This window comes from Phyllobates terribilis, unplaced genomic scaffold (genome assembly GCF_046119375.1).
Source record: "Phyllobates terribilis strain yellow unplaced genomic scaffold, ASM4611937v1 Scaffold_2__4_contigs__length_985480577, whole genome shotgun sequence".
Classification (NCBI taxonomy): domain Eukaryota; kingdom Metazoa; phylum Chordata; class Amphibia; order Anura; family Dendrobatidae; genus Phyllobates; species Phyllobates terribilis.
In genome coordinates this window covers 30,725,807-30,797,895 of record NW_027362762.1, presented here as the reverse complement: position 1 = coordinate 30,797,895, position 72,089 = coordinate 30,725,807, and the positions used below count along the sequence as shown (strand labels likewise).

Genomic DNA, 72,089 nt, shown 5'->3' with positions numbered 1-72,089 from the left:
ATAGTGTGTGAGAGCACAGCAATGATAAACTGTACAGATAGTGTGTGACAGCACAGCAGTGATAAACTGTACAGATAGTGTGTGACAGAACAGCAGTGATAAACTGTACAGATAGTGTGTGACAGCACAGCAGTGATAAACTGTACAGATAGTGTGTGACAGCACAGCAGTTATAAACTGTACAGATAGTGTGTGACAGGACAGCAGATAATAAACTGTACAGATAGTGTGTGACAGCACAGCAGTGATAAACTGTACAGATAGTGTGTGAGAGCACAGCAATGATAAACTGTACAGATAGTGTGTGACAGCACAGCAGTGATAAACTGTACAGATAGTGTGTGAAAGGACAGCAATGATAAACTGTACAGATAGTGTGTGACAGCACAGCAGTTATAAACTGTACAGATAGTGTGTGACAGGACAGCAGATAATAAACTGTACAGATAGTGTGTGACAGCACAGCAGTGATAAACTGTACAGATAGTGTGTGAGAGCACAGCAATGATAAACTGTACAGATAGTGTGTGACAGCACAGCAGTGATAAACTGTACAGATAGTGTGTGAAAGGACAGCAATGATAAACTGTACAGATAGTGTGTGACAGCACGGCATTGATAAACTGTACAGATAGTGTGTGACAGCACAGCAGTGATAAACTGTACAGATAGTGTGTGACAGCACAGCAGTGATAAACTGTACAGATAGTGTGTGACAACACAGCAGAGATAAACTGTACAGATAGTGTGTGACAGCACAGCAGTGAAAAACTCTACAGATAGTGTGTGACAGCACAGTAGTGATAAACTGTACAGATAGTGTGTGACAGCACAGCAGTGATAAACTGTACAGATAGTGTGTGACAGCACAGCAGTGATAAACTGTACAGATAGTGTGTGACAGCACAGCAGTGATAAACTGTACAGATAGTGTGTGACAGCACAGCAGTGATAAACTCTACAGATAGTGTGTGACAGCACAGTAGTGATAAACTGTACAGATAGTGTGTGACAGCACAGCAGTGATAAACTGTACAGATAGTGTGTGACAGCACAGCAGTGATAAACTGTACAGATAGTGTGTGACAGCACAGCAATGATAAACTGTACAGATAGTGTGTGACAGCAGAGCAGTGATAAACTGTACAGATAGTGTGTGACAGGACAGCAATGATAAACTGTACAGATAGTGTGTGACAGCACGGCAGTGATAAACTGTACAGATAGTGTGTGACAGCACAGCAGTGATAAACTGTACAGATAGTGTGTGACAGCACAGCAGTGATAAACTGTACAGGTAGTGTGTGACAGCACAGCAGAGATAAACTGTACAGATAGCGTGTGACAGCACATTAGTGATAAACTGTACATATAGTGTGTGACAGCACGGCAGTGATAAACTGTACACATAGTGTGTGACAGCACAGCCGTGATAAACTGTACAGATAGTGTGTGACAGCACAGCAGATAATAAACTATACAGGTAGTGTGTGACAGAACAGCAGTGATATACTGTACAGATAGTGTGTGACAGCACAGCAGTGATAAACTGTACAGATAGTTTGTGACAGCACAGCAGTTATAAACTGTACAGATAGTGTGTGACAGGACAGCAGATAATAAACTGTACAGATAGTGTGTGACAGCACAGCAGTGATAAACTGTACAGATAGTGTGTGACAGCACAGCAATGACAAACTGTACAGATAGTGTGTGACAGCACAGCAGTGATAAACTGTACAGATAGTGTGTGACAGGACGGCAATGATAAACTGTACAGATAGTGTGTGACAGCACGGCATTGATAAACTGTACAGATAGTGTGTGACAGCACAGCAGTGATAAACTGTACAGATAGTGTGTGACAGGACAGCAATGATAAACTGTACAGATAGTGTGTGACAGCACGGCAGTGATAAACTGTACAGAGAGTGTGTGACAGCACAGCAGTGATAAACTGTACAGATAGTGTGTGACAGCACAGCAGTGATAAACTGTACAGGTAGTGTGTGACAGCACAGCAGAGATAAACTGTACAGATAGTGTGTGACAGCACATTAGTGATAAACTGTACATATAGTGTGTGACAGCACGGCAGTGATAAACTGTACAGATAGTGTGTGACAGCACAGCAGTGATAAACTGTACAGATAGTGTGTGACAGCACAGCAGTGATAAACTGTACAGATAGTGTGTGACAGGACAGCAATGATAAACTGTACAGATAGTGTGTGACAGCACAGCAGTGATAAACTGTACAGATAGTGTGTGACAGCACAACAGTGGTAAACTGTAAAGATAGTGTGTGACAGCACAGCAGTGATAACCTGTACAGATAGTGTGTGACAGCACAGCAGTGATAAACTGTACAGATAGTGTGTGACAGCACAGCAGTGATAAACTCTACAGATAGTGTGTGACAGCACAGCAGTGATAAACTGTACAGATAGTATGTGACAGCACAGCAATGATAAACTGTACAGATAGTGTGTGACAGCAGAGCAGTGATAAACTGTACAGATAGTGTGTGACAGGACAGCAATGATAAACTGTACAGATAGTGTGTGACAGCACGGCAGTGATAAACTGTACAGATAGTGTGTGACAGCACAGCAGTGATAAACTGTACAGATAGTGTGTGACAGCACAGCATTGATAAACTGTACAGGTAGTGTGTGACAGCACAGCAGAGATAAACTGTACAGATAGTGTGTGACAGCACTTTAGTGATAAACTGTACATATAGTGTGTGACAGCACGGCAGTGATAAACTGTACAGATAGTGTGTGACAGCACAGCCGTGATAAACTGTACAGAGAGTGTGTGACAGCACAGCAGATAATAAACTATACAGATAGTGTGTGACAGAACAGCAGTGATATACTGTACAGATAGTGTGTGACAGCACAGCAGTGATAAACTGTACAGATAGTGTGTGACAGCACAGCAGTTATAAACTGTACAGATAGTGTGTGACAGTACAGCAGATAATAAACTGTACAGATAGTGTGTGACAGCACAGCAGTGATAAACTGTACAGATAGTGTGTGACAGCACAGCAATGATAAACTGTACAGATAATGTGTGACAGCACAGCAGTGATAAACTGTACAGATAGTGTGTGACAGCACAGCAGTGATAAACTGTACAGACAGTGTGTGACAGCACAGCAGTGATAACATGTACAGATAGTGTGTGACATCACAGCAGTGATAACCTGTACAGATAGTGTGTGACAGCACAGCAGTGATAAACTGTACAGATAGTGTGTGACAGCGCAGCAATGATAAACTGTATAGATAGTGTGTGACAACACAGCAGTGATAACCTGTACAGATAGTGTGTGACAGCACAGCAGAGATAAACTGTACAGATAGTGTGTGACAGCACATCAGTGATAAACTGTACAGGTAGTGTGTGACAGCACAGCAGTGATAAACTATACAGATAGTGTGTGACAGCACAGCAGTGATAAACTGTACAGATATTGTGTGACAGCACAGCAGTGATAATCTGTACAGATAGTGTGTGACAGCACAGCAGTGATAATCTGTACAGATAGTGTGTGACAGCACAGCAGTGATAAACTGTACAGATAGTGTTTGACACAACAACAGTGATAAACTGTACAGATAGTGTGTGACAGCACAGCAGAGATAAACTGTACAGATAGTGTGTGACAGCACAGCGGTGATAAACTGTACAGATAGTGTGTGACAGCACAACAGTGGTAAACTGTAAAGATAGTGTGTGACAGCACAGCAGTGATAACCTGTACAGATAGTGTGTGACAGCACAGCAGTGATAAACTGTACAGATAGTGTGTGACAGCACAGCAGTGATAAACTCTACAGATAGTGTGTGACAGCACAGTAGTGATAAACTGTACAGATAGTGAGTGACAGCACAGCAGTGATAAACTGTACAGATAGTGTGTGACAGCACAGCAGTGATAAACTGTACAGATAGTATGTGACAGCACAGCAATGATAAACTGTACAGATAGTGTGTGACAGCAGAGCAGTGATAAACTGTACAGATAGTGTGTGACAGGACAGCAATGATAAACTGTACAGATAGTGTGTGACAGCACGGCAGTGATAAACTGTACAGATAGTGTGTGACAGCACAGCAGTGATAAACTGTACAGATAGTGTGTGACAGCACAGCAGTGATAAACTGTACAGGTAGTGTGTGACAGCACAGCAGAGATAAACTGTACAGATAGTGTGTGACAGCACTTTAGTGATAAACTGTACATATAGTGTGTGACAGCACGGCAGTGATAAACTGTACAGATAGTGTGTGACAGCACAGCCGTGATAAACTGTACAGAGAGTGTGTGACAGCACAGCAGATAATAAACTATACAGATAGTGTGTGACAGAACAGCAGTGATATACTGTACAGATAGTGTGTGACAGCACAGCAGTGATAAACTGTACAGATAGTGTGTGACAGCACAGCAGTTATAAACTGTACAGATAGTGTGTGACAGGACAGCAGATAATAAACTGTACAGATAGTGTGTGACAGCACAGCAGTGATAAACTGTACAGATAGTGTGTGACAGCACAGCAATGATAAACTGTACAGATAGTGTGTGAAAGCACAGCAGTGATAAACTGTACAGATAGTGTGTGACAGGACGGCAATGATAAACTGTACAGATAGTGTGTGACAGCACGGCATTGATAAACTGTACAGATAGTGTGTGAGAGCACAGCAGTGATAAACTGTACAGATAGTGTGTGACAGCACAGTAGTGATAAACTGTACAGATAGTGTGTGACAGCACAGCAGTGATAAACTGTAGAGATAGTGTGTGACACAACAGCAGTGATAAACTGTACTGATAGTGCGTGACAGCACAGCAGAGATAAACTGTACAGATAGTGTGTGACAGCACAGTAGTGATAAACTGTACAGATAGTGTGTGAGAGCACAACAGTGGTAAACTGTAAAGATAGTGTGTGACAGCACAGCAGTGATAACCTGTACAGATAGTGTGTGACAGCACAGCAGAGAATAAGCTGTACAGAGAGTGTGTGACAGCACAGCAGTGATAAACTGTACAGAGAGTGTGTGGCAGTACAGCAGTGATAAACTGTATAGATAGTGTGTGACAGCACAGCAGTGATAAACTGTACAGATAGTGTGTGACAGCACAGCAGTGATAAACTGTACAGACAGTGTGTGACAGCACAGCAGTGATAACATGTACAGATAGTGTGTGACATCACAGCAGTGATAACCTGTACAGATAGTGTGTGACAGCACAGCAGTGATAAACTGAACAGATAGTGTGTGACAGCGCAGCAATGATAAACTGTACAGATAGTGTGTGACAGCACAGCAGTGATAATCTGTACAGATAGTGTGTGACAGCACAGCAGTGATAAACTGTACAGATAGTGTTTGACACAACAGCAGTGATAAACTGTACAGATAGTGTGTGACAGCACAGCAGAGATAAACTGTACAGATAGTGTGTGACAGCACAGCAGTGATAAACTGTACAGATAGTGTGTGACAGCACAACAGTGTTAAACTGTAAAGATAGTGTGTGACAGCACAGCAGTGATAACCTGTACAGATAGTGTGTGACAGCACACCAGTGATAAACTGTACAGATAGTGTGTGACAGCACAGCAGTGATAAACTGTACAGATAGTGTGTGACAGCACAGTAGTGATAAACTGTACAGATAGTGTGTGACAGCACAGCAGTGATAAACTGTACAGATAGTGTGTGACAGCACAGCAGTGAAAAACTGTACAGATAGTGTGTGACAGCACAGCAATGATAAACTGTACAGATAGTGTGTGACAGCACAGCAGAGATAAACTGTACAGATAGTGTGTGACAGCACATCAGTGATAAACTGTACAGATAGTGTGTGACAGCACAGCAGTGATAAACTATACAGATAGTGTGTGACAGCACAGCAGTGATAAACTGTACAGATATTGTGTGACAGCACAGCAGTGATAATCTGTACAGATAGTGTGTGACAGCACAGCAGTGATAATCTGTACAGATAGTGTGTGACAGCACAGCAGTGATAAACTGTACAGATAGTGTTTGACACAACAGCAGTGATAAACTGTACAGATAGTGTGTGACAGCACAGCAGAGATAAACTGTACAGATAGTGTGTGACAGCACAGCAGTAATAAACTGTACAGATAGTGTGTGACAGCACAACAGTGGTAAACTGTAAAGATAGTGTGTGACAGCACAGCAGTGATAACCTGTACAGATAGTGTGTGACAGCACAGTAGTAATAAACTGTACAGATAGTGTGTGACAGCACAGCAGTGATAAACTGTACAGATAGTGTGTGACAGCACAGCAGTAATAAACTGTACAGATAGTGTGTGACAGCACAACAGTGGTAAACTGTAAAGATAGTGTGTGACAGCACAGCAGTGATAACCTGTACAGATAGTGTGTGACAGCACAGTAGTAATAAACTGTACAGATAGTGTGTGACAGCACAGCAGTGATAAACTGTACAGATAGTGTGTGACAGCACAGCAATGATAAACTGTACAGATAGTGTGTGACAGCACAGCAGTGATAAACTGTACAGATAGTGTGTGACAGGACAGCAATGATAAACTGTACAGATAGTGTGTGACAGCACGGCAGTGATAAACTGTACAGATAGTGTGTGACAGCACAGCAGTGATAAACTGTACAGATAGTGTGTGACAGCACAGCAGTGATAAAGTGTACAGGTAGTGTGTGACAGCACAGCAGAGATAAACTGAACAGATAGTGTGTGACAGCACATTAGTGATAAACTGTACATATAGTGTGTGACAGCACGGCAGTGATAAACTGTACAGATAGTGTGTGACAGCACAGCAGTGATAAACTGTACAGATAGTGTGTGACAGCACAGCAGATAATAAACTATACAGATAGTGTGTGACAGAAGAGCAGTGATATACTGTACAGATAGTGTGTGACAGCACAGCAGTGATAAACTGTACAGATAGTGTGTGACAGCACAGCAGTGATAAACTGTACTGATAGTGTGTGACAGCACAGCAGTTATAAACTGTACAGATAGTGTGTGACAGGACAGCAGATAATAAACTGTACAGATAGTGTGTGACAGCACAGCAGTGATAAACTGTACAGATAGTGTGTGACAGCACAGCAATGATAAACTGTACAGATAGTGTGTGACAGCACAGCAGTGATAAACTGTACAGATAGTGTGTGACAGGACAGCAATGATAAACTGTACAGATAGTGTGTGACAGCATGGCATTGATAAACTGGACAGATAGTGTGTGACAGCACAGCAGTGATAAACTGTACAGATAGTGTGTGACAGCACAGCAGTGATAAACTGTACAGATAGTGTGTGACAACACAGCAGAGATAAACTGTACAGATAGTGTGTGACAGCACGGCAGTGATAAACTGTACAGATAGTGTGTGACAGCACAGCAGATAATAAACTGTACAGATAGTGTGTGACAGAACAGCAGTGATATACTGTACAGATAGTGTGTGGCAGCACAGCAGAGATAAACTGTACAGATAGTGTGTTACAGCACATCAGTGATAAACTGTACAGGTAGTGTGTGACAGCACAGCAGTGATAAACTATACAGATAGTGTGTGACAGCACAGCAGTGATAAACTGTACAGATATTGTGTGACAGCACAGCAGTGATAATCTGTACAGATAGTGTGTGACAGCACAGCAGTGATAATCTGTACAGATAGTGTGTGACAGCACAGCAGTGATAAACTGTACAGATAGTGTTTGACACAACAGCAGTGATAAACTGTACAGATAGTGTGTGACAGCACAGCAGAGATAAACTGTACAGATAGTGTGTGACAGCACAGCAGTGATAAACTGTACAGATAGTGTGTGACAGCACAACAGTGGTAAACTGTAAAGATAGTGTGTGACAGCACAGCAGTGATAACCTGTACAGATAGTGTGTGACAGCACAGCAGTGATAAACTGTACAGATAGTGTGTGACAGCACAGCAGTGATAAACTCTACAGATAGTGTGTGACAGCACAGTAGTGATAAACTGTACAGATAGTGTGTGACAGCACAGCAGTGATAAACTGTACAGATAGTGTGTGACAGCACAGCAGTGATAAACTGTACAGATAGTGTGTGACAGCACAGCAATGATAAACTGTACAGATAGTGTGTGACAGCAGAGCAGTGATAAACTGTACAGATAGTGTGTGACAGGACAGCAATGATAAACTGTACAGATAGTGTGTGACAGCACGGCAGTGATAAACTGTACAGATAGTGTGTGACAGCACAGCAGTGATAAACTGTACAGATAGTGTGTGACAGCACAGCAGTGATAAACTGTACAGGTAGTGTGTGACAGCACAGCAGAGATAAACTGTACAGATAGTGTGTGACAGCACATTAGTGATAAACTGTACATATAGTGTGTGACAGCACGGCAGTGATAAACTGTACAGATAGTGTGTGACAGCACAGCAGTGATAAACTGTACAGATAGTGTGTGACAGCACAGCAGATAATAAACTATACAGATAGTGTGTGACAGAACAGCAGTGATATACTGTACAGATAGTGTGTGACAGCACAGCAGTGATAAACTGTACAGATAGTGTGTGACAGCACAGCAGTTATAAACTGTACAGATAGTGTGTGACAGGACAGCAGATAATAAACTGTACAGATAGTGTGTGACAGCACAGCAGTGATAAACTGTACAGATAGTGTGTGACAGCACAGCAATGATAAACTGTACAGATAGTGTGTGACAACACAGCAGTGATAAACTGTACAGATAGTGTGTGACAGGACAGCAATGATAAACTGTACAGATAGTGTGTGACAGCACGGCATTGATAAACTGTACAGATAGTGTGTGACAGCACAGCAGTGATAAACTGTACAGATAGTGTGTGACAGCACAGCAGTGATAAACTGTACAGATAGTGTGTGACAACACAGCAGAGATAAACTGTACAGATAGTGTGTGACAGCACGGCAGTGATAAACTGTACAGATATTGTGTGACAGCACAGCAGATAATAAACTGTACAGATAGTGTGTGACAGAACAGCAGTGATATACTGTACAGATAGTGTGTGACAGCACAGCAGTGATAAACTGTATAGATAGTGTGTGACAGCCCAGCAGTGAACAGACTGTGCAGATAGTGTGTGACATCACACTAGTGATAAACTGTACAGATAGTGTGTGACAGCACAGCAGTGATAAACTGTACAGATAGTGTGTGACAGCACAGCAGTGATAAACTGTACAGATAGTGTGTGACAGCACAGCAGTGATAAACTATACAGATAGTGTGTGAAAGCACAGCAGTGATAAACTGTACTGATAGTGTGTGACAGCACAGCAGTGATAAACTGTACAGATAGTGTGTGACAGCACAGCAGTGATAAACTGTACAGATAGTGTGTGACAGTACAGCAGTGATAAACTGTACAGATAGTGTATGACAGCACAGCAGTGATAAACTGTACAGATAGTGTATGACAGCACAGCAGTGATAAACTGTACAGATAGTGTTTGACAGCACAGCAGTGATAAACTGTACAGATAGTGTGTGACAGCACGGCAGTGATAAACTGTACAGATAGTGTGTGTCAGGAATATTATAAAATATTAATATCAGGAAAATGTCCTTCCATCTGCGTGACACACATGTTCACCCCCCTCCCTTATTCTCCTTCTGCCAGCACAAATCCCCAATTAACGCACTACTGATAAATAGTTATTCACACACGGCCAGGGAAGAAGTGTGAAAACTTCGTTAGGGAACCAAGCCTCTTGTCTCTGAGAGAGCAGGGGGTAATTACTATGCGGGCTTGCGCTAATTTGCATGTAACTGTTGAAGACCAGTTCCCCAGCTTCAAAGGGGAATTTGCAGACATGATGACTCCGATATTAGATATGAAATAATATGAGTTCTATAGGTCCGACAATAACGGGACCCATATGTGGAGTAACCAAATCAGCCCCGGAATATGCAGGTATTTTTCCACGGCCATAACCAACATCGGGGGGCCGTAGTGCAAGAACCCCGGAATAGCAGACTGCAGCGATGTGATGCGTAATATCAAAAGAAAGATAAAATCATGAGGGAAAATATGGCATAGTTTGCGAGCTTCTGCGATTAACGGGCGATGAGTTATCACAGAAATCAGCGGTTCTAATAAAAATGTACAGGCTGGAGACCGGCCCACATGATGTCACCACCAGGGGCGTGTGGCCAGATCTCCCTTAGGAATAAAAGAGACTATGGGGAAGACAGAAATACTCATTGCTGGGGGGAATACGAATTATACGCAAAGGGTCCTGTTCAATAACAGCAATCTGGAGAACCCCCCCCTCCCACTATATTGAATCGTCTCCGCGATCGTGTAGTGTAAGTAATTCTCACTCTTTATCCTGTTTATTTTATGTAACTGTTTATGTATTTTAATGTTCCCTTTGTAACATCCTTGTATATATTTTTCCTAAACACTGCCTCCCTTTTGGATTAAATATAAAATTTAATAGTTCTGCTTCTTTTGTTCTGTAATCGTTCTCCTCCCCGAAGCCATAAACGCTACCGGGTTGGTTCCTGACCCGATGCAAGTCTATTAACACCGGGCTTGTATCAAATGAGAAACTGGTGGCAGCATACCATCTGGGGGATTTGAGGAAGGCTGGCAGTGACAGTCGGAGGTGTGGATATATATTACTGGCGCTGCCAGGGGAATATATATATACCGCCCTCACTGCAGAGGGCCTCAAATACCCAGTGGGCTACAGGACAGCCTCTCCGGCGACCACTCGCTCTAGGTGCAGTACCTTGACTGACCTGAGAGGCAAGGGGGGCGCCAGAGAGTTGTGCCTGTATTGTGGCGTCACGGATTGGTGATGTGTAAGGGACAACACACCACCGTGTTTTCCCCCCGCTGGTAGCAGCTTCCTGGCACTACTTTCTCTAGGTGCAGTACCTTGACTGACCTGAGAGGTAAGGGGGCGCCAGAGAGCTGCACCCACCGGCCGGCATTTTCCTGACAAATTGGTGGCAAGCGGTGGGATATTACAGAACATCAGTGGCTGGATTGAGCAATCATTCCTGTCACTGAAAACTTGCACGGTTCTTGCGAGAATTCTGTGCAGAGTTTTAAGAAATCAGACTCAGTGTTGTAATATTTTTTATCTGGGACATTACTATACGTGTAGCAGTTGCATCCCCTCCCTTCTCTTGTTTTTCTATCCTATCTTTTATTTGGCAAGAATGTCTACACGTGGAGAACCCTTGTATCAACAGCAGTCGAAGCCCACTCTCATCGCCCTCTGTGAGCTGAGGCAGATTGACCCCACGGGCAAAAACAAGGCCCAAATGATTGCTGAACTGTTACAAGGTGCTGCAGAGCCCGTCCGACAGCAGAGCCCTGATGATGAGGCGGCCAGCCAAGGCCCGGATGGCGCTGCTGCAGGGGTCCCACCTGTGATGGCCAGCCATACCCGCAACCAGGGTAATGTGGACCCCCACCTGCAGATGGCCTTGGAGCAGCTCGCCGCAGACGATCGTGACGGACAACTGCAGCTGATCCTGAAATTCCAGGAGCGAGCAGAGCAACAGGCCCAAGCTGACCGAGAGGCTGCGGAGCGACAAGCTGACCGAGAGGAGCGACAAGCTGACCGACAACACCAGCTGGAACTAGCCCGGATTCAGAAGGAGTCATCCTCTACGCAGACCCGTGAGCCAAACAGTGCCAGCTGCATTAAACCCCATCCTGAGCACTTCCCTGTGATGGAAAAGGATGAGGACTTGGACACATTTCTGCGAGGCTTTGAAAAGGCCTGCAGGCAGTATCAGCTGCCCACCGACCAGTGGGCAAGATATTTAACTCCAGGGCTCCGAGGAAAGCTCTGGAGGTGTTTGCTTCCCACCCTCGAGAACAAGATGGAGACTATGAGGCCGTCAAGCAGGCCCTGATAAAAAAGTACCCGCTGACTCCGGAGGTTTACCGGAAAAAGTTCAGAGCCCTCCAACGTGGACCACATGACACCTACAGCGATGTGGTAGACGGGCTCCGAACCAACTTTGAGCAGTGGATCCAAGGACTATCAGTCACCACCTTCGAGGACCTGAAGGATCTGATGGTGAAGGACCAGTTTCTTCATCTTTGCCCAGTGGACGTGAGACAGTTTGTGCTTGACCGGGAGCCAAGGGAAGCCGCCAAAGCAGCCCAGATCGCGGATACCTATGAGGCCAACCACACACCAGAGGTGCGGAAGTCAGCCGCTGCTAGCTGGAAAGGGGGTAAGCCTACAACCACCCCCAGTGTTCCAGCCAGCCGGCCCTCAGCAGGATCTGCCCCATCTTCCAGCGCCTGGACTGCATTTAACTCCTGTAAGTGCTAAACTTGTGACCAAACGGGTCACATCTGCCTTGTCTGCCCGGAGAGGCAGAAGATTAACCCCACACCTGAGGCCCCAGGGACTACTGCAGCCATTCTTTTTGTGGGTGGGGCGGTTGGCCGGGCCCGGGAGAACTTACAACCCGTTACTGTGGGAAACACAGTCACTGTCGGCCTTAAGGACACAGTCGCAGAACGCACCCTGATCCGCCCTGAGTTTGTGTTACCAGAGGAACTCCTTCCTGGGAAGACCCTGACTGTCACCGGGTTTGGGGGTGTTCGCCGTCCCATACCGATGGCCCGAGTTTTCCTGGACTGGGGTGCGGGGAGGGGGTTAAGGGAAGTGGGGGTATCGGAGAATCTCCCCACTAATGTGTTATTGGGAACTGATCTTGGACGGTTGGTTGCCCGATACATTCCTGACAACCCTCCCAGATCTAATATGTCATTTAATGCCGCTGTCAAAAATGTGAATGTGATGTCTAATAAAAGTGTGTGTTGTGATAAAGGGGAACTCAGCCACCTCACCCAACGGGGTGATGCTGCTGAGGATCCCCTAAAGCGAGCCAGAATAAGTGCTAGGGGCAAGGGGAGCAGGCACGGACACCAGGAAGCAGGTCGTCCCGTGCAGGTGACCAGTGTCACACCAGATGGTAACATGGTCAGTGGTAGCTGCCCCATGACTAGCATGCCTCCAGAGGTGATGTGTAAGGATGGGGAGAAACACGGAGATCATAGGGAAAGTGGTCCCGTGCCGACGACCAGTGTCACGACGGACTGTGACATGGCCGGTCATAGCTCCCCCCTAGAGAGCACAGCTCTCAAGGTAAAGATGATGACGGGTAAAAAGGTAGGCCACCTAACCAGGCGAGGTAACAGGAAAGTGTGTTCACCTGTCTGTCAGGAGTATGGGAGGAAGGTACCCTTAGCCTGTCAGAGGTGTGGGGAAAAGGTATCCCAAACCAGTCAGGGTGATCGGAAAGCTGGACCCTCAGGTTGGTGGGCAAGTGGACCTGCGGCTTGTCAGATCAGCAGGAAGTGTAGGCCAGGAGGTGGGCTCAAGGGGCGATCTGTAAACAACCCCTTATGCCACCTCAAAGAGGGGGAGATGTCAGGAATATTATAAAATATTAATATCAGGAAAATGTCCTTCCATCTGCGTGACACACATGTTCACCCCCCTCCCTTATTCTCCTTCTGCCAGCACAAATCCCCAATTAACGCACTACTGATAAATAGTTATTCACACACGGCCAGGGAAGAAGTGTGAAAACTTCGTTAGGGAACCAAGCCTCTTGTCTCTGAGAGAGCAGGGGGTAATTACTATGCGGGCTTGCGCTAATTTGCATGTAACTGTTGAAGACCAGTTCCCCAGCTTCAAAGGGGAATTTGCAGACATGATGACTCCGATATTAGATATGAAATAATATGAGTTCTATAGGTCCGACAATAACGGGACCCATATGTGGAGTAACCAAATCAGCCCCGGAATATGCAGGTATTTTTCCACGGCCGTAACCAACATCGGGGGGCCGTAGTGCAAGAACCCCGGAATAGCAGACTGCAGCGATGGGATGTGTAATATCAAAAGAAAGATAAAATCATGAGGGAAAATATGGCGTAGTTTGCGAGCTTCTGCGATTAACAGGCGATGAGTTATCGCAGAAATCAGCAGTTCTAATAAAAATGTACAGGCTGGAGACCGGCCCACATGATGTCACCACCAGGGGCGTGTGGCCAGATCTCCCTTAGGAATAAAAGAGTCTATGGGGAAGACAGAAGTACTCATTGCTGGGGGGAATACGAATTATACGCAAAGGGTCCTGTTCAATAACAGCAATCTGGAGAACCCCCCCTCCCACTATATTGAATCGTCTCCGCGATCGTGTAGTATAAGTAATTTTCACTCTTTATCTTGTTTTATTTTATGTAACTGTTTATGTATTTTAATGTTCCCTTTGTAACATCCTTGTATATATTTTTCCTAAACACTGCCTCCCTTTTGGATTAAATAAAAAATTTAATAGTTCTGCTTCTTTTGTTCTGTAATCGTTCTCCTCCCCGAAGCCATAAACGCTACCGGGTTGGTTCCTGACCCTATGCAAGTCTATTAACACCGGGCTTGTATCAAACGAGAAACTGGTGGCAGCATACCATCTGGGGGATTTGAGGAAGGCTGGCAGTGACGGTCGGAGGTGTGGATATATATTACTGGCGCAGCCAGGGGAATATATATATACCGCCCTCACTGCAGAGGGCCTCAAATACCCAGTGGGCTACAGGACAGCCTCTCCGGCGACCACTCGCTCTAGAACAGCAGAACAGCAGTGATAAACTGTACAGATAGTGTGTGACAGGACAGCAGTGATAAACTGTACATATAGTGTGTGACAGTACAGCAGTGATAAACTGTACAGATAGTGTGTGACAGCACAGCAGCGATAAACTGTACAGATAGTGTGTGACAGCACAGCAGTGATAAACTGTACATATAGTGTGTGACAGCACAGCAGTGATAAACTGTACAGATAGTGTGTGACAGCACAGCAGAAAATAAACTGTACAGATAGTGTGTGACACAACAGCAGTGATAAACTGTACAGATAGTGTGTGACAGCACAGCAGTGAATAAACTGTACAGATAGTGTATGACAGCACAGCAGTGAATAAACTGTACAGGTAGTGTGTGACAGCACAGCAGTGATAAACTGTACAGATAGTGTGTGACAGCACAGCAGTGATAAACTGTACAGATGGTGTGTGACAGCACAGCAGTGATAAACTGTATAGATAGTGTGTGACAGCACAGCAGTGATAAACTGTACAGATAGTGTGTGACAGCACAGCAGTGATAAACTGTACAGATAGTGTGTGACAGCACAGCAGTGATAACCTGTACAGATAGTGTGTGACAGCACAGCAGTGAATAAACTGTACAGATAGTGTGTGACAGCACAGCAGTGAATAAACTGCACAGATAGTGTGTGACAGCACAGCAGAGATAAACTGTACAGATAGTGTGTAACAGTACAGCTGTGATAAACTGTACAGATAGTGTGTGACAGCACAGCAGTGATAACCTGTACAGATAGTGTGTGACAGCCCAGCAGTGATAATCTGTACAGATAGTGTGTGACAGTACAGCAGTGATAAACTGTATAGATAGTGTGTGACAGCACAGCAGTGATAAACTGTACAGATAGTGAGTGACAGCACAGCAGGGATAAACTGTACAAATAGTGTGTGACAACACAGCAGTGATAAACTGTACAGATAGTGTGTGACAGCACAGCAGTGATAAACTGTACAGATAGTGTGTGACAGTACAGCAGTGATAAACTGTACAGATAGTGTGTGACAGCACAGCAGTGATAAACTGTACAGATAGTGTGTGATAGCACAGCAGTGATAAACTGTACAGATAGTGTGTGACAGCACAGCAGTGATAAACTGTTCAGAGAGAGTGTGACAGTACAGCAGTGATAAACTGTACAGAGTGTGTGACAGTACAGAAGTCATAAACTGTACAGATAGTATGTGACAGCACAGCAGTGATAAACTGTACAGATAGTGAGTGACAGCACAGCAGTGATAAACTGTACAGATAGTGTGTGACAGCACAGCAGAGATAAATTGTACAGATAGTGTGTGACAGTACAACAGTGATAAACTGTACAGATAGTGTGTGACAGCACAGCAGAGAATAAACTGTAGAGATAGTGTGTGACAGCACAGCAGTGATAAACTGTACAGATAGTGTGTGACAGCACAGCAGTGATAACCTGTACAGATAGTGTGTGACAGCCCAGCAGTGATAATCTGTACAGATAGTGTGTGACAGTACAGCAGTGATAAACTGTACAGATAGTGTGTGACAGCACAGCAGTAATTAAACTGTACAGATAGTGTGTGACAGCACAGCGGTGATAAACTGTACAGATAGTGTGTGACAGCACAGCAGTGATAAACTGTACAGATAGTGTGTGACAGCACAGCAGTGATAACCTGTACAGATAGTGTGTGACAGCCCAGCAGTGATAATCTGTACAGATAGTGTGTGACAGTACAGCAGTGATAAACTGTATAGATAGTGTGTGACAGCACAGCAGTGAATAAACTGTACAGATAGTGTATGACAGCACAGCAGTGAATAAACTGTACAGGTAGTGTGTGACAGCACAGCAGTGATAAACTGTACAGATAGTGTGTGACAGCACAGCAGTGATAAACTGTACAGATGGTGTGTGACAGCACAGCAGTGATAAACTGTATAGATAGTGTGTGACAGCACAGCAGTGATAACCTGTACAGATAGTGTGTGACAGCACAGCAGTGAATAAACTGTACAGATAGTGTGTGACAGCACAGCAGTGAATAAACTGCACAGATAGTGTGTGACAGCACAGCAGAGATAAACTGTACAGATAGTGTGTAACAGTACAGCTGTGATAAACTGTACAGATAGTGTGTGACAGCACAGCAGTGATAACCTGTACAGATAGTGTGTGACAGCCCAGCAGTGATAATCTGTACAGATAGTGTGTGACAGTACAGCAGTGATAAACTGTACAGATAGTGTGTGACAGTACAGCAGTGATAAACTGTATAGATAGTGTGTGACAGCACAGCAGTGATAAACTGTACAGATAGTGAGTGACAGCACAGCAGGGATAAACTGTACAAATAGTGTGTGACAACACAGCAGTGATAAACTGTACAGATAGTGTGTGACAGCACAGCAGTGATAAACTGTACAGATAGTGTGTGACAGTGCAGCAGTGATAAACTGTACAGATAGTGTGTGACAGCACAGCAGTGATAAACTGTACAGATAGTGTGTGATAGCACAGCAGTGATAAACTGTACAGATAGTGTGTGACAGCACAGCAGTGATAAACTGTACAGAGAGAGTGTGACAGTACAGCAGTGATAAACTGTACAGAGTGTGTGACAGTACAGAAGTCATAAACTGTACAGATAGTATGTGACAGCACAGCAGTGATAAACTGTACAGATAGTGAGTGACAGCACAGCAGTGATAAACTGTACAGATAGTGTGTGACAGCACAGCAGAGATAAACTGTACAGATAGTGTGTGACAGTACAACAGTGATAAACTGTACAGATAGTGTGTGACAGCACAGCAGTGATAACCTGTACAGATAGTGTGTGACAGCCCAGCAGTGATAATCTGTACAGATAGTGTGTGACAGTACAGCAGTGATAAACTGTACAGATAGTGTGTGACAGCACAGCAGTAATTAAACTGTACAGATAGTGTGTGACAGCACAGCGGTGATAAACTGTACAGATAGTGTGTGACAGCACAGCAGTGATAAACTGTACAGATAGTGTGTGACAGTACAGCAGTGATAAACTGTACAGATAGTGTATGACAGCACAGCAGTGATAAACTGTACAGATAGTGTGTGACAGCACAGCAGTTAAGGAGATTAGTGTGCTATTAATCAGTTTGTTTGTTACCTTCCGTTTACCCATAGTCTGGTATGTGCAGGTCACTTTATTAATGCTGCTGGCATGAAAGAACATGGCAAAGCTTGGATGCAGTCCTAGGGGACCTCAGAGTGTTACGTCGTTTCAGTATCATTGGAGGGTTTTCAGTATTTTTTTACTTGTGGTAAATCAAATTATTTGGAAAACTTTAGGGAAGTCGGTGAGTTTTAATTTGATAAGATTTTCTTATCTCTAGCAGGGACACACCACTATTACATGGAGACAGGAAACAACCACTTGTCAATTTATTCGTAATCAGTCAGGAGGAATAACAGGACCCTCATGATGAGGTTGATCCCAGACGCTGAGAGAAGGAATGGCAATGACGAGACAATGATTTATACATTTATTGGAAAGATCTTAATGAAAGAGAGAAGTGACGACTGTAGTGTAATCACGAGAAATCGATGTAATCACCCAAAGATGCAGACGGTGCCGGACGCCATCCTGTGCTTGTACTCATACAGGACGCAGGAGGCCGGGGGGAAGTCTCCGCTCATCTGCAGCTTCCCCGGCACAGTGTGGATGGTGACCCCCTTACTAAGACCCTCTGACAATTTCTGGAGCATTCTCTGGGCAAGGTACGTCTTTGCGTAGCCCGGATCGGCCTCAATGTTGGCGTAGACATCAGGGGGTGGGTTTGGGATTTTCCATTCCAGCTCCCCGATCAGCTGATTTATCTTCCCCTTTTCCAGGGAAACGGGGTTCTCACTATAGCTCAGGACCACCTGAGTACCACAATCCCCCCTGACTGAGATGTAGCTTCCCCTCACTAGGACCTCCCCATCTGGTGATGACCGGGAGACCATCACTGCCCAGCGCAGCCAGTCATAGTTCTTTTGCAGCATTTTCAATATGGCCGATGCCTTTTCATCATCTGGTAATGTCTTATTTAGGGGTAGATACTTCTCCACATCCTCCTGGGCCTGCTCCTTGAAGTACGCAGCACAATCTCTCGAGGTGTCCTCCATTCTCCGATACAGAACAGACATTTTGTCCGTCCATCTGCCCATCATGAGCTGGACGTCTCTTCCCGTCAGAGACCCCTGGACGAAGAGACACAGTAGGCCGGTGGCCAATACAAAGTTTGCCTGCTGGCAGAAGGCGATCATCTCCCAGCGGCGGGGGTGGTGGTCTCGAATGACCTGCTGTAGGAGCGTCACATGGTCTGCCAGGACAGAGACCCCCAGGAGCCGATTGTACAGCGCGTTCAGCTGCCTGTCGATCTTGTAGTCGTAGACATATTGGATGAACACCTCCTTTTCTTTGTCTTTATAAGATTTTCCGGCCCGGACAACGGCTGCCAGCTGTTGGTACACAACTATGATGTCATCTTCACACCTGGTGACATCACAATTTCTCATCAGGCCCCTCCCTACTGCCAACTGCCGGTCAATGGACTCCATGGTCTTCTTTATAAATTCCATCTCCTCTGTTGTTGCAGAGTCATTGATTTGAGCCACGAGCCCCAGAACCACGGAGTTAATTGTCTGCAGAAATCCGACAGAGTCCCACGCCTTGGTGAACAATGCCATGATGATGTCCGATGATCGGGCTAGCCTTATGTAAAGGAAAGAAACAATCATGAGACCGGAGCGTTCATCTCTACTGTATACAGCACTGCACCTTTAAGTTGTATATTTATATGGGGTTCGGTCGGATACTTACCTGCAGATATGGGGTTAATCAGCATTAATAGCTTTAGGCAGGTGCCTGGCCTCTGTACTAAAAGTGCAGCACTGGGAGAAAATAAAGTACATTTTGCCCCAGGAGCTGCACTCTCTGCACTCTCACACTTTCAGTACGGCAGCTGATTAATAGTGCAGGTGCCCGGCTGCCATATTACCAATGTGTTAGCACTGTTGGACCTGACAGATGCCCTTTAATTACCTGCTCTTTAAACTAGTGACTGCAGGAGACATCTACAATCCCCAATGACAGGAAGATCTCACACATAGCTCGCCTGTCCGCTGTCTCTTTGTGTACAGCACTTCCATTTAACCTTTCTGCATAAATCAGATCTATAGGATCACACCACAAGCCTCACCTTACCACAAATCTCATCCACATGTCTCTCACATACACAGATCCCATCCACACCTCTCATGTCAACAGATCCCATCCACAACTCTCCTGTACACAGATCCCATCCATGCCTCTCCTGTCCACAGATGTCATCAACACCTCTACTGTCCTCAGATCCCATCTTCACCTCACCTATCAGCAGATCCCATCCACACCTCTCCTATCAGCAGATCCCATCCACACCTCTCCTATAAGCAGATCCCATCCACACCTCTCCTATCAGGAGATCCCATCCACACCTCTCCTATAAGCAGATCCCATCCACACCTCTCCTATCAGGAGATCCCATCCACACCTCTCCTATAAGCAGATCCCATCCACACCTCTCCTATCAGCAGATCCCATCCACACCTCTCCTATCAGCTGATCCCATCTTCACCTCACCTATCAGCAGATCCCATCCACACCTCTCCTATCAGCAGATCCCATCCACACCTCTCCTATAAGCAGATCCCATCCACACCTCTCCTATAAGCAGATCCCATCCACACCTCTCCTATCAGGAGATCCCATCCACACCTCTCCTATCAGGAGATCCCATCCACACCTCTCCTATCAGGAGATCCCATCCCCACCTCTCCTGTCCGCAGATGTCATCCACACCGCTACTGTCCTCAGATCTCATCCATGCCTCTTATGTCCATGGGAGATATATTTTCGGTATTGTGACCAAGTGCCGGATACAACCCATCTCCTTGCATCGCTGTGAGGTCTGCTGATCAGCCCCAAATTAAAATTAACCAGATGGATAACATTATATAGGCTATATTTCCTGTCTATGGAAAGTAGTGAAGAGCGAGCATGCTCGCCACTTCTTGATTCTCGATCGAGCATCGGGCTGCTCGGTTATGCTTGTTACTTGATCAAGTATCATGGCTGCTCAAATTCTCAACCCGCATTTTTCGGCCGCACTATGTCATTGGGTCTTATATAAGACCCGGTGACGCAATGCTCGGCACACGCTCCTATGGAAGCAGTTAAGGAAGAGTTGTTTTAGGAGGGCGAGATTATTTTAGAGCAGGCATATAGGCAGGGTTTAATATTGCTATTGCACTACTTGTATACCGCTGCTGCACCATTAAAAGAGAAGCCCTTTTCAGGGCTACATACTGTCTTTTTTCTAGTAAAACTGCTGCTACCTGCATTTAGTGTAGGGATTGCCAGTGGGGAATGGATAGTTTTGGATTAGAGGCATATTGGCAGGGTTTAATATTGCTGTTGCAGTACTTGTATACCACTGCTGCACCATTAAAAGAAAAGTCCTTTTCAGGGCTATATACTGTCCATTCTCTAGTAAAACCGCAGTAGGGATAGCTTTTTGAGGAAGGATATTTTTGGATTAGGGACATATAGGCAGGGTTTAATACTGGTATTGCAGTACTTGTATACCGCTGCTGTACCATTAGAAGAAATGTCCTTTTCAGGGCTACATATTTTCTTTTCCCTATTAATACCATAAAGTTTGCAGGCATATATTATATACCTAAATTAAAATGCACAAGGCATGCAGTAAGTGACAGGGAAGTGGACATGCTGATGAAGGTGCACGTAGAGGCTGAGGCTGCGGGCCAGGTGAAACTGTGCCTGCTGCCTGAGCACAATAAACATGCTCATCCATGAGACCTAGCTTCCTGTCCTACTTTGCATAGAGGTACAGGACATTATTCTTGAAGCCAGAAAAGTGCAAACAGGTGTTCAGTTGGATGGCAGATAATGCTTCCAGTCTGTTTCCCAGCACCACCCTGTCTTCTACATGGTCCAATCTCACTAGCAAGGAGTCTGGATCACATAATGTTCACCATAATCCTCCTTCCTCCCACCATGGCGAGTCCCAGGAGACAACTGATTCCACACTCAGACACTCCGAGGAGCTATTTACATTTCCATTTATTGATTCTGGCCTCTTGACCTGCACATTTCAAGAGGAACATAAGGAGCTTGTGTGTAGTGATGCCCAAATATTTGCGCAGCCGCAATCAGAAGAAGATGATGACGGGGAATGACAATTAGTGTCTCAAGAGTTAGATGAAGATACGACACAGTTGCCAACAAGTGATGTTGTTAAGTCAACAAGTCAGGAGGGCCAGAGAGTGGAATTGGAAGACAAGGTGGTGTATAATGAAATCACTGGCCCAACCTGGGAAGATGCCATGTAGAGTGAGGATAGCAGTGCAGAGGGGAGGGATCCACAGTACAGCAACAGGCAGGAAGAGCCAGTGGGGTGGCCAGGGGGAGAAGGTGGCAACTTTGCCCCAGAGCACAAGTGGCAAGTTCCCAGGCCAATGGTTAGGTGTTCCCCAGTCTGGCATTTTTTAAAGAAAGTGTGGACAATGGTCATTTGCAACCTGTGCCATACCAAGATCAGGAGGGGTCTGACCATTTCCAGCCTGACCACCACCAGCATGCTTAGGAACATGTCATCAAAGCACTGGACTAGGTGGACCGAATGCCTGGGTCCACAATCAGTGTCTGCAGGTGACACCACTGCAACTTCCCTTGTGCTATATGCTTGCCAATTCTCTGTCCAGAATCCAAGCACAGACACCTTCCGCCCTAGCACATTTGCAAGCACCATCAGCAACCGCATCCAATTCTTTGTCCCAGCACAGCGTTCAGCTGTCCCTACTAGAGATGAGCGTTGTTCTACTCGAACTGTTCGCCAATCTCAAATTCGAGCTGTTTTGGGCGGTGTTTGAGCCGGTCGGCGAACACGAACAATTTGAGAAAAATTCGGCTGTTCGAGGTTATGTTCGATAACTGTTCGTGCACCAAAATCATAACTGGATTTTTTCTCGGTAATGATGAAAATTAATGTTAATACGCAGTTTGAGTGTACAGCTGGGCGGGGGGAGGGGCAGGGGATGGATCTCTGCAGGAACAATGAAGATCTCCATTTTTTTTTCTCTTTCCCGCATTTGCAGTGGGGAGGTGCAATCTGTCAGCCTATCAGCAGCGCACACACGGAGCGAAGTGCTTTTTTTCACACAAGCAAGGGCATGTGTGATTGGCAGTGTATGTCACATGTCCTTGCCCTATAAGACCAAGCCATTTTCCCCGTCGCCACCATTTTCTCACTGCTGCAGCTGCGTGTTAGACGGCACCGCTGTTGCTGTGTGCGCTATACCTTGTTAATTTCAAGCCAATTTTCGCACAAATCTACAGATAGCTTGGGAGTAGGGAATAGTTGTGATTGCAGTCCTTTTAAGGACTAGGTTACAGCATTTCCTACGACTTTTATCAGGCAGGTCTGTGCTCTTAAATAGATAGATTGTGGGAGTAAAGACTAATTGTAATTGGAGTCCTTTTCAGGACTAGGTTACATCAGTTCCTATCAGTTTTTGCCAGGCAGGTCTGTGCCAGTGCTGTGCAAGTTTTTTTCAAAGCATTTGGCTGAATCTAGCAAAGCTAATCCTTTTTGGCCTATTGCAGAGTGTGTTAGTCAGTGGAGTAGCCTATCTGTGTTGCAAGATATACCACCTGTGTATAGAATACCAATTTTTTTACTGCACCTAGTGAAGTAAAATCTTTTGGGCATAGCATCATTCTATTAGTCCATCTATACTGACCTCCATCAGGTTGCAAACTGAATATAATTTTTTTCTGCATCTAGCTCTGAAAAAATATTTGGGCTTCTAGCAGTGTGTGGGACTTGGTCTATTAGTCCATCTATACTGACCTCCATTAGGTTGCAAATTAAAAATAATTTTTTTCTTCATTTAGCTCTGAAAAAATATTTGGGCTTCTAGCAGTGTGTGGGACTTGTTCTATTAGTCCTTCTATACTGACCTCCAGCAGGTTGCAAATTGAATATAATTTTTTTCTGCATCTAGCTCTGAAAAAATATTTGGGCTTCTAGCGGTGTGTGGGACTTGGTCTATTAGTCCATCTATACTGACCTCCATCAGGTTGCAAATTAAAAATAATTTTTTTCTGCATCTAGCTCTGAAAAAATATTTGGGCTTCTAGCAGTGTGTGGGACTTGGTCTATTAGTCCATCTATACTGACCTCCATCAGGTTGCAAATTAAAAATAATTTTTTTCTGCATCTAGCTCTGAAAAAATATTTGGGCTTCTAGCAGTGTGTGGGACTTGGTCTATTAGTCCATCTATACTGACCTCCATCAGGTTGCAAATTAAAAATAATTTTTTTCTGCATCTAGCTCTGAAAAAATATTTGGGCTTCTAGCAGTGTGTGGGACTTGGTCTATTAGTCCATCTATACTGACCTCCATCAGGTTGCAAATTGAATAAAAAAATTTTCTGCATCTAGCTCTGAAAAAATATTTGGGCTTCTAGCGGTGTGTGGGACTTGGTCTATTAGTCCATCTATACTGACCTCCATCAGGTTGCAAATTAAAAATAATTTTTTTCTGCATCTAGCTCTGAAAAAATATTTGGGCTTCTAGCAGTGTGTGGGACTTGGTCTATTAGTCCATCTATACTGACCTCCATCAGGTTGCAAATTAAAAATAATTTTTTTCTTCATTTAGCTCTGAAAAAATATTTGGGCTTCTAGCAGTGTGTGGGACTTGTTCTATTAGTCCTTCTATACTGACGTCCAGCAGGTTGCAAATTGAATATAATTTTTTTCTGCATCTAGCTCTGAAAAAATATTTGGGCTTCTAGCGGTGTGTGGGACTTGGTCTATTAGTCCATCTATACTGACCTCCATCAGGTTGCAAATTAAAAATAATTTTTTTCTGCATCTAGCTCTGAAAAAATATTTGGGCTTCTAGCAGTGTGTGGGACTTGGTCTATTAGTCCATCTATACTGACCTCCATCAGGTTGCAAATTAAAAATAATTTTTTTCTGCATCTAACCCAGCCAATAGTTTTGGCCTAATACCACAGTTTGGCCACTCAGCTCTGCTCGGTTACCATCCATTGTTTTTTTGTGCAAACAACTCCAGAGTTGTGAATTAGTTAACCACCAAAATGAGTGGAAAAAGGCCTGCTGCTGGTGGAAAGGGGAATAGGCGTGTTGGGAAGGGGAAAAAAGGTTGTGTCCGTGGGGTAGGTGCAGAAGAAAGACCATCTTCCAGCCAAACTAAAATGTCTACTTCTTTTAGCGGACAATGTGATAAGATCCCTTTCTTACGGCCACGCCAATCGCTACAAATTCCAGATGAGGCACAAAAACAGCAGGTGCTTCAACGGATATCAAGTGCTCCTTTAAGTGGGCTCTCCTCCACATCAACTTCAACATCACAAATACTCCAGTCCTCAAAGGTGTCACCCAAATCGCACTTGCTTCCTCACAGCTCCCAAATCTCCAGCTGCCCGTCTGAGTATGAGGTAGAACAGATGGTTGAGTCTGCAGAGCTGTTTACTCATACTATAGCCTGGGAATCAGAGGTCGACTCCAGCGCTTCTGTGAATCCAGACGAGGAAATGATCTGCACTGATGCCCAGAATCTTTATGAGTCGGATCCAGGACCAGACGCAGAAGGTTCTGACCATAATGTAGACCCTCATTCCCAAACTGTAACTCCTGTTGGTGGAGACAATGAGGAAGACGATGATAAGACTCAAATACCTGATTGGAGCGACAACTTTAGTTTTTTGTCAGGGCAGGAACAGGTTGGCTCTGAGGACGACGGGTGTGATAACGCACAGGGTGATGATGATGAGGTCGGAGATCCCACTTACTGTCAACCCACAGTCAGCCAAGAGATGAGGTCAGCAGAGGAGGTGGAGGAAGATGCTAGTGACGACGAGGTCAGGTTGCGCCTTCCTGGACAGAGACGTAGTACTGGAAGCACGTCAACAACTGCATCCTCAAACACAACTCTGCCTCTCACCACAAGTCGTGGTGGCTCTTCAGGTCGCATGGGTGCTAAGCCTTGCATAGCCTGGGCATTTTTTCAGATCGATAAAGATGACCCAACTCGTGTTATCTGTAACATTTGTCAGCAAAAGCTAAGTAGAGGCCAAAAAATACATAGTTTGAGTACTTCATGCATGAACCGGCACATGGACATGAAGCATAAGTTGCAGTGGGAAGCTCAGTGTGCTACAATGCGGTCTAGCCGGCCGGGCCAACCACCGTCTGCCATATCTTGTGCATCCGCGGCCTCTTCATCCTCTGTGACTGGGGGGACAGCAGTCACACCTGTTTTGGGGCGCAGACCTGCCACCTCTTTACCCGCAACAGCCAGCGTGATTGGCAGGTCATCATTTTCTTTGGAGGTGGTAACACCAGCTGGTCTTGAGCGCTGTCCGACATCGATAGCACCACCTTTGGATCAAGGCAACCTAACATGTCCGCCTGCATCTTCCTCACAGACCGGCAGTTTGCCGGGGACACCCTTATCAACCCCGTCTAAGCACAATAGCCAGCCCTCGGTCCCTCAGATGTGGACAAGTAAAAGACCATTTCCTCCTAGCCATGAGAAAGCTAAGAGGTTGAATTTCACCATCTGCAAGCTCTTGGCTACAGAAATGCTGCCTTTCCGCCTGGTGGACACAGAGGATTTTCGAGACCTTATGTCCGTCGCAGTGCCCCAGTACCAGATGCCCAGTCGGCACTACTTCTCAAAGAAAGGTGTGCCTGCGCTCCACCAGCATGTCGCACACAACATCACCGCTTCTTTGAGAAACTCTGTGTGTGACAGGGTGCATTTCACCACAGACACTTGGACGAGTAGGCATGGACAGGGGCGTTACATGTCGCTGACTGGGCACTGGGTAACTATGGTGACAGCAGGACAAGGGGCTGCTGTCCAAGTCTTGCCGTCCCCACGAGTTGTGCGTCAATCCTCTTTATGTCATTTTTCCTCCACTGCTTCTGCCTCCTCAACCTCCTCTCGGTCTTCCACCTGCACCCAAAGCCTGTCTGGTCATGCCACAAGCTTTCTAACTGCGCAGAAGGGATCCTGCACACCTCCTTACTATGCTGGCAGTAGGGCTCAACGTCATCAGGCGGTTTTTACATTGAAATGTCTGGGAAATGTGAGTCACACAGCTGAGGAGTTGTGGTCAGCTCTGGAGAACCAATTTCATGAATGGTTGTCTCCACTGGACCTGAAACCAGGGAAGGCCGTGTGCGACAATGCTGCAAACCTGGGTGCGGCCCTTCGCCGGGGCAATGTCACACACGTGCCTTGTATGGCTCACGTGTTGAACCTGGTTGTCCAGCAATTTTTAGCCCACTATCCCAGACTAGATGGCCTTCTGCAGAGGGCACGGTCGCTGTGTGCTCACTTCCGCCGTTCGCATCCCGCAGCTCAGCGACTTACATCTCTACAGAAGTCGTTGGGCCTGCCACTTCACCGGCTAAAATGCGATGTGCCTACCCGGTGGAATTCAACTCTGCACATGTTGCAGCGACTGTGGCAGCACCGACAAGCCCTGGTGCAATACGTTCTGACGTATAGCCTGGGCCAACGAGATTCAGAGGTGGGGCAAATCACGCTGGAGGAGTGGTCTCAGATCAGGGACCTATGCACCCTTCTGCACAGTTTTGAAATGGCGACGAAGATGTTTAGTGCTGACGATGCCATTATCAGCATGACTATTCCGGTGATTTACATGCTGGAGCACATGTTAAACAGAATTCGGAGTCAGGTGGTGGCACAAGAGGAGGTGGAGGAAGTAGAGGAGGAGGAGTTGTATGCGGAAGGGCTAACATCTGCAAGGTCCAGACGGTCGGCAGCACCAAGGCGGCAGGCATGTGAGGGTGGGGGAGATGATTTTACCAGGGCGCATGGTAGCAGCCAAACTAGTGAGGAAGGTGCAGGAGCCCAGGAAGAAGTGGAGGACGAACTGATGGAAGACTCATCAGATGAGGGAGACCTTGATCACATTTCTGTTGTGCGAGGTTGGGGGGAGAGGACAGAGGAAGGAAGCATGATTGCTACCTCGCCACCAACACAACAGGGACTTGGTGCTCCTGGATGCGCAACACACATGAGTGCCTTCTTGCTGCACTACCTGCAACATGACCCTCGAATTGTGAGAATTAGAAATAATCCTGACTACTGGGTTGCCACACTGTTAGATCCCCGGTACAAAAGTAAATTTGCAGAAATTATTCCTGCCATAGAAAGGGATGCACGCATGCAGGAGTATCAGCAGAGACTGTTGCAGAATCTTACATGTGCTTTTCCACAAAATACCAGTGGTGCACGTAGTGAATCTCACAGTTCCAACTTGCCAACCGTGGGACCGTCAAGTGTTCAGCACTCAAACCGTAACAGAACCACAGTATCTGCTGGTAACATCAATTTTGCGGAATCATTTCACCACTTTTTTAGCCCATACTTTGCAAGGCCACAGGAGACAAGAAGTCTGACACATAGTCAACGCCTAGAGACGATGGTACAGGAGTATCTCCAAGTAAACATTGAAGCCACGACTGTGTCACAGGACCCTTGCTCTTTTTGGGCTTCCAATCTGGATAAATGGCCGGAGCTAGCCACTTACGCCTTGGAGATCTTGTCATGCCCCGCAGCCAGCGTTCTGTCTGAACGTGTGTTCAGCGCTGCTGGTGGTGTGCTGACAGATAAGCGCACGCGGCTCTCCACTGATAATGTAGACAGACTCACGTTCATAAAGATGAACAAATCATGGATCCGAAACGACTTTTCTACCCCTGTGTCATCCTGGGGAGAGTAAAAGCTTGATGATTGGTTAAAATCACCCTACCAACCGTTTTAAGCTTTCAAATTACTAATCATGTTTATCTGTATCTTGACTGGAAAATAATTTGGGCTTTGTAGCAGTGTGCAGCACTGATCCTATTAGGCCATCTATAATAAGCTTCACCAGATTTAAAATTAAAAATAATTTTTAGCTGCATCTAGCCCGGAAAATAATTTTGGGGCTCCGAGATGCGCAAGACACATAAGTGCCTTCTTGCTGCACTACCTGCAGCATGACCCTCATATTGTCAGAATTCGAAGTAATCATGACTACTGGGTTGCCACACTCTTAGATCCCCCAAACTTTTCGATCAACCTTTTCATTTTAATAAAGACCAAAAAAATGGTCATTTTTGAAATTATAAGCATTAGCAGGTTGTTAGAAACTGAAATCAAACAGTTTTCAACTCAAAACTTTATTCTAGGTGATGTTACATTTTCACATAGGACCCCTTGTTCGAAAGGAGCTTCTGAACTCTCTCGTCCATTGAATTTGTCAGGTTTTGGATGGTTTCTGCTTCAATTGTTTTGCATGAGGACAGAATACCCTCCCAGAGCTGTTGCTTAGATGTGAACTGCCTCCCGCCATCATAGACACTCCTTTTAATGATGCTCCAAAGGTTCTGAATGGGGTAGAGGTCAGGGGAGCATGGGGGTCACACCATAAGTTTGTCCCCTTTTATGCCCATATCAGCCAGAGATGCAGATGTTTTATGTGCAGCATGAGATGGTGCATTATCATGCAGAAAAATGATCTTGCTGTGAAATACACGGTTCTTCTTCTTGAACCATGGCAGGAAGTGCTGTTTGAGAAAATCCACATACATTATGGAGTTCATCTTTAGCGCCTTCAGGGATCCTAAAGGGGCCGACAATCTCTCTCCCCATGATTCCAGCCCAAAACATTACTCCACCTCCTCCTTGTTGGCGCTGTAGCCGTGTTTGCGTGGGGTGTCCATCAACCAGCCATCCTCCACTCCATTCATCTGGACCATCGAGCGCTGCACGGCACTCATCCGTGAACAAAACAGTTTTGAAATCAGTCTTCATGCAATGTTTGGCCCACTGGAGCCATTTCTGCTTGTGTGAAGTGGATAGAGGAGGTCGACAGGATGGCATATGCACAGCTGCAAACCTCTGAAGGACCCTGCATCTTGTTGTTCGGGGGACGTTGGAGGCACAAGCAGCTTCAAAAACTTGTCTGCTGCTATGACAAGGCTTTTTTGCCGCTGCTGTTTCAACCTGACGTAATTGCCTGTAGGAAAGAGTCCTCAATTTGCCCTTATCAGCACGCACACGTGTGTACTGTGAATCAGCTACATACTTCTTGATTGCCAAGACACTTCATCCTGATCATCGCACAATGTTGATTGTAGTCATGCCTTGACCTAAACACTCCACAATTTGTTGCTTCTCAGCAGCCTACACATCCTTTTTCTTTCCCATTTTGGCAGAAAATGTAGGCTGCTTAATAATGTGAGAGAGCCTTCTTAAGTAGTCTTGCCTTTCATTGGACACACCTGCCAAACTAATTAGCACAGGTGTCTGCAATTGCTTACAGTGATATAAAGAGCCCTGACACACATCACCATCAATGAGTTTAACTGACAAACAAACAAATTCTTCCCTTATCACTCCTAAACACTTTTTGCATAATAATTTGGAACGCGGTGTACATGTGCTTTTCCACAAAACACCAGTGGTTCACGTAGTGAATCTTACAGTTCTAACTTGCCAACCGTGGTCTGTATGGAATTGTTCAATAAAGGGCCCAAAATTAAGATAACATAGATGGGAGAGGTCTCTATGAATAGGAATTCCTCAGTATTTGATACCCTGTGAGGGCCAGGCAAAGGGAAAGTTGGACTGGATGGAATCCTATATGGATTTAGGGAGGGAGACATCGAGGGCCTCAGACTTCGCTGCATTGATTTTAAAATTTTACCATGTAACAAAGTGATCTATTTCAGCCATAACAGCATGGATGGATATATGTGATTGAGTGATATATACTAGGACATCATCAGCAAATAGAGAGCACTTGTACTCGGTGCCTCCCACCTCAATCCACCTAATATTGGGGTTATGGCGAATTGATGAGAGCAGGTGCTCCGTCACTAGGATGTATAAGAGAGGGGACAGAGGACATCCCTGCCTTGTCCCATTGGTGATTGTGAAAGGTGATGAAAATGTTCTGACGCGCCCCCTGGGCCTTGGGACACCTGGAGCCGGACCCTTTTTGGTGGATGCTGGTGGTTGTAGTCTTCGTGGCGGCGATCCGGTTCCGTGGCTCAGGGCGGTCAAACCAGTGGCGGAACTATTTATGTGGTTTTGATGTTTAAATGTCCGACTACGCCACCCGTGGATTGCGGTCAGAGTGAACCGCCGCTACAGGGCAGACCGCTAAGGCTGGTGTTGTGGGTGCAGCAGAGCGTAGCATAACTCCCCACGGGAGGAGTATAGCCTCAGGGCAGTGTATGCGGAGGATGGGGGTGATGGTGCAGGGCAGCAGCAGTAACGACACGGAGTCAGTGATGCAGTTCAGGGCCTTTACTCACAGTTCTTATTATCCAGACCACGTCTGCAGGTAACGGCTGCCCACGTCGTACTGTGCTCACCAGGTGAGGGGCTCAGACAACTCCCAGATAACTTTGGAGCGCTTCACAGGACCCCCTTTGTGTGTCCTTTGTCTGGCCTTTCTTACCAACACTTCTGTCCGGCTGCCTCGGGCCTCCTCTTGGTAAACTTGGCGCCAGTTTCCCTGACCCTATGTGGTGCCTTCCTAGCGGGTGTAGCGAGGGGCTGCGCCACATAAAATGTCAGAGCCTCCGGTTTCTAGCTGAGGGTCGTTTCCTGCCTCCACTAGTTCGGGGACCGGTCTCCCCCTTTGGCCTGACCCCTCCACGCAGGTGGATTCGGGCGTGCGGTGGCGACTCGCTCGTCCGCACCCCTGGGATCCCTTCATTCCTCGTTCCTGGAGCCTTCTCCGCTCCTCTTCCTTCCTTCTCCCTCTTGCAGGCCTGGGCCTCTGTTACTAGGCCCGCCTCCGGAGCAGAGCTCATGCAGAGCCCCTGCTCCCTGCCACTTCTGCTCAGACTTCTCTGCACTGAACTAAGATGGTGCCCACCTTTTATACTCCCTTCTCAATGCACCCAGGAACTGCTTCCTCCCTGCTCCTGCACTGCAGGGTTCCCCTTCCTCAGTGTTCCCTCCCCCCACTCCAGCCAGGGACAGGGACTGTCGTGCCCATCTCAGGGGCATATTGGTCGCCCTGCCCCACGGCAATGTGGTGTAATGCATGCAGGTGTCGGGTCCTGATCCACACTCCATCCTTATCTGAGAGTGAGATATCACACCTCTGGGTGAGGTGCAATACGTCTGTAGCAACCGAGCCCTCGGTGCTACAGTTCCATTTATCTTCAGCCTAGGTGACGTATTGTGATACAGGGCCGTGATTTTGGCTATAAAAGGGTCCCCTAGACCCCTACCCCAAGCTTTTTAAGAGAATCATATATGGCGTGCCAGGAGACTCTATGGAATGCTTTCTCAGCATCCAACGAGAGTATCTACTTACAAATTTTTAACTGCATCTAGCCCAGGAAATACTTTGTGCCTAGTAGCAGTGTCTGCTAGTCAGCGGATTATCCCGGCTGTTAAGCAAGCTACACCACCTGTAGTTTGGACACTTAATTTTTTCAAAGGAAATGCTTCGGGACCACGGGATACTTAGTGAAGAGCATCAGGAGGCACCCCAAGGCATAGGGGCTGGGGCTGGCACTAGGATGCCTTGCGGTGGACAGCCGAGCTCGATCCTTATAAAAGCTTTTTAACTGCAGCAGCTTTAGTGGACGCTACTGGAGCTGGAATTACGCGGCTGCTGGCATGAGACTTGCCCTCCAATAGATCCTTGTAAATGGATTTAAAGTGTATTCATTCAAATTAGAGGGACAATTTAAATTAAAAAGCTTAGAGCTGCCTCCACCACAGGGGGGCTCTCTCGACCCACCAGCGGACAGGCACCAGTATTGGGAGAGGGGGGCTGGCCGTCAGGGTTCACCGCGGCTCTGGCACAAACCCGGCGACACGGAGGTGGCACGGGCAGGAGCGGACTGGCCGTCTCGGCTTCTCACTTTTTGGATTTTAGAAGGGCATGACATGCCTATATCTGTGTCTCCCCCTCCTTTTACTCCTCCACCTCTTTTCTTTTCACATGACTATATGTACTTGTCACTTTTCCATGTGTTAGTTGTGTCTTCTGAGCAGTTTGTCAGCTTTTGGACACCTTTGAAGGTGTTTTCTATGTGTTTCTATGTGTTTTTGTTTGCCTGCCATTGGTTTTAACGGTGTTCGAAGGTGTTCGACGAACAGTTCGACGAACAGTTCGGCGAACACATGGGTGTTCGACGAACCGAACCGAACTCGAACACTACGGGGGTGGCTCAACACTAGTCCCTACCCCAGGCCTTGGAATGCAAACCGAAATACCCAGCCACCCAGCCACAGACTCAAGCACTAAACCACCACATTTCAAGACTCCCTTCTCTGGAAATGTTGCTGTTAAGACTTGTGGACACTGAGGTTTTCCGCAACTTCATGGCGTCAACCGTTCCTTTGGTACTCGGTCCCCAGCCACCACTACTTTTCCCAGACGGGATGCTGCATTTCCCTGACGGTACACTCGGTGAACCTAGTTGAGGCCGGGACCAAGTTGGACCTTGCGATGGCGCATGTGCTAGCAACACTGAGGATTGCGGGCCCTAGTTCCATCATAGTTTCCTCCACCTCCTACACCAGTTCCTGCATCCCCTCCTTTTCCTTATCCTCCATCTTCGAATTTTCATCTTGCAGTACGTCGTCCATATTAGTTGCATGCTGGAAGCACTGCAGCACTGCCTCAGTGAAGTGGCAACAGGATTTGCTGAAACAAATTTGTTTAGGTGACAAACAGCACACCGCCGCAGAGTTGTGGAAAGGTATAACGGACCAGATAGATTTGTGGCTCTCACCACCGCACCTAAAACTAGGCATGGTCATGTGTGATAATGGCCATAACCTGGTGGCAGCTCTGAAGCTTGGCAGCTTGCACATGTACCAAGCCTGACCCATGTGCTCAACTTAGTGGTTCAGCGGTTTCTAAAAACCTGCCCAGATTTGCCTGAGCTAATTGTGAAGGTACGCCGTTTGTGCGCCCACTTCCGCAAGTCAGCTCCCTCCGGTCTGGCAGTGCCGCAGCAGCGCTTGCATGTGCCAGCTCACCGACTGGTGTGCGACGTGACCACGTGCTGGAACTTCAAATTATATATATTGGCAAGGCTTTGTGAGCAGCGGAGGGCAGTAGTTGAATACCAGCTACAACATGCCTATTGGTATTCCAGTCCATTTTTTTATTCTCAACCGGAGATTAGTAGGCACTTTCCTAAAATAAAATGCAGTCAGTGATAGAGACCTCTTGATACGATAACAAGGAGCGCCAATTCATGTCACAGTTATACAAGTCTACTCAGAGACAAGAGATGCAGGGGAGGAGCACCTTGAAATATTCTACAATCAAGTTCAAGAAGAAATCGGCAAGACGCCAAAACAAGACTTACTTATTATTATGGGAGACTTGAATGCCAAGTAGGTCGCGGCAAACATGGAAACCGTTGTTGGAAACTTTGGACTTTGTGAACAAAATGAGGCTGAAGGAATATTCAATGACTTTTGTATGACAAATCAACTGTCCATCATGAACACCTTCTTCCAAAATCACAAACGAAGACTTTACACATGGACATCACTGAATAGGGCCAATAAAAATCAGATTGACTACATATATGTTCGCAAAAGATGGAGGTCATCGATCATTATTGCAAGAACAAGGCCAGGAACTGACCTGGTTCTTGCAATAAGGAAGAATAAGAATAAGGTTCTGATCATGAACTTTTGACAGCAAATGTTAGAGTCAAGCTGCGCAAACAGACTAGACAACAGGTAATTTCAAACTTCAATTTGACCAACATACTCCGTCCCAGGCTGCGGTCAGCAAATCCACCTTTACTTCTGTAAAAATCTGAGGTTGTGGGTTGTAAGTAATCACCTAGGCAGGTTAACGATGCAACAATATTTTATTCCTCACAGCCATGGTAATACAGCAATTCCAGGTAAATGGCCAAAATCCAGTTCTCTCAGTCCTCAAGTTCACAATCTGGGTTCAGTAGTTCCACTGGCTTTGTATAAGGCCATACTCACTGTCTCCCAACTTTTGGTTGGCCCACAGATTTCGTATCCCCAGCCAGTCTAGTCTGTAGCCACAGTCCATGATCCTCTAGACGGCAGATAAAACAATGAAAGCACAGGTATCCAGTAGCAACAGTCCTTCAAGAAAGTTTAAATCCAACCGACATAATCCATAATGGTAACATGTTTATCCATCCATCCTTCCAAGTCCACGGTCTCCATCCTGTTCCTTCGATCCTTCCACACAACTCTTTGACTGAAATCATGTCTCTCTCCTCCTTCACTGGGTTCAGCCCCCTGAATGGGCAGAAGAGCTCACGCCTCCCTCCTCCAGCTAATTGTGTCTTAGTGGAGACATTTTCTCAGGTGGAAGCCATCACCTGGGTTTGCATGTGAGACCCCCTGTGGTGACGGGTCCTCTGCGTCAACTCTTTCCATCTATATAGTCGGTCCATTGACTGAAAGAACATTGTCCCAAGGCCCCTGAGATAAGGCTACTGAATGGAATAGATACCTGAGGTTGAACTCATGAGCAAACAAATCACTAACAAAACACAGCAAGAAAATTTCTAACAAAACACTTTGCTTTGGGTTACAACTTTGGCCCAATGGCACACCAATCCTTCTCCTAGGTTGTGATGTGGGCTAGAACGTTCCCAGCATTCCCTGGCAAAATGTCCCATGCGTCCACAGTTATGGCAGCTTAGCCCTCCTCGCCCCAGCACAGGCCATTCTTGTAGCCTTGGGCAACCTCCCCCTCATTGTGAAGTCCAGAATCCATGTAGTTCTTCCTCTGGCTGCTCCAGGAGTCTCTCTGGCCTCCCTGTAAGCTCCTGTTCCCAACTTGCTGGGGCTCTACTTCCACGTTGCCCTGGTCGATTAGCAGACCAATCATCAGCCAATCTTGCAGCCTCATCCAGGCTTAGTGGTTTTCTATCCGCCACCCATTCTTTTAAGTTACCTGGGAGCTTTGACATAAATTGTTCCAGCATGACTATATCCACGACATGTTCTGCTTCCCGAGCCCTCAGTCCTTCTATCCACCGAGTGCATGCCCTACGTAGTGTGTTGGCAAACTCCCGATGTGTGTGTGCAGCGGGCTTGTCAGTCTCCCGAAACTTCCTCCGGTAGGTTTCCGGCGAGACCGCATACCTCTCTAGCAATGCGCTGCGAATGGTAGAGTAACATCTCCGATGCCCAGAAGACAAGTTATTAAAAGTTTCTCTTGCTTTTCCGGTCAGGCTAATGCTCAAAAATCTGAACAAGTCTCTGGCTGACACCTCATGCAGCAGGCAGAGGTTCTCAAATAACCGGAGATGGTCATCAATATCCAAGGTGTCCTCATTGAACTGTGGTATATCCCGGTTCCTTAAAGATGCGGGCCCCTCTCTCCTGTTATCCACTGTCCTCTGCGATGGTGCAGGTTGGGGTACTGCTACATGCACACCCATACATTTGCTTAACACTGCCGCCCACTCTATCTCCGTAGCCCGCTCTCCTAGCGCGTCCAGCATCAACTCAGTCGGTCGATCCTCCACCATCTGGATGACAGCCCTGGGCTGTTGTCCCTCATCCACGTCTGAACTGACCTCCTCATGTGGTTGTTCCTGGTCCCAATTGTCCAAGCATTGCATTAGGGTAGCGCGATTGTCCTCCAGCAACCACTCTAATTCTCTCTCAGAGCAAAGGGCTCTCAGCTCCTCCTTCTTGAGCCTCTTGTAGATGGAGTCTGCCATCTCTTCTGCCAAGTCACCTCCCAGTAACTTTCCCTGGTATACTGTCCAGAGATAGGTGATCCCACCGCTGCCACCACTTGTAAAGATCTGAGGTTGTGGGTTGTAAGTAATCACCTAGTCAGGTTAATGATGCAACAATATTTTATTCCTCACAGCCATGGTAATAAAGCAATTCCAGGTAAATGGCCAAAATACAGTTCTCTCAGTCCTCAAGTTCACAATCTGGGTTCAGTAGTTCCACTGGTTTTGTATAAAGCCATACTCACTGTCTCCCAACTCTTGGTTGGCCCACAGATTTTGTATCTCCAGCCAGTAATAGACTGTAGCCACAGTCCATGATCCTCTAGACGGCAGTAAAATGATGAAAGCACAGATATTCAGTAGCAGCAGTCCTTTTAAGAAATTTTAAATCCAACCGACATAATCCATAATAGTAACATGTTTATCCATCCATCCTTCCAAGTCCACGGTCTCCATCCAGTTCCTTCAATCCTTCCACACAACTCTTTGACTGAAATCATGTCTCTCTTCTCCTTCACTGGGCTCAGCCCCCTGAATGGGCAGAAGAGCTCACCCCTGCTTCCTCCAGCTAATTGTGTCTTAGTGGAGATATTTTCTCAGGTGGAAGCCATCACCTGGGTTTGCATGTGAGACCCCCTGTGGTGACGGGTCCTCTGCGTCAACTCTTTCCATCTATATAATCGGTCCATTGACTGAAAGAACATTGTCCCAAGGCCCCTGAGATAAGGCTACTGAATGGAATTGATACCTGAGGTTGAACTGATAAGCAAACAAATCACTAACAAAACACAGCAAGCAAATTTCTAACAAAACACAAAAATAAGATCTACGAAAATGGGTGTTCAGTGCTGGAAAAGTATTTAGTAAGTGGCCAGGTCCTCACAACTTCTGTCTTGCTTTCGTCGGGAAGGCTACACACAGGAAGGGCACAGGCTTCCCTGTCATGATGAGCTTTCATCGTGTTAACATGAAAGACCTTCTGCCTCTTCCTGGTGTGGCCAATGGTGACCATTCTGCATAGTTTGACCTTCACTGTTTTGCTGGTCAGCAAGATACATGAACTTATGCAATGGGTAATCAACATATTAGAAAACATTGATTGTTCAATGACCCTGCATCTCTGTCCTCCAAAGATAGCAACACAATCACCTTTAGGAGCTGATATAATAGGTAAACAGCAGCCATTCAACTATTCACAAAAATCAATTCAAGAGTCAACGTTCAGACTCATATGAACAATAGTCTATGTCTCCTGGCCTACTGAAAATATATGTCTGGCGTAATTAAGATTAAATGCTGTGTCGTCACAGGGGAGAACCTGTTGAGTCTGAGTCCTGTGGTACCTCTCTGTAAGCAAACAGCAGATGTGGAAGGTACTGCTCCCAGTCGTGCCCCTGGGACTCAACCAGCATCTTAAGCATCTGCTTAAGGGTACCATTGAATAATTCACACAAACCGCTGATCTGTGGGTGATATGAACTTGATACCAGGTGTTGCACCTGAATTTTCTTACAGAGGGCTTCCATTAACGGGACATGAACTGAGTCCCTAAGCATCTCCCTAGGAAATTCTACTCTCAAAAAAAATGTCCAAAAGTGCATATGCCACTTTATATGCCCTAAATGAGGACAGAGCTACTGCCTCCGGGTATCGGGTAGAATAGTCTACCACAGTTAGCATGAATTGTTTTCCAGAGCTACTGGGGATGGCCATGGGAAAAAGGATGTCCACAGCAATCCTGTGGAACGGCTCCTCTATCACTTTGTAAACTTTGGGTGCATTTCCCGACTTCACCACTCTTTGACACGTGATACAGGAGTGTCAGTATTTGGCAACATCTGTCCCCATTTTGGGCCAATAGAAATGGTGTGACAGCTGGGTCTTGGTTTTGTTGACCCCCAAGTGTCCAGCTAGCGGAATTTCATCGGCAATCCGCAACAATTCCTCCCTAAACTGATAGGGCACAAAAGCTGTCTTTCCGTCAGCCACTGTTATGATCTGCTACAAGCACTAAGGAAAGAAAGGAGATCTGTCCCTACAATAGAACTAAGCTAGATCCCTACGATGTAACGGGGAACCTGATCCTGCGATCAGACCCGCTAAAGTCCTCAGCTAGTCTGTACGAAGGCCTATAGATGCAAGGGAGGGATCCCTACAAGAACTAGGGACTGGGATAAAGTTGGACACCTCCTAGCAGAAATTGTAGCAGTAAACGACAAACACACAACATAGAACATAAAGATCCGAAGACCTAGCTAAACTGACTGAGAAAGGTAACTAAGCACCAGGCTAGCTTAAGAGTAGAAATTACAATGAAGTCCAGCAAGGCCAGGAGGGCGGAGCAGGACTAAATAGGCAAAAAAGGTCATGTGACCAGCAAGATAGAAAAAACCTAACAGGAGAGTTCTAACAGTACCCCCTCTTCTATGAGGATCCTCCGGATCCCCTAGGCCCAGGCTTATCAGGAAACCTCTTGTGAAACGCTCTGACAAGTCTGGAAGCAGAAACATCATCCGCCCTCACCCATGAGTTCTCCTCGGGTCCGAAACCCTTCCAAGCGACGAGATACTGCAAACTCCCTCTATACCGTCTAGAATTTAGGATGCGGGAAATTTCGTATTCCCCGTCCTCCACCACCAGAGGAACAGTGGCAGAGGCGTCTCCATCCGACACATAAGCTCTTTTCAACAGAGAAACATGAAACACCGGATTAATCTTCCAGGAGGTAGGAACCTCCAACCTAACAGCAGATTGGTTAACTACCTGAAGCACCTTAAAGGGCCCTACAAACTTGGGACCCAATTTTTTAGAAGGAATCCTCAACCGCAGATTCTTAGAGGACAACCAAACCATGTCACCAATAGCAAACAAAACCTCTTGCCGTTTCCTATCAAAGTACCTCTTAGATTTTTTGTTAGCCTCCTGAAGATTACCACGCACATCCATCCAAACTCTCTCCAAATCACCGGAAAAACTCTCCTCCTCAGGCACAGCCGATACCAATTTGGAGAATGACCCAAAAGACGGATGTCTCCCAGAACAACAAAAAAAAGGCGAACAACCAGCAGAAGAGGATGCATGGTTGTTAAGAGCAAACTCAGCAAGTGGCAGAAACTCAGACAACCCCTCTTGATTGTCTGCCACAAAACAACGCAAGAACTGATCAACATCCTGATTCTTCCTTTCTGTCTGGCCATTAGACTCAGGATGATATCCGGATGAAAACGACAAATGAACTCCCAACCTGTCACAAAAGGCACGCCAAAAACGAGCCATGAACTGAGGTCCCCTATCAGAAACAATGTCAGTGGGAACACCATGTAGTCTGACAATCTCCTTGACAAAGGTCTTAGCGAGTGACTTAGCGCAGGGCAGTTTGATGAAAGGAACCAAGTGACACATCTTGCTAAAACGGTCCACGACCACCCAGATGACCGTGAAACCCTCAGAGGGGGGAAGGTCAGTAATAAAGTCCATAGCCAGATGTGTCCAAGGTGCACTAGGAACCTCCAGAGGGCAAAGCAACCCCGCAGCAGGAGCATGCGAAGACTTAGATCTAGCACACACCGTACATTGACGCACCCACTTAATGACTTCCTTCTGCCATCCAGGCCACCAAAAACTGCGACCCACTAGTCTCTTGGTCTCAGAAATTCCTGGATGACCTGCCAACCGAGACTCATGACACTCAACAAACAAATCTCTCCTAAAGGTCCTAGGCACAAACAACCTCCCATGGGGAGTGTTAGATGGGGCATTCTCCTGAGCTTTAAGAATCTCATCTTCCAAAACGGAGTCCAATGCTGCTATCACAACACCTTCTTGTAAAATGCTCTCCTCCTCCTCAGCACCGACCATGGGAGAAAAGCTGCGAGACAAAGCATCAGCTTTAACATTCTTGGTACCCGGGATGTAAGTAACGGAAAAATTAAACCGCGAGAAAAAAAGTGCCCACCTAGCCTGACGGACATTCAAGCGCTTGGCAGCATCAAGATAGATCAGATTTTTATGATCAGTGAAAACCTGAATGGGAAATTCAGCACCTTCCAAGAGGTGACGCCAGTGTTCAAATGCGAGTTTAATAGCCAGCAATTCCCGATTACCAACATCGTAATTAAGTTCAGTCTCAGAAAATTTTTTTGAAAAAAAAGGCACAGGGATGTACTCCATCCTTGTTTTCATGGAACAGCTCCCGGTACAACCTCCTCTGGTCCCAGAATACCCTCTCCTTACCGGACTCGGACATGCGCTTCTCTGCGAGGTCCCTTAACATCTGTAAATTGGCATCTGAGAGCAGGGCCGCCTGAAACTCCTGGCTAAAGGTAGTCAGATGTGACATTAAGGGCCCAACCTCACTGGAGCCATCTGGGGTCTGTTCTAGATAAGCAGCAGGTCCTGTTATCCCTCTGGGTGATGAGGGCCCAGAAAGCAGCTCGTCACCTGCGTTCTGGGCACGCTGACTGCAGGTGAGCTCCCCAGGGGATAACAACCCTTTCCCATCAGCCTGACAGGCCCTAGGTACCACATTTCCATCCTCCCCTAATACCTCAGGAGCAGCAGCTATCGACCATGTCACAGTCCGTCGTGACACTGGTCACATGTACGGGACCACCTGCTTCATGATCTCCGTGCCTGTTCCTATTGCCCATAGAACTTCTGCTGGCTTCTTTTAAAAGATCCTCAGCAACAACAGCGAGACATGGCTGAGTTCTCCAGTAGCACAAGACATATTATCAATATGCATCATATTAACATTCACATAATCAACATCTGAATCACATGAATTACCAGATCTGGGAGGGTTGTCAGGAAAGTATTGGGCATCCAACCATCCCAGATAGGTTCACAATAAAACATTTGTGGGGCGGTTATTAGACACCCCCACTTCCCTTAACCCCTTCCCCGCACCCCAGTTTAGGAAAACCCGGGCCATTGGCAAAGGTCGGTGAACACCCCCAGTCCTGGTGACAGTCAGGGTCTTCCCAGGGATAAAGTCTTCAGGGGACACCCACTCAGGGCAGATGAGGTTTGTTTGGCTCCGGTGTCCTTGAGCCCCACAGTGTCGGTACCATCCACGGTAACTGATTGAAAGCTGTCACAAACCCTCCCAACTGCCCCACCCACAAAATGAACAGCTGCATCAGGCCCCTGGGTCTTGGATATGGGATTCTTCTTCTGCCTCTGCATTCAGGTGAAACTGATGTGACCAGTTCGGTTGCAGGTATCAGGCAGAGTTAGATGTAGGACGAGTGCTGGAAGATGGGGCAGGACCTCCTGAAGATCAGCTGCCAGGGACATTGGTGGTAGTTGTCGGCTTACCCCCTTTCCAGCTGGCGGCGGCTGACTTCCGCACCTCAGGGATATGGTTGGCCTCATAGGTGTCTGCAATCTGTGGTGATTTAGTGGCCTCCTTTGGCTCTTGGTCCAACGTGAACTGTCTCACCTTCACAGGGCAAAGATGAAGGAACTGGTCTTTCACCATCAGGTCCTTCAGGTCCTTGAAGGTGGTGACTGACACCCTCTGGACCCACTGGTCAAAGTTGGTTCTGAGTCCGCTCACCACATTGCTATAGCTGTAGTGTGGTCCACGCTGGAGGGCCCAGAACTTTTTGTGGTACACCTTAGGAGTCAGCTGGTACTTTTTTATCAGGGCTTGCTTGATGGCCTTGTAATCTCCATCTTGGTCTCAAGGGAGAAAGGTGAACATCTCGAGAACTTTGCCACGGAGCCCTGAGGTTAAGAATCAGGTCCACTGGTCCTCAAGCAGCTGGTACTGCCTGCAGGCCTTTTAAAATCCCCGCAGAAATATGTCCAAGTCCCCATCCTTTTCTATCACAGGAGAATGCTCAGGATGGGGTTTAAAGTGGTTGGTATTGCCAGACTCACTGCTCGTTGGAGTGGATCTCTGCAGCTGGATTCGGGCTAACTCCAACTGGCACTGTTGCTCCCGCTCGGCAGCCTCTTGTTGCTCTGCTCACTCTTGGAATCACAGAATAAGCTTCAGATGTCCCTCATGATCATCTGCAACGAGTTGCTCCAAGGCTATCTGCAGGAGGGGGTCCACAATACCCTGATTGTGTGTATGGCTGGCATCCACAGGTGAGACCTCTGAAGCAGCGCAATGCAGGCCTTAGCTGGCTCTCCATCATCAGGACTGGCTCTGTAACACCTTGCAATAATTCAGCGATCATTTGGTGCTTGGCTTTGCCCGTGCAGTCAATCTGTCTCAGCTCACAAAGGGCAATAAGAGTGCCCTTGGACTGCTGTTTATACCAGGACTCTCCAAATGTAGACATCATTGCCAAACAAAAAATAGGACAGAAAAACAAGAGCAGGGGGTGTAGCTGCTACACGTACAGTAATGTCACAGATGGAAAATGATAAAAACGCTTAGTCTGATTCCTCAAACCTCTGCACGGAATCTTATAAAAAACCGTGCAAGTTTTCAGTGACAATAATAATTTCTCAAACCAGATCACTGATGTTCTGTAATATCCCACCGCTTGCCACCAGTTTGTCAAGATTATCGCAGCCTGAGAAGGTCATGCCGAACCACCCGCTGTGATCTCTTGAGCGAACAGCTCTCTGCTGCCAGTCATTGGAAAAGTAACAGTGAGCGTATGGTCTATACACCTCCGGATTCCAACACATAGAATATATGTATATACCCCCGTAAGATCACTGCTAACTTCACGATAACCCAAGGAAGATTATTAGCTGCCACCACCAGTCGAGTTTGTTTACAGGCTGACGTGACACCTTGTTCTGGTCGTGTATGGCTTCAGGCGCAGTATACAGAACAAAAGGAACAGAACTATGAAATTTTATACTTAATCCAGAACAATAGGCAGTGTTTATAAAAATATACAAAAGATTTTACAAAGGGGACAAAACAATACAGAATATAGAGTTACATAAAATAAAAGGATAAACCTAGAAAACTTACTAGACCTGTCGTTCCAGGAATGGCTTCTGGTGTATGGAGGGAGGCTCTCTAGAAAAATGGACAGCACCTACAGTGAACTGTGCCTCCATGTACTGATGATGCCCAAAAGTTGGCATTTGCCTTTTATTAGCTCCTAAGTTACACCCACACTGCAACTTCATGACTCCTACAGGGTTGGGCTTTTCAGTTTCAGAAAATTATGAGATTCCCTAAATGGAATATATCTTTGCTTTGGAGAGTCGCATTTGCTCGATATATGTACGTTTTCGAAGACATAGTTTCCCTATATATTGGATCGACGCAGTTCATGCAAACCTCCCTTCTTACTTTTCTAGTAAGCACACAAAGGAATCCTAGATCTTTATGCTTCTAAATCTCTTATCTCGATCGTAAATCTGCTCCACATTCCTGAAGCAGGGCCTCACATCTGTGTAGCCATTGGCGTATCTATGGCTACCTAATTCCAAAGGAGGGGGTCAGCTGCACAGAGGAGAGTGCAAGCTCTTCTCTCTCATCTCTGTAAGCATTTTACTTTTCTCCATGACATCCTTCAACATGGACCTCATGACAGCTACAGAGATGTGGTGGACTGGCTCAGAAGCAATTTCGAGCAGTGGGTCCAGTGACTACCTGTCACCACCTTCGAGGAACTGAAGGACCTAATGGTGAAGGACCAGTTTATTCATCTTAGCCCTGTGCAGATGAGCCAGTTCGTGATGGATTTTGAGCCAAAAGAGGCCAACAAGGATGCACAGATTGCCAATACCTATGAGTTCCAACCATACACTTGACATGCGGAAATCATCCGTTGCTTTGTCCATCAATTGTTGCATAATTGCTTAATGTCCTGAAGATTGGAGGCAGCGGAGTTGCATTCCCTTGACAAAAGGTAACAGTCTGTGGGATCTGCGTGACCCTCCCCCAGCTGTGTATCATGACAAACAGACTGTCAGGGTGATGGGAAAGTGTTGTTATCCACCATGGAGGCAGCCTACATAGCCACTGTCACTCACAGTCAGAGTGCCCAGAACACAGGTAATGTGCCACCTTCTGAACCCTAATCATCCAGACCGATAACAGGACCAGTTACTGCCCCAGAGCAGGTACCAGAGGGGTTCAGTGAGGTTGGGGCATTAACATCGCTGTAGCGTCGGCGTCCCTGCCTCCTGCTAGGCAGGGACGCCGTTCCCCTCACCTCTCCGCTCCGTGCCCGGGGTCTTCCTCCCGCTCTGCTGGCAGCGCGCGCTGCTTCCCGGCCATTGTGCTTAGGGCGCGCCGTCCTAAGGAGTCCCCGGCCAATGACCGGAGGATCTCACCATATATAAGGCACCTCCTCCAAAATGGAGGTGCCCGAGCAGTGTTGTTGCAAAGCCTATCAACTCTGCTTCAGCCCTCAGGTCCCGTTACCAGTTACCTGCCAGTCACCTGCCAGATTCCTGCCTGATACCTGCCTGATATCTGCCTACCTGCTTGCAATCCTGTGGTCCGACAGTCTGCCTACCAGCACCTGCCAGTCTGTCTATGGATCAGTCCGCCTGCGGACCAGGAAGTACCTGCCAGATACCTGCCTGATACCTGCCTGTCTGCCCAGAGACTCTCACCTGCTCACCTGGGAGCGCTCACCTGCTACCTGCCTGCTAGCCTACCTGGAGGCTCAGCCGTCACTTGCTGTGACCACCTGCCTGTCCAGAGACTCTTGCTCGCTCACCTGGGAGCGCTCACCTGCTACCTGCCTGCTAGCCTATCTGGAGGCTTAGCCGTCACTTGCTGTGACCACCCGCTTGTCTAGAGACTGTCCCCGTCACTTGCTGTGACCGTCCTGCCCTTCTACCCAGAGACTGTCCCTGTCACTTGCCGTGACTACCTGCCCGCCTTCCCTGGGAGCCACCCGCTTCCTTACAAGGACTGCCCCTTTGGATAGTTGCTCAGAGGTTCCACCTCCCAGACCCATTACAGTTTGCTCGGGCCATGGAACCCGGTGGCACCCAAGGTCCCTCGCTCTCGGACCTATGTCATGAACTTTCCCGTCAGAGGTCCCAACAGGACTCCATCCTGAGTCACCTGCGTAGTGTTAACTCCCGCCTGGACACATTGTCTGCCTCATCGGGAGTGGCCTCCACTCACACACTTACTACCCCGGCGCCGCCGCTGCCCATCAATACCATGGCATCTCTTCCCGGTCCCCGCCTCTCCGCCCCGCCTCGTTTTGGCAGAGATCCCGGCCAGGCACCGGGCTTCATTAACCAGTGCACTCTGCACTTCAAACTTTTGGCACCCCAGTTTTCCACTGACCGAGCCAAAGTAGCCTTCATCATGTCCCATCTCACGGGGGAGGCGCTGGCTTGGCTAAATCCTCTATGGGAGAGAGGAGACCCCCTGGTGTCCAACCTGCCAGCCTTTCTCACTGCTATCCGGAAAGTCTTCGACGAACCAGGACGGAAGACCTCATCCGCCTCATCTCTGCTACACCTCCGCCAAGAAAATCTCAACGTGGGCCAATATGCCATACGGTTCCGTACCCTTGCTTCGGAGCTTGCCTGGGATAATGACGCCCTGGTGTCCGTCTTCTGGGAGGGTCTGTCCGGCCGTATTAAAGATGAACTCGCCGGTTGGGACATTCCTACCACTCTCGACGACTCAATTACACTTGCCACCCGGATTGACATCCGGTTCCAGGAGCGCACCAAAGAGGTCACCCGTGAGAGGAGGTTTCCACGCCTTGCCCTACCTTCCAGAGACCCTTCACTTCCTCCGTTACTCCCCAGGCGCACTCACCTGAGCCTATGCAGGTCGACCAGACCAAGATGGTCAAAACCCGTCAAGAATTACGCCGTGCCGAGGGGAGCTGCTTCTACTGTGGCAGTAAGGAGCACTGGATCCGTTCCTGCCCGGAGAGGTCGGGAAACGCCTGTGTCTAGGATAGCTCAGAGAGGTCGCCCTGCTGTCGGTCTCTATCATCTGCGGGGAGAACCGTTATTTTGAACTGGCTCAACTTGACTCTGGAGCTGCTGGAAATCTCATTTCTCAGTCCCTAGTAGAAAAATACCGCATTCCCACCAAACCTCTGGCTGTACCCTTATCTGTCGCCGCCGTGGATGGGGGTCTCTTACCACATCCCATCCAACTCATCAACGAATCCATAACTCTGCAGGTGGGAATGCTGCACTCTGACAGCATCTTCTTCCATGTTCTGCCTGGACTCTCTCACGCCCTCTTGCTAGGCCTACCTTGGCTTCAGAAACATGCACCCGTGCTTGATTGGCAGACCGGAGAGGTCCTTCGCTGGGGACAGGACTGCCATAAGACTTGTTTAGTTCCCGTTCATCCTGCCCGTCCTTCTCCTACCCCAGCCAATCTACCCGGCCTACCGGTTCCCTATTGGTCTTATGCGGACGTCTTTAATAAAAAAGAAGCAGAGACATTACCCCCTCATAGACCATATGACTGCCCAATCCACCTGATACCCGGCGCTACTCCTCCCCATGGGCGTATCTACCCTTTGTCCGCTGCTGAGACCCGATCCATGTCTGAATATATTGAGGAGAATCTGGCCCGGGGATTTATCCGGAAATCTACCTCCCCGGCGGGAGCAGGCTTCTTCTTCGTCAAAAAGAAGGACGGCTCACTCCGTCCCTGTATAGACTATAGAGGCCTTAACCAGATCACAGTGAAAAATAAATACCCCCTTCCTCTCATTCCTGAATTATTTGACTGTATGAGGGGGGCTAGAATCTTCACCAAGCTGGACCTCCGTGGGGCGTATAACCTGGTCCGTATCCGTCAGGGGGATGAGTGGAAGACGGCATTCAACACCCGGGACGGCCACTATGAATACCTTGTAATGCCCTTCGGTCTCTGTAACGCTCCCGCCGTCTTTCAAGAGTTGGTCAATGACATCTTCCGTGACCTTCTCTACTCCTGCGTGGTGGTGTACCTGGACGACATCCTGGTCTTCTCTCCGGATCTTCCCACTCACCGGAGGGACGTTCGTCAGGTCCTGCTCAGGCTCAGGCAGAACCACCTCTACGCTAAATATGAGAAGTGCTGTCACGGGTGTGTTGCCACGAAGATCGTCACGAGTACACAGCCTGACTTCTCGCAGCTGACTTGTTGGTGCTTTGTGTTTTTTCGGCAGTGAAGGAGTTAATTCTCTCTCTCTCTGGGCTAGCTGAGGTCCAGCCTCGCCCAGCTGCAATCAATGCTTCTTTAGTGAGACTCCTTCATATTCCTGCAGGTCTGTTTGGGAGGTGTCGGTGAAAGCTTTTCATTCAGACTTACAGAGCGGATCGTGGTGTTTGGAGTTGCTGAGATAAGTGTATTTGGAAGTGTTTTTTCCCTTTCATCGCTTTATCATTTATCTCCTTTCCCGTTGGTGTTCCCTCTGTTGTAGTTGTGTAGAAGTTGTATGCAAGGTGGTTTTGGTTTTTCCCTTGTACTGTCTCGTTCGTCTAAATACTGTGTGTGGGCATATTATTTCTGGTTCCCAATTGTTGTGATCGGGGTCCTTCTCAGGACTAGATTACTGAGGTGCAGGGATCCTCAGGAGGTAGGGGTTACGCTGGCGGCCTGGACCTCTGTACCTTTAACAGTACCTCCAGGTTGAGGGATTAGTCAGGGCCCCAGCTTAGGGTCAGCTTAGGCCCCCTACCTCCAGTATTCTGTGACAGTGTGACAAGTGCCTCTTTGAGCAGACCTCACTTGCATTTCTGGGCTACATAATCTCTCAGGCCAGCCTACGAATGGATCCTGAGAAACTGTCTGCCATCCAGAAGTGGCCCCGACCAGAGGGGTTGAAGGCTATTCAGCGGTTCCTGGGCTTCGCCAACTACTACCGCCTCTTCATACCGCACTTCTCTACCCGGACTGCCCCTATCTCTGCGCTCACCCGTAAGGGCGCTCATCCCAGAGAATGGCCGCCCGAAGCAGAGGAAGCCTTCCTTTCCTTAAAACAAGCTTTCTCCTCCGCTCCGGTGCTGCATCATCCGGATGGCAACAAACAATTCTTCCTAGAAGTTGATGCTTCCTCCTCCGGAGCCGGAGCGGTACTTACCCAAAAGTCGTCTTCCGGAAGAATGGTAACCTGCGGCTTCTTCTCAAAACTTTTCTCCTCTTCTGAGCTTAATTATTCTATAGGAGACCGAGAATTATTGGCTATTAAGCTGGCACTGGAGGAGTGGCGTTACCTGCTCGAGGGGGCTCTTCACCCGGTAATAATTTACACGGACCACAAGAACTTGGCTTACCTCCAGAGCGCCCAGAGACTTAACCCGCGCCAAGCCCGGTGGTCCTTGTTTTTCACCCGCTTTGATTTCATTCTTCATTTTCGCCCGGTAGACAAAAACATCAAAGCTGATGCCTTGTCCCGATCCTTTCTGGTCTCTGATCTAGAGGAGGAGCCTAAGCACATCATTGACCCCGCCAGAGTAATGCAGGTGGCCCCCGTGAATCTAAATCGTCTTCCTCCCGGTAAGACGTTCGTAACAGTACCTGACCATGAGAAGGTCCTACACTGGGGTCACTCGTCTAAGCTAGCTGGCCACGCTGGTCAGAAAAAGACCCTCCAGCTTATTACCCGGCATTACTGGTGGCCTACCCTGCACAAGGACGTAATAGACTTTGTTTCAGCCTGTGTGTTCTGCGCCCTCAACAAGGTTCCGAGACACCTGCCAGCCGGTCGCCTCCTTCCTCTTCCTGTACCTGCTGCCCCGTGGCAGCATATAGCTATGGACTTTATAACGGATCTCCCTGTCTCTGCTGGTTGTACGGTTATTTGGGTGGTCGCTGACCGCTTTTCCAAGATGGATCACTTCATTCCCCTGCCGGGTCTCCCGTCTGTATCTGAGTTAGCTAAAGACTTTATCCACCATGTTTTCCATCTTCATGGTCTACCTCTCCACATTGTATCCGACCGAGGGGTTTAATTCACCTCTCGCTTTTGGCGAGCCAAGTGTAAATTGCTGGGGGTCACCTTGGACTTTTCTTCTGCCTATCACCCACAGTCCAATGGCCAAGTAGAGCGAATCAACCAAATTTTAACCAGTTTCCTCCGGCACTTTGTTAATGCTCACCATTCTGACTGGGTGGATCTTTTACCGTGGGCCGAATTTTCCTACAATAATCACGAGAGCGAATCTTCCTCCAAATCCCCGTTTTTTGTAGTCTTCGGTCAGCATCCTCGGATCCCGTTTCCCGTCTCCACCTCGGTGGGCAATCCGGCTGCGGAATCTCTCGTTAGTGAATTTTCCTCCATTTGGGAGAGTACCCGATCCGCACTTCTTCGGTCATCCGAGCCGATGAAAAAACAGGCTGACAAAAGACGTCTGGATCCACCACAATTCCGCCCTGGAGATAAAGTCTGGCTCTCGTCCAAATATGTCCGGCTCAAGATTCTTTCCTACAAGTTAGGGCCTCGGTTCATCGGCCCACTGGAAGTTATCAAACAAATCAACCCGGTGGCCTATAAACTGAAACTCCCGGCCAACTTGCGGATTCCTAACTCCTTCCATGTATCTCTACTCAAACCCGTGGTACTTAACTCTTTTTCCAAGTCTACAGGTACGCCTCCTGCTCCGGTTTCCGCTGAAAACGAGTTTGAGTTAGAGAACATTCTGGCCACCAAAAGGGTAAGAGGAAAGACCTATTTTCTAGTAGATTGGAAGGGGTTTGGTCCTGAGGAGAGAACTTGGGAGCCCCGGGAGAACATCCATGCCCCTCTTATCCTTGATAAATTTCTCTCTGGCCTAAAAAAGGGGGGGCCTAAAGGGGGGGGTACTGTAGCGTCGGCGTCTCTGCCTCCTGCTAGGCAGGGACGCCGTTCCCCTCACCTCTCCGCTCCGTGCCTGGGGTCTTCCTCCCGCTCTGCTGGCAGCACGCGCTGCTTCCCGCCCACTGTGCTTAGGGCGCGCGCGCACGCGCTCCCCCTCTCTTAAAGGGGCCGCGCGCGCCATCCTAAGGAGTCCCCGGCCAATGGCCGGAGGATCTCACCATATATAAGGCACCTCCTCCAAAATGGAGGTGCCCGAGCAATGTTGTTGCAAAGCCTATCAACTCTGCTTCAGCCCTCAGGTCCCGTTACCAGTTACCTGCCAGTCACCTGCCAGATTCCTGCCTGATACCTGCCTGATATCTGCCTACCTGCTTGCAATCCTGTGGTCCGACAGTCTGCCTACCAGCTCCTGCCAGTCTGTCTATGGATCAGTCCGCCTGCGGACCAGGAAGTACCTGCCAGATACCTGCCTGATACCTGCCTGTCTGCCCAGAGACTCTCACCCGCTCACCTGGGAGCGCTCACCTGCTACCTGCCTGCTAGCCTACCTGGAGGCTTAGCCGTCACTTGCTGTGACCACCTGCCTGTCCAGAGACTTTTACTCGCTCACCTGGGAGCGCTCACCAGCTACCTGCCTGCTAGCCTACCTGGAGGCTCAGCCGTCACTTGCTGTGACCACCTGCCTGTCCAGAGACTCTTACTCGCTCACCTGGGAGCGCTCACCTGCTACCTGCCTGCTAGCCTACCTGGAGGCTTAGCCGTCACTTGCTGTGACCACCCGCTTGTCTAGAGACTGTCCCCGTCACTTGCTGTGACCGTCCTGCCCTTCTACCCAGAGACTGTCCCTGTCACTTGCCGTGACTACCTGCCCGCCTACCCTGGGAGCCACCCGCTTCCTTACAAGGACTGCCCCTTTGTATAGTTGCTCAGAGGTTCCACCTCCCAGACCCATTACAATCGCTTCTGGCTACTTCTAGCCAAGAGTTCCAGGTAGCACTACATGCAGGTGCCAGTCTAGAGGAGTTTGTGAAAGGTTATTGTGAAATCCAGGAAAGTTGTGTTGGGAGATGGGCTTGGGAGACTATCTGTAAATCAGCCTCCCATGCCATCTCTAAAAGTTGGAGGTGTCATAGATGTGATGGTAAAATAGGACCGATCTATAAAATCATCTCTTGAGAGGGGATGGGTCACCCTTATATTGAGGATTGAAGCATTGCTTCATCATGAATTGAAAAGGAAAAAGAGCTAACACTCCATCTGACCACAGTTGCCATACGACCACCTACATGACACGTAATTGAAGCTGGTTACCTTATAGAGAGCAGACACATAGTCTGGATAACAGGCTGGGAGGTGACACTTTTTTCTCCTGGGTAGATAAGAACTAGAAGCAGACTAGCTTAAATTGGGGTAGTTGTTTTATCAGTATATGCACCCTGTAGTAATGTCACATGGTGCTGATGCTTTTTTCTGTTATTTTTTTGTCCTCTTTGGTGAGAACCCATCAGCATCTAACCTGACAGCAGATCTCATCTCTGTCTCACCTGTCCACAGACCTCCTCCGTATCTCACCAGTCTATACATCTCATTCACACTTCACCTACCCACATACCTCATCTATTCTTCACCTGTTCACAGATTCATCCAGATCTTCACAGCAACTCCAAGTCATTCTGTATACATCATTGACGTTAACTGTTCATAGATCTCATCCATCTCACACACATCCAGCGACCACATCTCCATCTAACCCGTCTGTGTCACCTGTCCTCAGTCACTAAATCTATATATCTCACCTGTCCACAGTCACTACATCTATATATCTCACCTGTCCACAGTCACTACATCTATATATCTCACCTGTCCACAGTCACTACATCTATATATCTCACCTGTCCACAGTCACTACATCTATATATCTCACCTATCCACAGTCACTAAGTCTATATATCTCACCTGTCCACAGTCACTAAGTCTATATATCTCACCTGTCCTCAGTCACTAAATCTATATATCTCACCTGTCCACAGTCACTACATCTATATATCTCACCTGTCCACAGTCACTGAGTCTATATATCTCACCTGTCCACAGTCACTAAGTCTATATATCTCACTTGTCCACAGTCACTACATCTATATATCTCACCTGTCCACAGTCACTGCATCTATATATCTCACCTGTCCACAGTCACTACATCTATATATCTCACCTGTCCACAGTCACTACATCTATATATCTCACCTGTCCACAGTCACTACATCTATATATCTCAACTGTCCGCAGTCACTACATTTATATATCTCACCTGTCCACAGTCACTACATCTATACATCTCACCTGCCCCAGTCACTACATCTATATATCTCACCTGTCCACAGTCACTACATCTATACATCTCACCTGCCCCAGTCACTACATCTATATATCTCACCTGTCCACAGTCACTACATCTATATATCTCACCTGTCCACAGTCAGAACATCTATATATCTCACCTGTCCACAGTCACTACATCTATATATCTCACCTCTCCACAGTCACTACATCTATATATCTCACCTGTCCACAGTCACTACATCTATATATCTCACCTGTCCACAGTCACTACATCTATATATCTTACCTGTCCACAGTCACTACATCTATATATCTAACCTGTCCACAGTCACTACATCTATATATCTCACCTGTCCTCAGTAACTACATCAACATATCTCACCTGTCCTCAGTCACTACATCTATATATCTCACCTGTCCTCAGTAACTACATCTATATATCTCACCTGTCCTCAGTCACTACATCTATATATCTCAACTGTCCAGAGTCACTACATCTATATATCTCACCTGTCCACAGTCACTACATCTATATATCTCACCTGTCCACAGTCAGTACATCTATATATCTCACCTGTCCACAGTCACTACATCTATATATCTCATCTGTCCACAGTCACTACATCTATATATCTCACCTGTCCACAGTCACTACATCTATATACCTCACCTGTCCCCAGTCACTACATCTATATATCTCACCTGTCCACAGTCACTACATCTATATATCTCACCTGTACACAGTCATTACATCTATATATCTCACCTGTCTACAGTCACTACATCTATATATCTCACCTGTCCACAGTCACTACATCTATATATCTCACCTGTCCACAGTCACTACATCTATATATCTCACCTGTCCACAGTCACTACATCTATATATCTCACCTGTCTGCAGTCACTACATCTATATATCTCACCTGTCAGCAGTCATTACATCTATATATCTCACCTGTCCACAGTCACAACATCTATATATCTCACCTGTCTGCAGTCATTACATCTATATATCTCACCTGTCCACAGTCACTACATCTATATATCTCACCTGTCCACAGTCACTACATCTATATATCTCACCTGTCCGCAGTCATTACATCTATATATCTCACCTGTCCACAGTCACTACATCTATATATCTCACCTGTCCACAGTCACTACATCTATATATCTCACCTGTCCACAGTCACTACATCTATATATCTCACCTGTCTGCAGTCACTACATCGATATATCTCACCTGTCCACAGTCACTACATCTATATATCTCACCTGTCCACAGTCACTAAATCTATATATCTCACCTGTCCACAGTCACTACATCTATATATCTCACCTGTCTGCAGTCACTACATCTATATATCTCACCTGTCCACAGTCACTACATCTATATATCTCACCTGTCCACAGTCACTACATCTATATATCTCACCTGTCCTCAGTCACTACATCTATATATCTCACCTGTCCACAGTCACTGCATCTATATATCTCACCTGTCCACAGTCACTACATCTATATATCTCACCTGTCTGCAGTCACTACATCTATAAATCTCACCTGTCCACAGTCACTACATCTATATATCTCACCTGTCCGCAGTCACTACATCTATATATCTCACCTGTCCGTAGTCACTATGTCTATATATCTCACCTGTTTGCAGTCACTAAATCTATATATCTCACCTGTCCACAGTCACTACATCTATATATCTCACCTGTCCACAGTCGCTACATCTATATATCTCACCTGTCCGTAGTAACTACATCTATATATCTCACCTGTCCACAGTCACTACATCTATGTATCTCACCGGTCCACAGTTACTACATCTATATATCTCACCTGTTCTCAGTCACTACATCTATGTATCTCACCTGTCCACATCTCACTTGTCCATAGTCACAACGTCTATATATCTCACCTGTCCAGTCACCACATCTATATATCTCAACTGTCTACAGTCACTACATCTATATATCTCACCTGTCGACAGTCACTACATCTATATATCTCACTTGTCCGCAGTCACTACATCTATATATCACACCTGTACGCAGTCACTACATCTATATATCTCACCTGTCCACAGTCAGTACATCTATATATCTCACCTGTCCACAGTCACTACATCTATATATCTCACCTGTCCACAGTCACTACATCTATATATCTCACCTGTCCACAGTCACTACATCTATATACCTCACCTGTCCCCAGTCACTGCATCTATATATCTCACCTGTCCACAGTCACTACATCTATATATCTCACCTGTACACAGTCATTACATCTATATATCTCACCTGTCTACAGTCACTACATCTATATATCTCACCTGTCCACAGTCACTACATCTATATATCTCACCTGTCCACAGTCAATACATCTATATATCTCACCTGTCTGCAGTCACTACATCTATATATCTCACCTGTCCACAGTCACTACATCTATATATCTCACCTGTACACAGTCATTACATCTATATATCTCACCTGTCTACAGTCACTACATCTATATATCTCACCTGTCCACAGTCATTACATCTATATATCTCACCTGTCCACAGTCACTACATCTATATATCTCACCTGTCCGCTGTCATTACATCTATATATCTCACCTGTACACAGTCACTACATCTATATATCTCAAGTGTCCACAGTCACTACATCTATATATCTCACCTGTACACAGTCATTACATCTATATATCTCACCTGTCTACAGTCACTACATCTATATATCTCACCTGTCTACAGTCACTACATCTATATATCTCACCTGTCCACAGTCATTACATCTATATATCTCACCTGTCCACAGTCACTACATCTATATATCTCACCTGTCTGCAGTCATTACATCTATATATCTCACCTGTCCACAGTCACTACATCTATATATCTCACCTGTCCGCAGTCATTACATCTATATATCTCACCTGTCCACAGTCACTACATCTATATATCTCACCTGTCCACAGTCACTACATCTATATATCTCACCTGTCCACAGTCACTACATCTATGTATCTCACCTGTCTGCAGTCACTACATCGATATATCTCACCTGTCCACAGTCACTACATCTATATACCTCACCTGTCCACAGTCACTAAATCTTTATATCTCACCTGTCCACAGTCACTACATCTATATATCTCACCTGTCTGCAGTCACTACATCTATATATCTCACCTGTCCACAGTCACTACATCTATATATCTCACCTGTCCACAGTCACTACATCTATATATCTCACCTGTCCACAGTCACTACATCTATATATCTCACCTGTCCTCAGTCACTACATCTATATATCTCACCTGTCCACAGTCGCTACATCTATATATCTCACCTGTCGACAGTCACTACATCTATATATCTCACTTGTCCGCAGTCACTACATCTATATATCACACCTGTACGCAGTCACTACATCTATATATCTCACCTGTCCACAGTCAGTACATCTATATATCTCACCTGTCCACAGTCACTACATCTATATATCTCACCTGTCCACAGTCACTACATCTGTATATCTCACCTGTCCACAGTCACTACATCTATATACCTCACCTGTCCCCAGTCACTACATCTATATATCTCACCTGTCCACAGTCACTACATCTATATATCTCACCTGTACACAGTCATTACATCTATATATCTCACTTGTCTACAGTCACTACATCTATATATCTCACCTGTCCACAGTCACTACATCTATATATCTCACCTGTCCACAGTCACTACATCTATATATCTCACCTGTCTGCCGTCACTACATCTATATATCTCACCTGTCCACAGTCACTACATCTATATATCTCACCTGTACACAGTCATTACATCTATATATCTCACCTGTCTACAGTCACTACATCTATATATCTCACCTGTCCACAGTCATTACATCTATATATCTCACCTGTCCACAGTCACTACATCTATATATCTCACCTGTCTGCAGTCATTACATCTATATATCTCACCTGTCCACAGTCACTACATCTATATATCTCACCTGTCCACAGTCACTACATCTATATATCTCACCTGTCCGCAGTCATTACATCTATATATCTCACCTGTCCACAGTCACTACATCTATATATCTCACCTGTCCACAGTCACTACATCTATATATCTCACCTGTCCACAGTCACTACATCTATGTATCTCACCTGTCTGCAGTCACTACATCGATATATCTCACCTGTCCACAGTCACTACATCTATATATCTCACCTGTCCACAGTCACTAAATCTATATATCTCACCTGTCCACAGTCACTACATCTATATATCTCACCTGTCTGCAGTCACTACATCTATATATCTCACCTGTCCACAGTCACTACATCTATATATCTCACCTGTCCACAGTCACTACATCTATATATCTCACCTGTCCACAGTCACTACATCTATATATCTCACCTGTCCTCAGTCACTACATCTATATATCTCACCTGTCCACAGTCACTGCATCTATATATCTCACCTGTCCACAGTCACTACATCTATATATCTCACCTGTCTGCAGTCACTACATCAATATATCTCACCTGTCCACAGTCACTACATCTATATATCTCACCTGTCCGCAGTCACTACATCTATATATCTCACCTGTCCGTTGTCACTATATCTATATATCTCACCTGTCTGCAGTCACTACATCTATATATCTCACCTGTCCACAGTCGCTACATCTATATATCTCACTTGTCCGCAGTCACTACATCTATATATCTCACCTGTCCACAGTCACTACATCTATATATCTCACCTGTCCACAGTCACTACATCTATATATCTCACCTGTTCTCAGTCACTACATCTATATATCTCACCTGTCCACATCTCACTTGTCCATAGCCACAACGTCTATATATCTCACCTGTCCAGTCACTAAATCTATATATCTCACCTGTCTACAGTCACTACATCTATATATCTCACCTGTCGACAGTCACTACATCTATATATCTCACTTGTCCGCAGTCACTACATTTATATATCACACCTGTACGCAGTCACTACATCTATATATCTCACCTGTACACAGTCACTACATCTATATATCTCACCTGTCCACAGTCACTACATCTATATATCTCACCTGTCCACCGTCACTACATCTATATATCTCACCTGTCCACAGTCACTAAATCTATATATCTCACCTGTCCACAGTCACTACATCTATATATCTCACCTGTCTGCAGTCACTACATCTATATATCTCACCTGTCCACAGTCACTACATCTATATATCTCACCTGTCCACAGTCACTACATCTATATATCTCACCTGTCCACAGTCACTACATCTATATATCTCACCTGTCCTCAGTCACTACATCTATATATCTCACCTGTCCACAGTCACTGCATCTATATATCTCACCTGTCCACAGTCACTACATCTATATATCTCACCTGTCTGCAGTCACTACATCAATATATCTCACCTGTCCACAGTCACTACATCTATATATCTCACCTGTCCGCAGTCACTACATCTATATATTTCACCTGTCCGTTGTCACTATATCTATATATCTCACCTGTCTGCAGTCACTACATCTATATATCTCACCTGTCCACAGTCGCTACATCTATATATCTCACTTGTCCGCAGTCACTACATCTATATATCTCACCTGTCCACAGTCACTACATCTATATATCTCACCTGTCCACAGTCACTACATCTATATATCTCACCTGTTCTCAGTCACTACATCTATATATCTCACCTGTCCACATCTCACTTGTTCATAGTCACAACGTCTATATATCTCACCTGTCCAGTCACTAAATCTATATATCTCACCTGTCTACAGTCACTACATCTATATATCTCACCTGTCGACAGTCACTACATCTATATATCTCACTTGTCCGCAGTCACTACATCTATATATCACACCTGTACGCAGTCACTACATCTATATATCTCACCTGTACACAGTCACTACATCTATATATCTCACCTGTCCACAGTCACTACATCTATATATCTCACCTGTCCACCGTCACTACATGTATATATCTCATCTGTCCACAATCACTACATCTATATATCTCACCTGTTCACAGTCACTACATCTATATATCTCACCAGTCCACAGTCATTACATCCATATATCTCACCTGTCCACAGTCACTACATCTATATATCTCACCTGTCTGCAGTCACTACATCGATATATCTCACCTGTGAGATATATCTCACCTGTAAACAGTCACTAAATCTATATATCTCACCTGTCCACAGTCACTTCATCTATATATCTCACCTGTCCGCAGTCACTACATCTATATATCTCACCTGTCTACAGTTACTACATCTATATATCTCACCTGTCCACAGTCACTACATCTATATATCTCACCTGTAAACAGTCACTACATCTATATATCTCACCTATCCGCAGTCACTACATCTATATATCTCACCTGTCCACAGTCACTACATCTATATATCTCACCTGTCCACAGTCACTACATCTATATATCTCACCTGTCCACAGTCACTACATCTATATATCTCACCTGTAAACAGTCACTACATCTATATATCTCACCTGTCTACAGTTACTACATCTATATATCTCACCTGTCCACAGTCACTACATCTATATATCTCACCGGTCCACAGTCACTACATCTATATATCTCACCTGTCCACAGTCACTATATCTATATATCTAACCTGTCCGCAGTCACTACATCTATATATCTCACCTGTCCGCAGTCACTACATCTATATATCTCACCTGTCCGCAGTCACTACATCTATATATCTCACCTGTCCACAGTCACTACATCTATATATCTCACCTGTCCACAGTCACTACATCTATATATCTTACCTGTCCACAGTCACTACATCTATATATCTCACCTGTCCACAGTCACTACATCTATATATCTCACCTGTCCACAGTCACTACATCTATATATCTCACCTGTCTGCAGTCTCTACATCCATATATCTCACCTGTCCCCAGTCACTACATCTATATATCTCACCTGTCCACAGTCACTACATCTATATATCTCACCTGTCCACAGTCACTACATCTATATATCTCACCTGTCCACAGTCACTACATCTATATATCTCACCTGTCCACAGTCACTACATCTATATATCTCACCTGTCCTCAGTCACTACATCTATATATCTCACCTGTCCACAGTCACTACATCTATATATCTCACCTGTCCGCAGTAACTACATCTATATATCTCACCTGTCCACAGTCACTACATCTATATATCTCACCTGTCCACAGTCACTACATCTATATATCTCACCTGTCCACAGTCACTACATCTATATATCTCACCTGTCCGCAGTCACTACATCTATATATCTCACCTGTCCGCAGTCACTACATCTATATATCTCACCTGTCACCAGTCACTACATCTATATATCTCACCTGTACTCAGTCACTACATCTATATATCTCACCTGTCCACAGTCACTACATCTATATATCTCACCTGTCCACAGTCACTACATCTATATATCTCACCTGTAAACAGTCACTAAATCTATATATCTCACCTGTCCACAGTCATTACATCGATATATCTCACCTGTCTACAGTCACTACATCTATATATCTCACCTGTCCACAGTCACTACATCTATATATCTCACCTGTCCACAGTCACTACATCTATGTATCTCACCTGTCCAGAGTCACTACATCTATATATCTCACCTGTAAACAGTCACTAAATCTATATATCTCACCTGTAAACAGTCACTAAATCTATATATCTCACCTGTACTCAGTCACTACATCTATATATCTCACCTGTCTACAGTCACTACATCTATATATCTCACCTGTCCACAGTCACTACATCTATATATCTCACCTGTCTGCAGTCACTACATCGATATATCTCACCTGTCCACAGTCACTACATCTATATATCTCACCTGTCCACAGTCACTAAATCTATATATCTCACCTGTCCACAGTCACTACATCTATATATCTCACCTGTCTGCAGTCACTACATCTATATATCTCACCTGTCCACAGTCACTACATCTATATATCTCACCTGTCCACAGTCACTACATCTATATATCTCACCTGTCCTCAGTCACTACATCTATATATCTCACCTGTCCACAGTCACTGCATCTATATATCTCACCTGTCCACAGTCACTACATCTATATATCTCACCTGTCTGCAGTCACTACATCTATAAATCTCACCTGTCCACAGTCACTACATCTATATATCTCACCTGTCCGCAGTCACTACATCTATATATCTCACCTGTCCGTAGTCACTATGTCTATATATCTCACCTGTTTGCAGTCACTAAATCTATATATCTCACCTGTCCACAGTCACTACATCTATATATCTCACCTGTCCACAGTCGCTACATCTATATATCTCACCTGTCCGTAGTAACTACATCTATATATCTCACCTGTCCACAGTCACTACATCTATGTATCTCACCGGTCCACAGTTACTACATCTATATATCTCACCTGTTCTCAGTCACTACATCTATATATCTCACCTGTCCACATCTCACTTGTCCATAGTCACAACGTCTATATATCTCACCTGTCCAGTCACCACATCTATATATCTCAACTGTCTACAGTCACTACATCTATATATCTCACCTGTCGACAGTCACTACATCTATATATCTCACTTGTCCGCAGTCACTACATCTATATATCACACCTGTACGCAGTCACTACATCTATATATCTCACCTGTCCACAGTCAGTACATCTATATATCTCACCTGTCCACAGTCACTACATCTATATATCTCACCTGTCCACAGTCACTACATCTATATATCTCACCTGTCCACAGTCACTACATCTATATACCTCACCTGTCCCCAGTCACTGCATCTATATATCTCACCTGTCCACAGTCACTACATCTATATATCTCACCTGTACACAGTCATTACATCTATATATCTCACCTGTCTACAGTCACTACATCTATATATCTCACCTGTCCACAGTCACTACATCTATATATCTCACCTGTCCACAGTCAATACATCTATATATCTCACCTGTCTGCAGTCACTACATCTATATATCTCACCTGTCCACAGTCACTACATCTATATATCTCACCTGTACACAGTCATTACATCTATATATCTCACCTGTCTACAGTCACTACATCTATATATCTCACCTGTCCACAGTCATTACATCTATATATCTCACCTGTCCACAGTCACTACATCTATATATCTCACCTGTCCGCTGTCATTACATCTATATATCTCACCTGTACACAGTCACTACATCTATATATCTCAAGTGTCCACAGTCACTACATCTATATATCTCACCTGTACACAGTCATTACATCTATATATCTCACCTGTCTACAGTCACTACATCTATATATCTCACCTGTCTACAGTCACTACATCTATATATCTCACCTGTCCACAGTCATTACATCTATATATCTCACCTGTCCACAGTCACTACATCTATATATCTCACCTGTCTGCAGTCATTACATCTATATATCTCACCTGTCCACAGTCACTACATCTATATATCTCACCTGTCCGCAGTCATTACATCTATATATCTCACCTGTCCACAGTCACTACATCTATATATCTCACCTGTCCACAGTCACTACATCTATATATCTCACCTGTCCACAGTCACTACATCTATGTATCTCACCTGTCTGCAGTCACTACATCGATATATCTCACCTGTCCACAGTCACTACATCTATATACCTCACCTGTCCACAGTCACTAAATCTTTATATCTCACCTGTCCACAGTCACTACATCTATATATCTCACCTGTCTGCAGTCACTACATCTATATATCTCACCTGTCCACAGTCACTACATCTATATATCTCACCTGTCCACAGTCACTACATCTATATATCTCACCTGTCCACAGTCACTACATCTATATATCTCACCTGTCCTCAGTCACTACATCTATATATCTCACCTGTCCACAGTCGCTACATCTATATATCTCACCTGTCGACAGTCACTACATCTATATATCTCACTTGTCCGCAGTCACTACATCTATATATCACACCTGTACGCAGTCACTACATCTATATATCTCACCTGTCCACAGTCAGTACATCTATATATCTCACCTGTCCACAGTCACTACATCTATATATCTCACCTGTCCACAGTCACTACATCTGTATATCTCACCTGTCCACAGTCACTACATCTATATACCTCACCTGTCCCCAGTCACTACATCTATATATCTCACCTGTCCACAGTCACTACATCTATATATCTCACCTGTACACAGTCATTACATCTATATATCTCACTTGTCTACAGTCACTACATCTATATATCTCACCTGTCCACAGTCACTACATCTATATATCTCACCTGTCCACAGTCACTACATCTATATATCTCACCTGTCTGCCGTCACTACATCTATATATCTCACCTGTCCACAGTCACTACATCTATATATCTCACCTGTACACAGTCATTACATCTATATATCTCACCTGTCTACAGTCACTACATCTATATATCTCACCTGTCCACAGTCATTACATCTATATATCTCACCTGTCCACAGTCACTACATCTATATATCTCACCTGTCTGCAGTCATTACATCTATATATCTCACCTGTCCACAGTCACTACATCTATATATCTCACCTGTCCACAGTCACTACATCTATATATCTCACCTGTCCGCAGTCATTACATCTATATATCTCACCTGTCCACAGTCACTACATCTATATATCTCACCTGTCCACAGTCACTACATCTATATATCTCACCTGTCCACAGTCACTACATCTATGTATCTCACCTGTCTGCAGTCACTACATCGATATATCTCACCTGTCCACAGTCACTACATCTATATATCTCACCTGTCCACAGTCACTAAATCTATATATCTCACCTGTCCACAGTCACTACATCTATATATCTCACCTGTCTGCAGTCACTACATCTATATATCTCACCTGTCCACAGTCACTACATCTATATATCTCACCTGTCCACAGTCACTACATCTATATATCTCACCTGTCCACAGTCACTACATCTATATATCTCACCTGTCCTCAGTCACTACATCTATATATCTCACCTGTCCACAGTCACTGCATCTATATATCTCACCTGTCCACAGTCACTACATCTATATATCTCACCTGTCTGCAGTCACTACATCAATATATCTCACCTGTCCACAGTCACTACATCTATATATCTCACCTGTCCGCAGTCACTACATCTATATATCTCACCTGTCCGTTGTCACTATATCTATATATCTCACCTGTCTGCAGTCACTACATCTATATATCTCACCTGTCCACAGTCGCTACATCTATATATCTCACTTGTCCGCAGTCACTACATCTATATATCTCACCTGTCCACAGTCACTACATCTATATATCTCACCTGTCCACAGTCACTACATCTATATATCTCACCTGTTCTCAGTCACTACATCTATATATCTCACCTGTCCACATCTCACTTGTCCATAGCCACAACGTCTATATATCTCACCTGTCCAGTCACTAAATCTATATATCTCACCTGTCTACAGTCACTACATCTATATATCTCACCTGTCGACAGTCACTACATCTATATATCTCACTTGTCCGCAGTCACTACATTTATATATCACACCTGTACGCAGTCACTACATCTATATATCTCACCTGTACACAGTCACTACATCTATATATCTCACCTGTCCACAGTCACTACATCTATATATCTCACCTGTCCACCGTCACTACATCTATATATCTCACCTGTCCACAGTCACTAAATCTATATATCTCACCTGTCCACAGTCACTACATCTATATATCTCACCTGTCTGCAGTCACTACATCTATATATCTCACCTGTCCACAGTCACTACATCTATATATCTCACCTGTCCACAGTCACTACATCTATATATCTCACCTGTCCACAGTCACTACATCTATATATCTCACCTGTCCTCAGTCACTACATCTATATATCTCACCTGTCCACAGTCACTGCATCTATATATCTCACCTGTCCACAGTCACTACATCTATATATCTCACCTGTCTGCAGTCACTACATCAATATATCTCACCTGTCCACAGTCACTACATCTATATATCTCACCTGTCCGCAGTCACTACATCTATATATTTCACCTGTCCGTTGTCACTATATCTATATATCTCACCTGTCTGCAGTCACTACATCTATATATCTCACCTGTCCACAGTCGCTACATCTATATATCTCACTTGTCCGCAGTCACTACATCTATATATCTCACCTGTCCACAGTCACTACATCTATATATCTCACCTGTCCACAGTCACTACATCTATATATCTCACCTGTTCTCAGTCACTACATCTATATATCTCACCTGTCCACATCTCACTTGTTCATAGTCACAACGTCTATATATCTCACCTGTCCAGTCACTAAATCTATATATCTCACCTGTCTACAGTCACTACATCTATATATCTCACCTGTCGACAGTCACTACATCTATATATCTCACTTGTCCGCAGTCACTACATCTATATATCACACCTGTACGCAGTCACTACATCTATATATCTCACCTGTACACAGTCACTACATCTATATATCTCACCTGTCCACAGTCACTACATCTATATATCTCACCTGTCCACCGTCACTACATGTATATATCTCATCTGTCCACAATCACTACATCTATATATCTCACCTGTTCACAGTCACTACATCTATATATCTCACCAGTCCACAGTCATTACATCCATATATCTCACCTGTCCACAGTCACTACATCTATATATCTCACCTGTCTGCAGTCACTACATCGATATATCTCACCTGTGAGATATATCTCACCTGTAAACAGTCACTAAATCTATATATCTCACCTGTCCACAGTCACTTCATCTATATATCTCACCTGTCCGCAGTCACTACATCTATATATCTCACCTGTCTACAGTTACTACATCTATATATCTCACCTGTCCACAGTCACTACATCTATATATCTCACCTGTAAACAGTCACTACATCTATATATCTCACCTATCCGCAGTCACTACATCTATATATCTCACCTGTCCACAGTCACTACATCTATATATCTCACCTGTCCACAGTCACTACATCTATATATCTCACCTGTCCACAGTCACTACATCTATATATCTCACCTGTAAACAGTCACTACATCTATATATCTCACCTGTCTACAGTTACTACATCTATATATCTCACCTGTCCACAGTCACTACATCTATATATCTCACCGGTCCACAGTCACTACATCTATATATCTCACCTGTCCACAGTCACTATATCTATATATCTAACCTGTCCGCAGTCACTACATCTATATATCTCACCTGTCCGCAGTCACTACATCTATATATCTCACCTGTCCGCAGTCACTACATCTATATATCTCACCTGTCCACAGTCACTACATCTATATATCTCACCTGTCCACAGTCACTACATCTATATATCTTACCTGTCCACAGTCACTACATCTATATATCTCACCTGTCCACAGTCACTACATCTATATATCTCACCTGTCCACAGTCACTACATCTATATATCTCACCTGTCTGCAGTCTCTACATCCATATATCTCACCTGTCCCCAGTCACTACATCTATATATCTCACCTGTCCACAGTCACTACATCTATATATCTCACCTGTCCACAGTCACTACATCTATATATCTCACCTGTCCACAGTCACTACATCTATATATCTCACCTGTCCACAGTCACTACATCTATATATCTCACCTGTCCTCAGTCACTACATCTATATATCTCACCTGTCCACAGTCACTACATCTATATATCTCACCTGTCCGCAGTAACTACATCTATATATCTCACCTGTCCACAGTCACTACATCTATATATCTCACCTGTCCACAGTCACTACATCTATATATCTCACCTGTCCACAGTCACTACATCTATATATCTCACCTGTCCGCAGTCACTACATCTATATATCTCACCTGTCCGCAGTCACTACATCTATATATCTCACCTGTCACCAGTCACTACATCTATATATCTCACCTGTACTCAGTCACTACATCTATATATCTCACCTGTCCACAGTCACTACATCTATATATCTCACCTGTCCACAGTCACTACATCTATATATCTCACCTGTAAACAGTCACTAAATCTATATATCTCACCTGTCCACAGTCATTACATCGATATATCTCACCTGTCTACAGTCACTACATCTATATATCTCACCTGTCCACAGTCACTACATCTATATATCTCACCTGTCCACAGTCACTACATCTATGTATCTCACCTGTCCAGAGTCACTACATCTATATATCTCACCTGTAAACAGTCACTAAATCTATATATCTCACCTGTAAACAGTCACTAAATCTATATATCTCACCTGTACTCAGTCACTACATCTATATATCTCACCTGTCTACAGTCACTACATCTATATATCTCACCTGTCCACAGTCACTACATCTATATATCTCACCTGTCCCCAGTCACTACATCTATGTATCTTACCTGTCCACAGTCACTACATCTATATATCTCACCTGTCCAGAGTCACTACATCCATATATCTCACCTGTCCATGTTCACCACATATATATACCTCAGATGTCCGTACAGAGCAGATCTTTAGAGTACTGCCTCGTACCTCTCCCGCTCTACCGTACATTCAGGGGTCTCACTCACCTGCCTCGCACCTCTCCCGCTTGTCTTGTGAGTCCTCTGTACTTCTCTGGCTGATTCTATTTCTTATCTGACGCTTATCAGGGCTCTCAGGTGAGCGATACCAGCGAAACAATAGTGCCAGCTCTGATTTGTTCTAGATCACAAAAGGTGACATGGAGGACACATCAACACCAATGTCACGTCTCATGGTGCTGAGATAGACCATTACTGACCGCACTCCGTCCATGCTACTGTGATTGACCTGCAGGCCAGTACACTGGATTGTCTTGGAAGAATGAAGGAGAAATCATAGTAAATGCTGCTTGTCAAAGGCGGACATTAATTCCTGACCCATTACATAACGCTCCAGTCTGAAGGTGAGACCGGTCTGTATCTCTCAGCAGGGGGATCACACAGATATTCCACTGCTGTCACCAGTTTGTCAAGAATACACAAATCATGCAGAACTCCCAGCTTGTACAAAAGCTCAAGAACCAACACTCAGCCGCCTCCAATCTTCAGGACAGTTACACAATTGTCTGACGAGTGATGAACGAGGCCGCGTCTGCTTCCACTACTAGACCGTTATTGGGGAACTCACAGTGAGCGTATAGTATATACACATCTGATTCCAATACGTGGAATATATATATATATATATATATATATACAGTACAGACCAAAAGTTTGGACACACCTTCTCATTTAAAGATTTTTCTGTATTTTCATGACTTTGAAAATTGTACATTCTCACTGAAGGCATCAAAACTATGAATTACCACATGTTGAATTATATACTTAACAAAAAAGTGTGAAACAACTGAAAATATGTCTTATATTCTAGGTTCTTCACAGTAGCCACCTTTTGCTTTGATGACTGCTTTGCACACTCTTGGAATTCTCTTGATGAGCTTCAAGAGGTCGTCACCGGAAATGGTCTTCCAACAATCTTGAAGGAGTTCCCAGAGATGCTTAGCACTTGTTGGTCCTTTTGCCTTCACTCTGCGGTCCAGCTCACCCCAAACCATCTCGATTGGGTTCAGGTCTGGTGACTGTGGAGGCCAGGTCATCTGGGGTAGCACCCCATCACTCTCCCTCTTGGTCAAATAGCCCTTACACAGCCTGGAGGTGTGTTTGGGGTCATTGTCCTGTTGAAAAATAAATGATGGTCCAACTAAACGCAAACCGGATGGAAGAGCATGCCGCTGCAAGATGCTGTGGTAGCCATGCTGGTTCAGTATGCCTTCAATTTTGAATAAATCCCCAACAGTGTCACCAGCAAAGCCCCCCCACACCATCACACCTCCTCCATGCTTCACGGTGGGAACCAGGCATGTAGAGTCCATCCGTTCACCTTTTCTGCATCTCACAAAGACACGGTGGTTGGAACCAAAGATCTCAAATTTTTACTCATCAGACCAAAGCACAGATTTCCACTGGTCTAATGTCCATTCCTTGTGTTCTTTAGCCCAAACAAGTCTCTTCTGCTTGTTGCCTGTCCTTAGCAGTGGTTTCCTAGCAGCTATTTTACCATGAAGGCCTGCTGCACAAAGTCTCCTCTTAACAGTTGTTGTAGAGATGTGTCTGCTGCTAGAACTCTGTGTGGCATTGACCTGGTTTCTGAGCTGCTGTTAACCTGCAATTTCTGAGGCTGGTGACTCGGATAAACTTATCCTCAGAAGCAGAAGTGACTCTTGGTCTTCCTTTCCTGGGGCGGTCCTCATGTGAGCCAGTTTCTTTGTAGCGCTTGATTGCTTTTGCAACTGCACTTGGGGACACTTTCAAAGTTTGCCCAATTTTTCGCACTGACTGACCTTCATTTCTTAAAGTAGTGATGGCCACTCGTTTTTCTTTACTTAGCTGCTTTTTTCTTGCCATAATACAAATTCTAACAGTCTATTCAGTAGGACTATCAGCTGTGTATCCACCAGACTTCTGCACAACACAACTGATTGTCCCAACCCCATTTATAAGGCAAGAAATCCCACTTATTAAACCTGACAGGGCACACCTGTGAAGTGAAGACCATTTCCGGTGACTACCTCTTGAAGCTCATCAAGAGAATGCCAAGAGTGTGCAAAGCAGTCATCAAAGCAAAAGGTGGCTACTGTGAAGAACCTAGAATATAAGACATATTTTCAGTTGTTTCACACTTTTTTGGTAAGTATATAATTCCACATGTGTTAATTCATAGTTTTGATGCCTTCAGTGTGAATGTACAATTTTCATAGTCATCAAAATACAGAAAAATCTTTAAATGAGAAGGTGTGTCCAAACTTTTGGTCTATACTGTATATATATATATCCTGCTACAGTCAATTACAGAATATTAATGCCATATTTTCTATTATGATTTTAGCTTTCCATAGAGAGAAAACATGTTAAATACTATATATTGTCATCCATCTGTCAGATTTTAATTTGGGACTGATGCGGCGACCAACAAGTGATGTAAATCTATGTATTACGTTCGCAACTTCGTCACAACATTGAAAATATGTCACCCATAAATGTAGAACTAAAGCTGTTCACAAAAAATATATATATGTGCATAACTGGAATCCGGGTCGGGCTCACAGCAGTCTTTTTATAGTTCTGTGACATCAGGCGGAAAGGGCCATACGGAATCTCCACAGGTCATAAATCTGTCGCCTTCCACATCTCTCTGCAACCTGTGCCAGGACTTCAAATCTGTGATCCATCAGATAACCCACTTTAATTACCTGTTTGAAGTAGGGGGTCCCAGCTGAATAAGAGCCATGTGGAGTATTATAGAGTGTGGGCTCCTTTGTTTCTTTGTCAAGTTATAATTGAGCCTTACTTCAATGTTCCCTATAAGAACTATGAGATGGCTTTATAGATTTTACAATTACATCTATGACAAGCTCCAGGCCAGTACACTGGATTGTCAAGGAAGAATTACGGAGAAACCATAGTAAATTATGCTTGTCAAGGGCAGACATTAATTTCTGACCCATTCCATTATGCTCCAGTCTGAAGGTGAGACCTGTCCTTACCTCTCAAGGGGTGGGGTCATAAAAGGTTGCTCCGCATCGCTTTGATCGCTTCTCCATAAAAAATATTCATCAGGCACATGTTACATATGACGGTTGGGGACAAAGGTTATGTGAGGACACAGCTTCTAATCTTAATTAGCTAGATGTCTAGATTGTAAGGCCAAGAGAAATACACTATTGTGTTTGTGTTGAGTTTTTAATATATGTGTTTATTTGGCTGGTCAAGAAGGACAGTGACTCAGGGTAGAACAATAGTGTATGTTAATATGCTAATTACGTATTGTACTAAGCCAGCTAGTTATTGATTTACAGAGCAGGGGATACAAACTATGTAAAAAGACTAAATGCTCAAACAATGAGACCTGAGCCCAGCACCATTCCGTCTGACCTGTGAATAATGACCTGAGCCACAGAAAAAATACAAAAAGGGATTTCCATCGTGCTGCAAAGAGAATCAGTAAATGAAAGAATCAGAGAGACTCTTCAGGACAGTAGTTTGGAAGTATGGCTCCATCCAAAGGGACACAGATTTGGATTTTAGAGGATTGCAGCCTAAGGGTACACTGCGCTGGCTGAAAGGATACAGATCTGCTGCATTGACCATCAGAGAACCCATGGATACATTTGGGGAAACCAGGTTGGGACAATGAGGTCACCTGGCCCGATGGATATGTTGCTTGAGGTTGCCAGGTTGGAACCATCTGATCACCTGCAACCCCTAGAGAAACTAGGAGAAAGCCAGGTTGGGATAATGAGGTCACCTGGAATCCATGGGGTTGTTCAGAAAGTCCAGGGTGGGACCCTCGGGTCTCCTGGCCTTGTATCTCAATGGACTGTCAGCTTCCTAAGCTTTCCACTACCTCCTCTCTGTGGGTGTCCACCAAAAGCGGGGGCCACTGGTTGAGGTAGTTGGAACTGGAAGTCCCAAAGTCGCAGTTGATGTATTGCCAGCGGACAAGCGAAATGGTGAGACTGTGTAATTTTGCACCATCTTGGGTATTTGCTGGGACTGTTCAATCTGTTTATTGTCTGTTTGGTGGTTCAATAAAATATTGGCAGACTGTTTTACACTCACCCTGTGTTGTCTGAGTAGTATTACCCCCACTCAAGACCCCGGGTCTTCACAGGTACACCCGCCCATTTAATTATAAAGAAACATATTTGAATTTACCGTTCAAATTTGGATTTACCGTTACTCCTCCCTCTTTTGAGGTGCACCGTGTGCCCCTCTACTCTCCCCCTCCAACCTCCAGCTGACTGTCATTTACCGTCCCCCCTGGCCCGCCACCACTTTTGTCAACCACTTCACCACCTAGCTACTTCACTTCCTTTCCGCTGACATCCCCACTATCATTATGGGCGACTTCAACATCCCCGTTGAAGTCCCACTCGTCTGTCTCTAAGCTCCTATCTCTCACTTCCTCCTTCGGCCTTGCTCAGTGGTCTTTTACTGCTACTCACAAAGACGTCCACACACTGGACCTCATCTTCACCTGCCTCTGCTCCCTATCTAACCTCTCCAACTCTCATCTCCCACTGTCTGACCACAACCTACTT

General features: G+C 45.6%; 1 protein-coding gene across 3 annotated transcripts; it reads right to left on the bottom strand.

Moving 5' to 3' along the window:
* Nucleotides 1–18,267: 18,267 nt before the first annotated feature.
* Nucleotides 18,268–67,687, bottom strand: LOC141249144 (uncharacterized). 3 transcript variants are annotated; one of them, XM_073669543.1, is made up of 2 exons: nucleotides 67,537–67,687; nucleotides 18,268–19,495 (listed from the first exon to the last, which is right to left on the bottom strand). In XM_073669543.1, the coding sequence occupies exon 2, from the start codon at nucleotides 19,468–19,470 to the stop codon at nucleotides 18,349–18,351; it is 1,122 nt and encodes a 373-aa protein (XP_073525644.1). In that variant the 5' UTR covers nucleotides 19,471–19,495; nucleotides 67,537–67,687; the 3' UTR covers nucleotides 18,268–18,348. The 3 variants fall into 3 exon arrangements, with proteins under 3 accessions (XP_073525644.1, XP_073525650.1, XP_073525642.1); XM_073669549.1 differs by having other exon boundaries at nucleotides 67,454–67,548; XM_073669541.1 differs by having other exon boundaries at nucleotides 67,427–67,540.
* Nucleotides 67,688–72,089: the final 4,402 nt, after the last annotated feature.